At 32.7% G+C, this 72089-nt stretch overlaps 4 protein-coding genes across 4 annotated transcripts; 2 read left to right on the top strand and 2 right to left on the bottom strand.

Annotated features, from left to right (window-relative positions):
* Positions 1–2407: 2407 nt before the first annotated feature.
* Piezo (piezo type mechanosensitive ion channel component) lies at positions 2408–28156 on the top strand. The gene is made up of 39 exons (XM_018551586.1): positions 2408–2471; positions 6777–6992; positions 7234–7472; positions 7741–8172; positions 9252–9383; positions 10553–10600; positions 10999–11119; positions 11199–11308; positions 11397–11663; positions 11814–12140; positions 12222–12367; positions 12526–12672; positions 12744–12874; positions 12965–13107; positions 13203–13379; positions 13469–13988; positions 14070–14165; positions 14229–14671; positions 14922–15324; positions 16817–16879; positions 17274–17419; positions 17975–18151; positions 19533–19823; positions 19905–19975; positions 20711–20788; positions 22190–22270; positions 22971–23247; positions 23331–23494; positions 23569–23706; positions 23804–23956; positions 24039–24186; positions 24307–24521; positions 24593–24751; positions 24821–24947; positions 25151–25563; positions 26546–26862; positions 26951–27185; positions 27318–27545; positions 27976–28156. Exons 1-39 carry the CDS (start codon positions 2408–2410, stop codon positions 28088–28090), a joined length of 7758 nt encoding a protein of 2585 aa, XP_018407088.1. The 3' UTR covers positions 28091–28156.
* Positions 28157–32384: 4228 nt separating this feature from the next.
* Positions 32385–33449, bottom strand: LOC108783066 (uncharacterized). The gene has a single exon (XM_018551515.1). It carries the CDS (start codon positions 33421–33423, stop codon positions 32413–32415), a length of 1011 nt encoding a protein of 336 aa, XP_018407017.1. The 5' UTR covers positions 33424–33449; the 3' UTR covers positions 32385–32412.
* A 1593-nt stretch (positions 33450–35042) lies between these two features.
* Positions 35043–37287, top strand: LOC108783065 (venom serine carboxypeptidase). Its single transcript, XM_018551514.1, has 2 exons — positions 35043–35494; positions 36046–37287. The coding sequence occupies exons 1-2, from the start codon at positions 35198–35200 to the stop codon at positions 37162–37164; spliced, it is 1416 nt and encodes a 471-aa protein (XP_018407016.1). The 5' UTR covers positions 35043–35197; the 3' UTR covers positions 37165–37287.
* A 1857-nt stretch (positions 37288–39144) lies between these two features.
* Positions 39145–40527, bottom strand: Ppt2 (palmitoyl-protein thioesterase 2). Its single transcript, XM_018551551.1, has 4 exons — positions 40428–40527; positions 39770–40019; positions 39579–39697; positions 39145–39498 (listed from the first exon to the last, which is right to left on the bottom strand). The coding sequence occupies exons 1-4, from the start codon at positions 40455–40457 to the stop codon at positions 39145–39147; spliced, it is 753 nt and encodes a 250-aa protein (XP_018407053.1). The 5' UTR covers positions 40458–40527.
* Positions 40528–72089: the final 31562 nt, after the last annotated feature.

Consider the following 72089-nt stretch of genomic DNA (forward strand, 5'->3'; position numbering starts at 1 on the left):
TTGTTTTACGTGTAATAATTCATTGTTGTATCCATGTAATTATATTTAAATAATCTTTTATTACTGTACAAATGATAATGTATCATACCTATCAAATACTATAATAAATATGTTAATTAGAATTATATTATTATACAATAATATGCAATATATGGCATGGGTTATATAATGTTTTAGATATTTTAAGTACAGAAATAGCATGCTATTCAATAAAATTTTAATAAATCTGTACTATACGTATACGTTTGCCTATATAATTAGCATACTTCGAATATTTACGATTCAAGCAAACAGTCAAGTTAGATGGCTAATTAAAGTGCGACACACGTAACACATGTGCGAACTACGTATAAACATTCAATGAATATTACATTTCCATGCGATATCAAACATTCTTAAAATAAAAGTTTTCTTAAAACCTATAAATTACACAGAAATGTATAGAGACATTATCAATATTGACTTCAATGTAAGGCTTAAATATAATATTTTGATAAGAACATTGTTATATTTGTTTACATGAATCATGCACAGTATATATGCTGTTGTCAATCATGATATTGTTTATCAGGGGAAACATGACTCCGTCCAATTTTTCTTTTCACCCTTGTGCAATAAGTAAAGCCATTAGACGCACCTTATGTGTTATCTCTATTATTGACAATAACCGACATGATATACTTGATCTTTTATATACTTGTCGAAAAAAATTAGAAAAATGTCTTAAATTTATTTTTTTATAAATTAATTATATCTTGCATTGTTGTTATTTTAATTAATATTTTTATTTTGTAAAACGTTACATTATAAAAATTAAATCAAATAAATAATACAATGTTATATTTTTTCAGAAGAAATAGTTTAATGTAAATGTAATTCTCTTTCTAGATAATTATTATTAATATAGTTATTCAAGGGAGTGACACATACCACATTACTGGAGAATCTTTCTCCTTTTAATTTATGAAAAATTAATCAGAAATCTAAAAATAAATTAATGACTATATACACAGTTGGAAAAAATGTGTCAAATTTACATAAACCGCATGTCGCAAACGGTCCATTCAAATTTTTGAATTAATTTAACATAAGATGAACATGTTAAAAGGTTACATAAATATTATGTAAAAGAATAAATACAAAAAAGAGGTAATATCAATAGAGTTAGTAAACAAACCGTGGGAAGCATTTCTTTTTCTAAAAATAAACATTTATGATATGTTAAATTAACACATGTTTTATTCATTTATCTTAGAATTAACGTTTTAAAACACATTATTTTTATGTTACTTGTCCATTTATTCATAAATTGTGTCATTTTGACACTAAGAAACGTTGAATATCAATTTCACACAAAATCTTTATATAACATAATCACATTATGTTAAATTAATACTCGAATATATTAAAAAATTCAACACAAACTGTTAGCACAGACATGAGTGGACCGTTTCCAACACAAATACACAATTTTTTTAACTGTGTAGTATTTATTAATTTTATTTTTAAAATATTGTTTAAATTGCACAAAAAAATTAAATTACATGTATGGTCCAATCAATAGCAATTAACGCTTTTAATTACTACATTCATTCGTGTTTTCTTTTCTTTTTTACGTGTTACGCCACAAAGACTGCTGTCGGATTGTATAGAATAAAACGAAGTTGATTGATATCGCCCATAGTGAAATAATATAGTCACGCAACGTCATGGTTTTCCCTCTTTCTGCGCCGCGTACACCATTCGCGTTCACATCTTCATGCGATAAAAGCGTAACCGGCGCACCTCTCAGCGATGTCGTCCCTATGTAATTGGTCCGTAATTAAGGTGGGCGCGCCTCTTTTTGCTGAATCCTCTCACGACCAAAAACATACTCGCTCTTGTTCCCAGAATTGCTTAATGGCAAGTCATTTCGGGAACTTTCAACTACCATTCCGTGCTAACTACTTAATCACGTCCCGTTACGCACACGTGAAATAACTAATAAATTGTTTTATTAACAATTAGATAACTGTAAAGTACGATGAATATCAGTGTTACTTAACGATATATAGCTGTCATATATAGGAAGGATCTATGCTAATAACTTTGAGTAACTTCAAATGCAGTTAATACCGCGACTGTTTGTGGAACATGTCATGTGGAACACGGTGATGAAAACCGGTTTCTGGAAAAATATTTCCTGATCTGGTAGGGTCAACGCAATCGTAAAATGAAGGGAATATAGCGCGGAACTTCAATATTACGTCTTTCGGCGAAATAAAGTTAGAGGTGTTTAGGACTTGATTAATACTTTCTTGTCAAAGAGCAATCATAGAGAAATTTAAAGAGCACTTTTAGCTGCGCAGCTGATCATGTCCCTGTTTTCTTTGTTTCAGGGTGAAAAGACATCCAAGCAGCTTCAGACATGACGAAGTACTGGCTGAACGTGGCTCTTCTCAGGGTCGTTCTACCAGTCATCTTAGCCGGATGTGAGTACCATTTACATAACTCCTCTGTTCTACTTATTTTACTTATATCTTATAATTAATAAATGATCTATGAGTGTTTATGACTTTAAAGTAATAGAGAGAAGCAAGTAAAGATAAATTATTATAATAAAATGTATTTTCTTAGGAGATTTGTTCTATCTTGTAACTCTCGTATGTTTTACTTACATATGGCAATTGATCACTTATTTTTACCAAAAAATGTAATTATGAATGCGTCAAATATTTCCAACGAAAATGGAAAATATTGTAGAAAAAAAGTTATAGATTTTTTCCACAAATATTCATTTCTCTGTATTTCTTACAAATCTTTATTTTATTTATTATTATTTTCATCCATAAAAGAGAAGTTGTAGAAAATTTTATTTTAAATAAAAATTTGTTTATATAACATTCATTTTTATATATTATATAAAAGATCACAGTTGTTTATAGTACAAAACAAGTCTGTTAGAATCTTTGTCATAATAAGATAATAAATGATGACGTCATATCCTGTAATAATTATAATTTAATCGACTAACCTTACCTTGTTGATCGTCAGTTTTAAAGCAATAAATCGAAAAACATGAAATGCCGATTTATCATCATTTTGTAATAAAATGACTAGAAATAAGTGAGGGTCGTGTATCGAAGAATCTTGAATTGACTGCCTACACTTTACATAATCATCTTCAGTATTATGCTAATAGATAGCAGAGGAAATACATATCAATGTCTTCTCTATAATACGTAACTTCCTCTGATGATTGTCTGTTTATTATTTATGTTTCACATATCATTTCATTTTTTTTACTTTTTTATATTCTTGATATTACCGAATTTCTTAACATGTAACTTCCTTTGACGATTACATGATTACTATTTATACTTTGCATATTATTTTATTTTGTTCTTTGTTATATTTTATATTTATTAATTTTTTTAACAAACATTTAGACATTAATTAAAATATCCATCCTTATTTAAAAAAATTTTATAATAATTAATTTCTTTATTAATTTCTTATTTTATTCTATTGACAAATAGAAAAGATAATTTTTATTTTATTTCTTTAATAAATAGGAAAGAACAGAGATCCATCAGAAATATACATATTAAACTTATAATAAGCTCAATCTTAAGTATCTTAGCGTAAAATATTTTAACATTTGTATTACCTTAATAGTTATATAATGTTAGTATATACATAATCTTTTAAGACTCACACTATGCATAATTAAGTATGTTAATTATGTGTACGTTTCATATTAATCAGTCTATTATCGACAAAAAGTAATGACGTCATTGTTTATCAATGTGTTATCAAATCACCACATGTTAGACCACTAACATAAATACCAATACATCACCGTTATTATCTTTCTTTATACTTTCTATCGTTGAATAATAAATTTTGCAAAGAAAGGTCCAATTAATTATAAATCTTATTAATTATTAACAATGCAGTTCTACTGTTTACAAAACATTTATACAATGCATTTTATTTATTAAAAAAAAAGAAAACAACATACCTGATTGTTTAAAAAATGTATTTAATAACTATATATACTGAATAATGTACTTATAATAAATTAATTTAAATAGATAAGTTTTTCAAAATATTTAAAATAATTTAATTACTATGTTATACTTGTATATATTTGTAATTCTGAAATTGTTGTAATTATGAAATAGTTTAAATAAATAATCATGTCTTTGCAATGTAAAATATGTAAAAACGCAAAAAATGAATAGAACAGAAATGTATTTCCGTAAAGTCCACATAAACATAGATCCGTAACTAAGTTGCTCGAAGAATATTCTAAAATTAGGAGGCAGGTGCTTGAACCCGTATATCCGTATCAGACGAAGGCAAGATTTCTTAACTTTATCCAAATAAACATTCGGCTCCAACATATTAAACAATACAAATAAAATGAGATTTAAGTGTTCTATAACTACAAAAAAGATAGATATTTATATCTCACTTAAGCTTGTTGAAACAAATTTTTTGATAAATGTAAACACAATGTATTGCTATATTTTGTAAACTTTTTATAATTCTTTGAGTAAGAATATAAACAATAAATAATAATGTTCAAACTTGCAACAATATAATAATTTAGGCTGAGATATATATAAAAAAGAGTATATTATAATTTTTATGTTTTATCTTTCTAAACATTGATAATTATAGTTAAATTTTATTTTATATAAACATTTAATGTATTTTTAATATGTAATAAAATTAATATATTTATTTATTTATTTAAAATACGTTAGTCAAAGTGTTTAATAACATACAAATCAAATTAGATATATAAAAAAGTTACAATACTGGACTTTTGTAAATATTATAATTAATTCTTCTGCATGATTTTATATTCATAAAAGATGCATACAAAAAATATTTAAACAGCATTAATGAAAATTTTATGCATGCGATTTTTCTATTTTAAACCCACATAGTTTCGTGATGAGAAACTTTCTAGGCTAGACTTGAATTATTGACTTTGTCCAGAAAAAAATTCTAAAAATATAACACACTCACACACATAAATACACTTCTCAACAAAATTAAAGGATCACTTGTTCCACCCTACAAAAATAGATAAAATAAAATAACTTCGTTAAAAATCATTATATCATTTAATGTTTTTTTAAAAAGCATATTAAAGCTTGAAATCTCTACTTTCCAGACCTGTACTATAAAAAAACCGTATTACTGATATTTCATAAAGTTACACAAACATAAATAAGATGCATCAGATCTCAAAATTTTTAACAAAATTTGCGAAGTTCCACGGAATCAAGAAAAAATTGTGCACAAATTCGGTTTACAACTTTCGAAAGAGTGAATTTTTACCTTTAATTTGCTTTTTTATTAACCTCTGTACGATTTTTTTTCATCGAGTTATTTAACGTTGAAGCAAAAAGGTCATTTTTACTTACCTTTAATTTTGTTGAGAAGTTTATAATGTTTTGTGATACGATGATCATCGCGCATGTAGATTGTCAAATTTTTAAACGCAAGTAATTAATACTTTTTTGCTTCAACAATTTATTTTGAGAACAAAAACTTATTAATATTGTTGTTACAAAATAGAAGATAGTCAATCAATAAGTAGTCCAAAGTTCTTATATTGGCTGTCGACTATATTAATTTTTATTATAAATTAAATGTTATTATACAGAAAAAGAAAAACTGAAGAGTATATTTTATATATTACATTATTATATGTATAAAAATATTTATTTAAATAGAAATAATTGTTAAAATAATTAGGAGAATCGTGCATGGTTGTGATGTACTTCATTTGGCAACGACACAATGTAGTTATTTATGTGTGTCGTGCAAATATAACACGTGCCGTGAATAGGATGACTAAGCTGCTAAAAGCGACAATTGGAAATGATACTGCATTCTTGTGAACATTTAAAAAATTCAAATAACGTAATTTTAGCATATTATAACGTGTTAAAATCAGTAGGTAAATAAATATATGTTAGTTTATAAAATCACAACATCATTCCGTGTAACGTTCCGTGACGTGAAAGTAATTATCGTGGACAGACTAATCTCCTGATTCACATTAATTATTAGCACATATGCGTATGTTTCAGTTATACACCGGGTGTTTATTTAATAACATAATCTTCGTTATATGTATATTTCAAGAACTTTCCTGATATTTTTTGATCATACATTAATATAAAAATTAAACATATTTACAAGAAACGAAATATTAGAATATCTAATATTACATGACAGTTTTTTAATTGAAAAAAAATTTTAGGATGTTATGATTAGAATAATGGATCAATAATAAAAAGCAAAGGTCTTGATGAAACAGAGGGGTTAAAATGTCATTTTCTAGGAACATCCCGTTATAAATGACCTTTTCACAAATGTAGAAATAACTATTACCGCAGGTTCATATACTTTATGTGCTGTTATACATCTCATCAAGGGAAGGTCTCCTAAATAAAACTCTTAAAACAAAAGTGGTGTAAACCACTTTATAAGCAAAATAAGTAATTAGGTCAGCATGACTTCTAACAAAAGCTTTATCTTTAATATTTTTGTTAAATAAAAATATTATCATTATTCTTATAATAAAAGCATACTTTTCACTCTGTATGAGTATCTATCGGATCACTATACTTTTCAAACGTAATATCTAATCCTCTTTTTTAAAAAGTCTTAAAATTTCTATAATTCTTTATAGAGGAGTTAAAACTGTACTGAAATATTGAAATAAAAACAAACTATGAATGTTATATAGATGAGTTTTAATTTTACAGGTACAATATGGCGACCAACAGGATTGTCGATCGTTTACCTGGGACTAATGCTTTACTCTCCGATGGTTCCAATACCGACGCACAAAACCATGATAGGTCACACGGGAATATACTTAAAGATTTGCATTTGCCTAGCATTTCTTGTAGTCATATCTCAGATCACCTTTCACATTGTTCTTTTGTCACTACCGCCGTATGGACACTTTCTAAAAAACTGTAAGCAATACTATTTTGATCTAAATATTACCTTTAAGCTTTATAAATGTTTGCGCGATTATATTCTTATAAATTCCATGCCTTTTTACATACCTACATTATATTTTTGAATAACATGGTAATATTCGAGTAAGCCTTAATATGAGACATGAAACAAAATTTAAAAGAATATTTAAAATTAAGAATTTTTAATTATATAAACAATTTTAACTCTTAATATAAACAAATAATATATTTTTAGGTGAGTTTATGGAGAAACTTTTCAGACATATAGGCTTTGTCAGATTAAATAGCGCATCTGTATGGGAAGTATTTTACTGGTTGGCACCGGAATTTATAGTTTTACCTACTGTACTTGTCATATATTTTATATGTCGTTTCCTTACTCAAAGACGTGCTAGCGATGAAGAAGATGAAATTGCAGCTCTTCATCAGGAAACTAATTTACAACGAAAAAAAACGGAAGATAGTTCCACAAAAGTAATTATATTTTTGTATTATTACGTGTTCGACCTAAAACAAAAATATCTGTAATATTTTTGTTTTATGCCGATATTTTTTATTTATTTATTAATATAAATTTACTTAAGATTTATTAATATAAATATGCATAAAATGCCATTTATATCGAAATCATTCAATCCACGGTTTAAATTGACTCTAATTTAAATTACGTATCCGAGTATTTTACGTAAAAATCGATATCTTATCCAAAGATAATTCTCACCTATGTATTTTCTCAATTTAGATAATTAATTTCCTGGGAAGTATCGGTATCTATGTTGTATTGGCATCATTATGCTGTGTCGCGGCTTTGAAGCCATCGATAGAGGCAGCCTTCTACTTCCTGGTATTCCTCGGCGCTGCTACATGTTGGGCATGCAACAAAGAACTGCGAAAGGGATTTGCCGTGATCTGCAGGATCATCATGGTCATCGTGATTGTTCACATCGTTATACTGCTCGCCTATCAGAACGAATGGCCGCAAGAAATTATTCCTGTATCTAGCGCTTGGTCGCGTTACTTGGCTTTGGCTGCAGTTTATCACACCAATTGTAGCGATCCGAGAAATGTGGAGTATACAGATGATGCCGATTGGTTGATTTATGGATACGCTTTGAGATTATTCTGGCTCTACTACATCCTTGCATTGCAGTCACAATTTCTCAGTAGAAAGCCGGTAAGTTTCAATTTTTTATTTAATGTAAATAATAATATATAAAAATTTATTAAAAGATTATCAATTTATATAATTAATTATTTAAGAAATTAGAATAGCATATATAACGATATTGCTAGATAATATTAGAGATTAATATTCATAGATAACTTATATTTTATTACCTAGAATTTTTAGTGCTAAATTTCTAATTACATTAGAATTATTTTAATTTTTATTACTAATTCAATCGTATTATTTTTATATTGAAGGAAATTTGGAAATAAATAAATTCTGTTGAACAAACATTCTGTCGCATATTATCTAAACTAAAAATTTACTTAATAATGATTAACAAGATTAAAGTACTATAAAATAGTTATGGAATTTTATATGTCTAAGTTTATATGATATATATTAAATATTATTTATAGAAATAGAATATTGATATATTCTTCTACTAAAGCTTCTTTTGAAACTTGGAGGCTTTTCTCCCAAGCTATACATTCTATTGCATAGAGCGTAATTAACTCACTTGTGGATAAGGAGTAATTAACATCATTACTACAAATAACAGCTGATAGTCTAACAAGACTTTTGAACTAACTTAAATCGTTGGGGTATAAGATTAAGGCCAGGTTGTACTACCTTTAATATAAATAAATTTCAACTCACTCTCTTTTATTCTCATACTCTTTTACTCTTTTGTTTATCCATTAGATAAATTATTACATAATTTATCTGAAGATGGGACAATCAGCCTTATACTTATTAAAATGGAATATAAAAAATGGAATCGCCAACTTTATTGCGAATTAGTTGTACCTAACTTTTTTCGTAAAAGCTACAAAAACAAAAATTATATCCTTACGCTATCCTTATATTTATAATAGTATCTTATTTTATCAGTATGTGACAAATTATTATAAATTGTTATTATATACATTTAAACATTATTTAGTTTTGAAAAAAACTCTATGATTTCTTTGACACCTTGAAAATGTTCTTAATTTTTAATTTAAAAATATCAATTTTGGCGATTCTGTCGATTTTTTATTTGTGGAAAATTTTGTTGAAAATATCTTGCTTGTACTAACAAGGCGTTACAGGCGAAAGAAGCAAAACGATTAAGTGGCAGGCTGGAAAATCTGGACACTCCATTGTCCAGACACGTGTCCATCAGGCGCAGAACACCTTCCCAAAGATGGCAATCAGCTCGTCGTAAGGCTCGTGTAAGGACTTGTTCCATATGAGAGCCGATTCGATATATAATTAATATTTCCACATATTTTTATAATTATGTAACTTTGCCTTTGTCCTCAGTTGCTTTTTATTTCAGATTCTTGTTTTGCTGATATGTATCGCATTGGATGCCAAAAGTCTACGTATATTTTTTTATATAAACCTTATTTTCTAACTATTTAATGGCTATATACATTTATAGTTGTGCATTTTAATAACATTTTTCAAAACTTTTTAAATCAGTTAAATTTCTAATATGTTTTATATATACATATAATCATTTTCTCTCAAAATTTATACCTATTGCATTTTTTATTGTATTTATTTTGTATAGTATATTTCTATTTTTGTTATATTAACATTTTTAGTTAAAAGTTAAAGTTAAAATTTTCAAAATTTTGACTGAACTTTCTAGTTTCTTAATTTCTCACAACAAATCATAACATTTACGGTTGTTTCATATTTTAATATATTTTTGTTATTATTTATTTATTTTCTATTATAATTCTCTTTTTTCAATTCTTTCGGTATTATTCTTGTTTTAATTATTTTTTTATTGGTAAACTTTATTTATATATTTTTTGTAAGGAGGTATTTTCGTTTAAAGTGCTATTTTTGCGATAGTTGCTCGGAACTGAAAGCATAAAAAACTGAAGTCCGAAGCGAGACGAAACGTTCGAATATATGTAAGCTTACGAAGATTAAAATTTATTCACAAGAATACACAAGAAAATCTGTAAAATTACTATTATTTATTCGTTCATTTTAAACATTTCATATTGTTGTTAATTATTTTGATAAAAAAAACTGATAAACTTCTGATAAAAACTAAGATTTTTTGATCAGTCAAACTAAGATACCTCCTTAAACTGTATAAAATATAATTAACAATTATTATAACTAGTCAGTTTCAATATTGATTATAGGAGCTATTAGCATTAATTATGCAGCTTTATGTATTAGTATATATGTATATAATCTCTGTTTAATATGTTCTCTCCATGAATTAATCTTTTGTAAAAAATTGTTTCGCCTGTTTTTAAATACTTTCCATGTTTTCTTATTTGCTGTCGCCTTCCAGATGTGCAGTTATTGTTTAACGCTGAACAAAACCGTTTTCCGTTTGGATGCTGCTATGTTTAGTTTGCCATTGTTTTAGAAGCTGGTCGTAGATTCGCCGTTGGCAACAATCGACGAGCGAACGCCTGTACGTATATCAATTAAATATGCACGATTAATTAATTATTTATCAACAATGTATTCCACAATTTGCGCATGTGACGAATCTCTAAGCAATTCAAGATTTTCTATTCAAGCAAATGATCTGGCGTGCAGTTGCAATTAACTTCGCATAATTTTCATACACGCAAATATTAACCAAATTTTAGCTAACATTAATAATGGTGAAGGTAAATGCATGTTTCACACATTTTGCATGAAGTTGCTATTGTCATAGGAAACTAGGAGAATATATATTGAGTTAGCATAATCTGAGAAATATGGTAATAAAAGGTTCAGTAGAATAAAATTGTTTATGAATAAACAAAATATAAACTTACTATTAAAAGTATTTGAAAAATAAAGTATTTTATTTATTATATATAGTTGATGCGATTTGGATCTGGGGGAAGGACAGGGCTTCTTCAAGACTCCACTACTGGAAGTATTATTGTGAATCAGGATGGTCAACAAGATGACAACATACAAATGCAAAGTCTTAGTGAAGGTAAATGTTAAATATATGATTTTATACAAAATAACTAAAATAAATAAAATGGATAATTAAGTGGCTTTTTTAAAATTAGGAACGCCTGATGAAACACCGGGCATCATTGAGCAAATAATCATGGCAGTGTATTCTATCTTCCAATTAATAGTAAATTCATCATATCTTGCTACAAATATAATAATGATGGTGAGTATAATATCATAAAATAAAAATGGCGAGTAACAAAAAATATTATAAACAATTAAATCGATTACTTTTTGAAATTATTTTTTAGACATGGAGCATAATGTATCACAGCTGGACAACGTTTGTTCTGCTTTTATGGGCGCTAATTCTATGGATGGTTCCCAATAAACGAGCTTCAATGATGAAGTGCTCTCCTTTCATCGTGTTCTATGCAACTCTTTTACTTCTCGGACAATACGTATACAGTATGGATTTAACAGATGAAGAATTGCCGAGAGTAGTAAGCGGTATAAAAATTTCTGAAATTGGCTTCAGCAAAGCCGATGAACTTGGCCGTTGGCACCTTATAGTTAAAGTACGCATTAACATCTTCCTCAAATAAAAAAATGGAATCTAAATTTGTTTAAAGTATAAATTAATTTTTCAAATTGTACTATATATGTATATTAAAATAGAAATATATACTATATACATATAAAATTTAATATAATTGATTTATTTACAGTGCTTATTTATATCAATGTTTTGGATCACTATGAGGCAGTATGTAGCAGAACGAAAGCAACAACGGCGATCTTCTGCTCTGAGAGACATGGTAGCGCCATTACACGTATCTGTTTCGACAGCTACAACCGCTATGAGTCAGGAGGCACCAGAAATCAAAAGCAAATTTATGAAAGATGTTGGAAAATTATTGCAAGATCTATTGACAAGATTTTGGATTGCTGTGGTAGCAATCATGCTGTTCATCTGTGGTATTACGGGCGAGCGCATGACCATGTTCAGAATCGTTTATATGTCGCTGTTTCTTATTTTTGTCATCACATTCCAGGTGTTATATTTTGAATCCTGAACATATCTTTTTAAAATTTATCAATAGCAATGTAATAAATATTAAATCGCGGAATTTTAGATATCGTGGACAGCATGGAGAAAAATGATGTATATATTTTGGGTGACTGTCATTGGATATTCGATCGCCATGCTGATTCTCGTTTACACCTACCAATTTCAAAACTTTCCGAAATATTGGGAGTATCTTGGTATAGATCAAGATTTGTAAGTAGTGATTGTTTAATTATTATTTTATTTATTAAACATTTATTAGATTTTCCATGAAATAAATGGAAAATCATTTTTTGTTTACCTTAAACAAAAGATGCCATGATGCCATTATGAGCTGATAAATACGTTTACTTTTTTTCCCTTTTATTTAGACAAATGGACATTGGATTGGAGATCTACGAGATCAAAGACTTGTTCGTGAGATTATTAACACCAACATTTTTTGTCATCATTACAGTACTTCAGATTCATTATTTCCACAAGGATTTTCTTGAAGTCACAAATATTGATAGATTAGGGTTTGTAAAAAAATTATATTAATTATATAATAACTAATGTTTATATAAAAATTCTTTTTTATTAATTTTAGACCTGAAAGCTCATTTAGACGAGCTAGTCTAGGATACTCCCCCAGCTTAAATATTCCAGAATCTTCACCAGCTGAGATTACACTTACCGAGGATGAGAAACATACAACGTACACACTGAAACAACTAAAACGTATACTCTTCATTAATTTTGTTTAATATTTTAGTAAATATTATTTCAACAAAATATTATTAATAAATGTTTTTGGTAATATAATTATAGATATGTCAAAATTAGAAAGAAAAGCGCTGTTACAGAAAGTGACAAAGTATCTTGTAAATTTTTATAATTACATCTGGCTGTTCCTCGAAATACACATGCAAAAAATAGTTTTTATTTCATTTATTCTTCTGTGCATCAATGACGTAAGTGAAATTATTATAATCGACCTAACGCATACTTTTTGAAACTGAAGAATAAAAAATTAACTAAATAAATAACGTGTTTATTTGTGTTTTAGGTATGCGCAATAAATTTCTTTTTTGTCGTCGCCGTAGTTATAATGATCAATTTTAGAAGAAATATACAGATAAATTCAATTAATGCAATGGCCGCGATAATATCGCTTCTAATGGTCACCAAGATGTTATACCAAATTAAATACATTAATCATAATAACTGGAATGTCAACTGCACTGTAAATTAAAATTTATTACGTTAAAATGTGCTTTCTATTAAGTTCGATTAAATATATTATAATTAATTTCATACTTTAATTAATTTCAGAGATCCGTCGATAGGGTTGATGATCAGCAATATACAAGTAACAATACTGTTTACAATATAGCCGAATGGTTTGGAATGAAAAAAGCAGATCCGGGTATGCTTCCAGACCTGTTGAAAGGTTATATTGGCATAGTTACTGTGACGACTTTCAGAAAAATTATCAGAATCCGTCAATGGTTTTATCGACATAATAAAGGAGAATCATTGGACACTCCTCAAGTAATGTTTCCAACCATTACCAGGATGGATGCTGACAAAGGATTACCAGAGTGTTTAAAATTTCTCTTCAACTACGGCTTTTACAAATTCGGTCTCGAAATGTGCCTCATTGGGATTGTTACGCTAATCGGCACAAGACTAGACTTTTACTCTGTTTTGTACAGCGTATGGTTGCTATTATTTTTTTCATTGAAAAGGAAAACTGTCGCACGAATTTGGCCCTGTTTTAGAACTTTTGCCATAATTCTTCTACCTATCCAATACGCCATTGTTGTGGCTCCACCTTCGTGGCTTTGTATAGGTAATCCTACATTAGGCAAATAAATTCTTCGATTATATAAATAAAGCAAATAATAAATGATTCTTTTCGGATTTGTTACAGATTATCCTTGGAATCATTCCGAACTAATGAGAAGATTGCAAGAATGGATGTATCTTCCTGATCCGGATTTCCCTCCAAATTCTAGAAAACTGATTTGTAAGTTTAACAAAATTCAAAAAAAATTAACAAAAAGATTTTATATAACATTTTATTTTGTAGGTGATTTTATCTTACTAATGATGATCGTTCGACAAAGTCTTGTCTTTCACATTGAACAACAATATTTGCAACCTGGCAAGGATTTTGTGGCTGGGCATAATTATTCCGTTTTCCAAGATATGGAAAAACCAAATTTTGTAAATCCTGTAAAAGATTACGTGTCGCACATTCATTCATGGCTAGATGTAATTAAACGTGGTAGCATGATGAGTCTTATGTGGGTGACCTTATCGATTATGTTTTTGGCTGGAACGAAAAGGGCGAATCTTTTTTCGCTTGGCTATCTCTTAGGAGCATTTATATTTCTTTGGCAAGGAAGCAATTTTTACTTAAGACCGATGAGGACTATTTTAAAATGGTGGAATATACTGATAGGATATAATGTCGTTGTGATTTTCTCAAAAGCTCTTCTTCAAGGTGTTGGTTGTGTCCTCATTAAAGACGTAAGCTCTTTTTCAATTTAATATTCATAAAGTCATTGCAACTATAATATTATTTATTAAAATTTTATTTTTACATAATTGTTATTTCTTTAAATAAAGAATTTGATTCACAAACAATATACATTTTTAGATTTTATTTTGAATAATTGTATGAAAACATAATTCTAAAATTTTAAAATAAATAAATATACAATACTTAATAATTATAGAAAGATGAAAAATGTAAAAATTATTATTGTTTTAATACTAGCTCGAATATTCAGTCTGTTGGCTGGTGCGATTATTGGGTATCGCATGCTTAAAAAAGTTCAAGAGTTCCAGCGAGTTAAAGTTGGATCAGACCGAATGTACTGTCACTAGTGAAGATATCGGCATGGTTTGGGACGGATTATGTTTTGCCTTTCTTTTGATACAAAAACGATTGTTCAAGAGCTACTACTTCTTCCATATAGTAGATGAAACAAAAGCTATGAGCATTTTAGCGTCTCGCGGCGCAGAACTGCTTGAAGAACTGCATCAGAAACGTATAGAAATTCAAGAAAATGTAGAGAAAACTGTTTTGGAAAAATTAAAGTTCAAGATGGACAAGATTAAAGCCAACCAGCAGAGAATACAGGGACCTTCTTATAAAGAACCTCAGGCTCACAAAGTCGGTAAGTTATAATTTTTAAAATGCTCGCTGTATAATTTTATACAACATTTAATGGAATATGTTTTATCGAAGCAATCCTGAAAAAAATTTAAATTTTGTCATTTAATAAGCAATCGTAAAGTTTTATCTAACAATAGGTCCATGTATTTTTATTTGTATACTGTATAGGTACCGACTAAATACTACTTTTCTTTTTGATTTCTCATTTGCATTTTTGTAATTACAAAATATTTTTACAAATTATTCTTGATAATTTGTCTTCTCGATGTCTCCGAACTTTTCATTGTTCCACGATCACTTACTACATGTGTGCTATAACGGCCAATATATCTTTAATGCGTGAAAAAAGAGAGACAAGCACCGCTGGCAAGATCTTCTAGCGTGAGCTCTTGCGTGTCCTCGGGTCACACGCCTCCACAAGGATATCAAACACCTCTGGATGAGGACGACGACGAACCACCTCCTTTGACTCCACGGGCAGCATCCTTATTGCAGGCACCCACACCGAATTCTGCTATCATGACGGTCAGTCTCGAGGGCTACCTTGAACCAACACGTATCTCGTTTGGTTCGCCACCCAGTAGCGAACTAAATCCTCGAGAACCGTCACCAGACGAAACATTCCCGGTGTTCTCACCCCCGCCTTACGATCGAGGCTTAGCCGATCGATCACTAACATCTTCTATGAGACATCGGCGTCAATCCAGCTTACCAGTTGGACCAATATGGATAAACAGTGGTCCGCGCCAGTCGATCATCTCGACGGCCTCTCGTTCCCCGCATTCACATCATACGTGTAAATCACTCATCGGCAATATCTGCGTCGCCAATGTGCTGCAGTGACCTGTATATATGCTTTTTGTTGACGTCTGCACATCTAGATCTTCTGCGAAACACCTGAAACAGTATCTATGATGTTCATCTCGTCTTACTAGAAGCGACTTGTAAATCTGTTTTTTAATAGTAAAATGTATAATAAAATATTTGAGCTATAAGAATAGCTCAAGATATATTTTTTGTATATAAATGCTTATATTTGCAGGTTTGCTTATCTATATATATTTCTGTGAAGATCGAACTAAGTCATACTTCATACATGTATTTTTCTATTTCCTTAGTTAATTTACTTTATATTATAATATTTCTTTTATCTTTTCGCAATCATTTCATTATTTTTCTAATACTTCGTTTATCTTTATTTATCAGCATATATGTTATTATTTTACAATTTTCTTTTTAATCTTATAAAATCTTATTATATGCATACAAATTCAGAAATCCTGAAATTTCATGAACAATAGGAAATTACTTTTATATTTACTAATGGGTTGTAACTTCTCTGCAATCCGACGGAATCAAAAGATCTAATTCCGATGTAACATATATATGTGGCATAATATAATTTATAATATTATATATTAGATGTTGTATCAATATAGCTATACAGATTTAGTTTCTATATCTTTATTTTATTTCTTGTGTCTCTCTGTTAGATGAACTCTACCCAAGAACACGGCCATTGTACAAAATTCGTTCGCCGCAGACCAACAGAGAGGGTAATTGTACATTTTTTTACAGCTAAACATTATCCTAACAACTGATGTCACAGTTCCAGATCAATTCCATAATTTAATTGTATATTAAATGTACAGTTTAATCTAAAGGGGGGACAATCTAATGTACAGTTTAAAGTAGCTGATGTGTTATAAAATTATATATATGTATATATAGATAATTTATTCGCATTTTTATGTATCTATATTTGTTTATTTTTATTTAATAGAGAGAGATATAATTATTTCAAAATTAGAATATATTCACAAATTATGCTGAAATGTCTTTGCACTTTTTTCTATAATAATTTTATCATGGTCACTTATATGCATAGCTTTTGCTTACGTAATGAAAGCGCAATGACTTATTATAATTGATCATTCTTTTTACAATTAGCAATCAGGTCAGGCGACTACTACATGTTTGACGATCTGGATGACGACGACGTTACTGATCTTGTTCTTGAAAGCGATATTGAAAAGAAGGAAAAAGAACGCCGCCGTGAGCAAGAACGAAAAGGAAGGAGAATGACTGTTTCAGAGGTAAGTAAAATTGGAAGAAATATGTATCACTTCAAAACCATTTTGTTTTTTCAAGGATGAACTTGAGTGACTGATGAAATGCCGATTCATAAACAAGGATTTTTGTTAAGATTCACTAATCCCTCAATTAAGATAGTATTATGGTCCATCGAATTGCTTGGAAACATTTCAAAATGTCAAAAATATTTAATTTCAACATTATATACAAATTTAAATAAAATATTGATTGTATTTGTACAAACACAGTTGTGTGTATATATTTATACCATAATGTTATTAATAATATAATAAATAATCTGCTGAAAAAAGATATTTTGAAATTTTCCGTTAAAAGTATTTCGAATGGACCACTGTAAAATCGAATGGTGCATCTCTTCGTGTGATAATTGCAACCAAAATTTCTTCGTTTGTGTTATCAATTCCCCTATTTATGCATTGTTAGCTCCCTTGTTTCTTTTTCTCTCTCCTCCTCGAGGAGGGATCCCGCAATACATCCGGGCCAACAACGATGGCACGAAATCGATCGATGGAACTGACGCGTAAGTCTCCTTACAGTTGATGAACACGCTGATTAAGACAGACATTGACATCGCGACGCATGTCGCCATGTACGGAGGAACAGAAAAGGACGCCCTGAGACTCCGACGTAGAAGTGTACCTTTGACACGGAAGAAATCGTCTATGTCCTATTTAAGCGCTCGCTCCGAGACCGACACTGCTATGGCCACCGATGTGAGACATCCCGATTGCCAGTAAAAGGCTGCATGACCGCTGCAGGCATTTGTTTGCCTATAACTGTCACTTCTTATTCTTAATATACATATAATTGAAGGCAGATCTCACCGTTGGTGCAATATGCAGTTGATTCTTTTTCATAGGAGACGTAAATCCACATCTTATACAAAAACGCATAACAATAAAGTCATATTAATACATTTTTCAGTCATAATTTTAAAAAATTTATATTGATTTTGCATTTATTTCGATAAACACTGAATTATTTCTTTTTGTTTCTATTAAATCTCTGGAAAAATTTAACAATAGATTGTCTCCTAAATAAGATTCGACTATTGGCTATTAGCTTTCTATGGATCGTTTTGTACTACTCTTTTGTGCTAGTATATTCTTCTTGTATTATTGCTTTGTCGTTCGTCTGCGCGATAAAGCAATTTGTTCTACTTTATGTGTATCTCAATTTTATTATATAATTAATTTTACTTTTCACAAATTATATATTAACTTGCTGTAATTTTTATTTTTATTAACAATAACATTTCTATTCCTTTCTTTTTAATATTAAAATATCTCATTCGAGATCTGTTTAAAGCAGTTTGTGAGATATTCTTAATTCAGTTTATAATTTATATTTTAACAAAAACTTTCCGCTATATTTTTATTTATTTATTGTGTTTTTTATTAAATATATAATTTAACACAATAACACGTAATACAAAGTAGCCACAGCAACGAATTCTATATGGCAAATGGATTATTCTTTTACATTTGCATAAAGCTTTTAGTGCTCGATAATATATCTTCTTCTCTCATAAACTCTCAGCTTCGTAGGAACAGTATTGGATACAAAATCTTATTATTGTCTTTATCGTCCTCACATCGTTTAACATTATACTTATTTTTCGTTTAATTTATGTGTTATAATCACAGAATTATATGGCAAGGTATTTCCGTCACTTGTATATATACACATGTGCACTTTATATGAAGAGACAAATTTCATACCTTCTACGTGTAATCTTTGTAATCATTTGTAATGCTTATTGTACGCTTATTGTACAGTAAGAGTAAGTATACAATAATTCAAAAATATAAATCTATAATAAAATCCTATTATGAATAATTATTTTATTCAAAGATTTTTGTAACTATTATTAAATAAAATATTTAAAACTTAACAGTACTTAAAAACTGTTTTATTCCGTTCAAAAATTTTATAGAGACACAATAATTATTCAATGCATTGTATGATACACTTTATATACATATATGCACATATGCATTTTTTCAATAGACTTGATTACTTTCAAGCACATGGTCACGGTTTAAGCACCAAACAATATTTTCCAATATACAAAACTTATGTAAAATTAATTAGGGTCCCGATCGAACGAGTCTCACTTCAGTGGATATGGAAACAGAAGAGAAAGAAGCTACAGATTTGGCTAAAACACCAGAACCATCGGATATAGAAGAAGAAAAAATAGAAGATAAGGAGAGCGATAAGAAAGAAGAAGAACAGAAAAAAGTCTCATTCTTTACGTACTTCAAATTTCTCTTGGTGATGATTAACAGCACTCTAACTTCGATGACGAAATATCTAAATCGATTCTCCTACGACTACAGATATATTCGCAAAGTTTTAGCGAAAGAAAAAAAGGTCTTGAAGGTACAAATTGTTTTTTAATTGAAATTAATTTACAAATGAAAGCATAGTATAATATTTTTTAATGATAATTATTATATTTAGGCGAAACCAGATTTTAGAACGGGAATGCGATTAGGAATTAATCAAATGTGGCAGCCTCTGATACAGGAACGGTAAGAGTCTGCTCTCTATAAAAACTTTTATATGATTATAACACTAAACACATTATGTTTGTTCAACAAAATTCAGATTATATTTATTACTATTAGAAAAATTTTGGAGTTATCTTTCCTTCTTTTAAAGAAAAATTTATATTGTTCATTATTTAGTCATAAAATTATCTTATAAAATTATATATAATTTAATTTTTTGTGCTAATTTTGGCTTTTTAAATATTAGCTTGTAAATATAATATTATATAGTTGCTTAAATTATTTATATTTTGTATTGCTGCTACTTTTGTGTATATGTTTCTGTTCAAACATTTTTTACAAGATGCTGATCTCTTGTGTAAATACATTTTGCAACATAATATTTTTACTTTAATTTAATTTTTTAATTTTTATAATGCTTTACCGCATATATATATATATAACGTATTTATGTAATTATTGGATATTTTAATATTTGTTTTTATAGCTCTCTGTAACATTATTTAAGAATGCGGTAAAGAATTACATTTTTGTTATTTAATATTGCAAAACATACTTTAAAATTAGTTGGCATCGACAGCATAATCACAACTTATGCTTTTTCGATATATATATCCCAATAATATAAATCTTTAAGAAATCTAAAATATAACTTTTAAAGAATTAAAACTGTGTGTAAGTACAAAAAATGGTTTTAACAATTTCCAAACCAAAATAAAAATACGTAGATGCTAGTAGTAAATGTGCTCGCTACAGATCAGCTACAAATGGCAATATGGAGGAGCAGTATGATCCTGGAGAAGGTCCGAGTCAATCGCAACCGCAAGATGATAGGTAAGGGCTTTTATTTTGTGCAAATTGCTTTATAGATATTTCATAAATGTATCATGTGTTTAATTTACAAATGCCTTTAACAAGAATAATTCTTGTACGGTTACTACATCAACCTAATATCGAATTTTATCTCTATATATTGTGTAATGGAAATTATAATTAACTTTTTATTAATTTCACATGCGACAATAAATTACGATAAACCATTGCTTTTGTTTTTCAATTTTTTTATTATTTATAATATTAGTTAAATAATATAGAGATATATATACAAATTTATTTTTATTTTAGTCTAATTAGAAAACAAGAAATATTAAAGCTATATATTATAATTCGCTAAAATAAAATTCAGTTTTATATTTCGTTATTATGAATCTTTTTGGTCTAATAAAAATAAAAATTTTTAATTTGTTTAATAAATCAAAATTAAGTAGAATTTTTAAAGAATATTAAAAAAATTTTGTATTATACAGGGTGTTCATTTGAAAACTTTTCAGCTGATTATCTCGAAAACTAAATCCAGTAGACAAAAATGTTTCAAATAAAAATGGAACGGTGTCGAGGGGGACACATTTTAGTCACGTTGTTTTTTTTCTAAGTGGAGGCGCTAAAATTAAGATATGAAGGTCACCTCCACTTTTTTAAATGGAATTGTGTAATTTTTTTTAGATAACGTGATTCCTCTAATTATTTTGCATATAAAAGTATTAAGTATCTTTTTAGCGCCTCCACTTAGAAAAAAAACAACGCAACTAAAACGTGTTCCCCTCGACACAGTTCCATTTTTATTTGAAACATTTTTGTCTACTGGATTTAGTTTTCGAGATAATCAGCTGGAAAGTTTTCAAATGAACACCCTGTATATAACATAATTTTACATAAACTTGATCAATATAAGTGCTATTGATCAAGTTTATGTAAAATACAATAGTATTAATCTATGATAAAAAGATTGAGGTCTGTCGATAATAAAACAAATTATGTGTAACTGAAAAATAATGTTCTTCGAAATAACATGCGTGGCATAAAGATCGTTTCATGATTGAGGAATCAGATCAATTACCGTAAGTTCTACGCCCCCGCATAATATACATATATATTGTAACGAAGAGATAACAAATTTTTAAATTACTTAATGTAAGATTACTTAATGTAATATTCTGACATATATCTTTTTTAATATATTTGTTTTTTAATAATTTATTATAATAGTTTTTCTTAAATTTGTTAAAAGTTTTTCTTTTAAATTAGTTTACTATTACTATTATTATCTTCTTTTTCTCCATGCAATAGCAAAATTAATAATATTGTTTCAAAATCATATCAAAATTCTTTACTCTCGTAACATATATACTTGTACGAAATAAACGTAGAAAGAGTGTAGTGTGTTGTTTGTGTCAGGAAGAGAAGCTCGCTGGCAGTGCCGCACATCCGAATTCTGGCGCCGAGTTTGGAGCGAGGATTGGACATGTCCTCCTCCAGGTATCGAAAGTGTGTCGTGAAACCCAAGCATCTCAATGTGCTCGATCTTTTTACTATTCTATAAATGCACTATTCGCACGCCTCTCATCGCATGCGGCACGTCAGATAAGATCCTTTTATGTCTAATTGCAGACTGCCACCTCAACTTTTGTTTTATGGCAAAAAGGATCACTTCCTGACACGAAGAGAGCAAACAGATTATTAATTTGCGCGATGTGCAATTTGCGTTTCATTGATTATTGTATACAGTGGACGACGAAAACGAATAACGTTCACTGAGGCAAATACATTAATTAATATTATCGAATGTCTTTAGTTTCATTTTCAGGTGTTCAGATTTCACGGTTCCTGAAGGCTTTAAATGTGCTTTTGATATCAATTTCTTTGAAAAGAGAAAGATGTATCTCTGTTCGTTATATACTAATCAATTCTGATATCTGAAATTATTCCTATGTGTATAATGCAGAAATTACTCCTTTAATTTTTTATTTAAGTAACGATTCTGTATACTTACATATATATATTTTCATTTTATATATTATATATTGCAAATATTTATATCTGAAATAATTTTTATTTGTTACGTATATACTTACGTATAACAGTTAGCTGATCATCTCTCTCTCTTTCTTCTATATAAATTTATGTTGAATAATTGATTTAAACTACAAAATATAATTAAAGATTTATATGTATGCAGCACACTTTTCTCGCAAGCATTGGCAGTCGAAGAAGAAGAAGAAATTGGGGAACTCTCAGAAGTAGATCAACCTCCCATCGTACAATTGGCAGCGTCTATCTGGTTTGGAATTTTGGCGCATTCTAGTCTACTTTGTTATTTTATGGTGTTTATACATCAAATTAAGAACGCGTCAGTACTCTCAACACCATTGCCGCTTATGGTATTCTTATGGGGTTCTTTAACGATTCCACGACCCTCGAAAACATTCTGGATAACAATGATCGCATATGTTGAAGTAAGAAACATATCTCATAAACTTATGACTTAATATACATATACATACATACAGAATCTTGATATAAGGATTCCAATTTTTAGGCCATTGTCATAATAAAATGTATTTTCCAATTGGAATTGATTCCTTGGAATAGAAAAGCCCCATCAAATCACCCACTGTACGAGCCGAGGATTATTGGTATTTTAAAAAGCCCCAATTATGCTCTATGGGATTTATTATTGCTCCTTATGCTATTCTTCCATAGGTAAAAACAAAAATAATAATAATAACGTATACAAAAATATTTTATATAAAATAATGCTTATAATAAATCTGTAGACTTATGCTAAAATCCTTGGGTCAATGGACAGCTGCATCTCCACGGAAAATAATTCCTTCTCAATTAACTGCAGTGCCGTCAAAACCATTATTTTTAGATGAAGAACAAGAAGAACTTGATATACAAAAAGAAAGCGAGTATGTTAGAATCTTTGTTCAAAGAAAAATGCTTAAAAATTTTTACATTAAAAATTTTGATGTTGATAAATGACACTTCTTTTTCAATGTGTTGTAGTTCTCACGTAGAGGTAAAAGAATCTCAAAAACAATCTTCAAACGTCCATGTATCAGATGATAATCCATCCGTAACAGATGAGAACAAGAAGTTTGTAGCTATGCAAGGAGAAGATCCTCACAGTAAATTGCTTTCTGAAACAATAAATACAAGGTAAGTAATTGCTTACATTTAAACATGCTTTATGTAAATCTTATTAACATGCACTGTTAAATTATATTTTTTAATTTTGTAGAGTTCTTAAATACGTTGAACCAATAAGAAGCTTCTTTAAAAGAATTATTGATCCAACTGGTAAAGAAAAAACAAATGTTTACGCCTACATGTTCCTTTGTGATTTCTTTAATTTTCTTCTGCTTATTTTCGGATTTTCTGCATTTGGAGTAAGTATATGAGGAAGAAGAGGCGGATTTATAAAATTATTATTAATATTTATTTAAATAATGTGGTTATTTACATAAAAGAAGATATACATTAACATAATATATATTCTATAATTTTAGACTCAGCAAGGCGATGGCGGTGTAGCGGCTTATTTCCAGGAAAATCGAGTTCCTATGCCCTTCCTATTAATGTTATTGTTACAATTTGCTCTAATTGTAATCGATAGAGCCCTTTTCCTCAAAAAATCTATATTAGGGAAATTAATTTTCCAGTACTGCTTAGTACTGGGTGTCCATCTATGGATGTTCTTTATTTTACCGAGCGTGACAGATAGGTAACATATCGTATATTATTTTTCATTTTTAACATTTATATGTCATGTATAATATATATTTATAATTACAGACAATTTAACGATAAACTTCCGCCACAAATCTGGTACATGGTAAAATGCTTCTATCTTTTACTAGCAGCTTATCAATTGCGACAAGGATATCCAACTCGGATATTAGGTAATTTTCTGTGCAAGAAGTACAGCATTGTGAATTATGTCCTATTTAAAGGGTTAGTGAAATATTTCATTAAATATTTCTATTATTTTGATTATATTGACCTAAGTAAGTTATTTTGTAGATTTATGTTAGTTCCATTCCTTTTTGAACTTCGGGCAGTAATGGATTGGATTTGGACTGACACGTCCATGACTATAATGGATTGGTTTAAGATGGAAGATGTCTTTGCCAGTATTTATCAAATCAAAGTAAGTTTTATAGAAAATATATAACACTTTGGAATAATTTTTTATAATTCTCTTCAAAAAATATTTATTTAAAATTTTTATATGAATTTGATTTAAGAAGTGTTTTTTATTTATTTTAGCATAGAAATATTAAATTACATAACGTGCACCCAATATGTAATACATAAAAATTGTAATAAGTATATTATTTTATAAAATTTTAGTGTATGCGAGGAGTCGAATCAGACTACCCTCAACCACGAGGAGTAAAGAAAAAACAAATGAGCAAGTATTTGGTAGGCGGGAGTGTTCTTTTGCTCATAATTGGCTTAATCTGGTTCCCTTTGCTTCTCTTTGCCCTTGGTAGCACCGTTGGCGTATCCAATTTACCTTATGATGTATCCATGAAAGTACGGATCGGTCCATACGAACCGATATATTCCATGTCGGCACAAGGCAGTTCTATCATCGAATATACGAAAACGGAATACAAAACTCTTACAAATTTACAAAAATATTCGGAAGAGAAGTCAGTTGTTACTTTCTTCGAAAATTACGTCCATTCTGATGTGGCTGCAATAAGATTTAGTACTTTCTCAGGAACTCTTTGGGGTATTTCTCCACCTGATAAAGAAAGGTGATTTATATAAGAAAGATTATTGCAATTAAAAGCTAAAAATACACATATATAAATATAATTGTTTTATATGTGTATTACACACACACACACACACACACACACACACACACATATATATATATGTATAACTAATAAAAATATATACACTACTTAACAAAAAATAGGAAACACTTTCGGATCAACGCGCGCTCAAAATTGCGCAATATTTAGAACACCATAACTTAATAAAAAATCATCGCAGACAAAAAATCAGAAAAGTATTTTAAAGGTTGAAATCTCTACTTTGAAATCGGTAATAAAAATTTCAATATAAGTGATTCTTTACGGAGTTATACGAACACAAATGGATACCCCTAAAATCTGAAAATTTTGTACAATCTTTACAAAAGTCTATGGCGTGAATTAAAGATCACACAGAAATGCCGTTTACAGCAATCAAAAGAGTGAATCTACCTTCAATTTGTTTTATTATTGATCGTTGTATAATTTTTTTTTACCGAGTTATTCACATTAAAGCAAAAATAATACTAGGTGAAAAAAAAATCGTACGATCAATAAAAAAGTAAATTGAAGATAAAGATTTACTCTTTCGATTATTGTAAACGGCATTTTTGTGTCATTTTTAACTCATGCCATAGACTTTTGTAAAGATTGTGCAAAATTTTCAGATATGAGGGATATCCATTTATGTCCATATAACTCCATAAAGGATCATATTGAAATTTCAATCTTTAAAATGCTTTTTTAATTTTTTGTCTGCGATGATTTTTCACTGAGTTATTGTGTTCTGAATACGCGCAATTTTGAGCGTGTTCGAAAATGTTCCCTATTTTTTGTTGAGTAGTGTACATATAATAACTAATAAAGCCTGTTTGTTTAATATAAAGTTAATATATAAAAACATCAGATGATATATATAAAAGTTTTATGTTACAAAAACACATTTGAAAACAAATATTTATTATATCATCTTTTTCAGATTGGTAGCAGAACTGGCTTCTAATACTACAACAATTGTACACGTGGAATGGGCAGTTTCAAGGAAAACGAATATGAAGGATGCTAATGGAATCACTATAACAGATCATAACGTAACATTGCCAGCGTACGTAAACGGAGAATTCAATCCTGTAAGACAAACTTTAGTGGATATGTTAAGTAAGGATCCTGGTGCAACAAATGCGACAGTAACATTGCAAAGTGCCTTTCCAAAATTTCTTAAAGTTACTGCTAAAACTACCAGTTTTGTTAGACAATTAATGGAACCGTTACAATTAGAGGAGCCGCTAGATTTACGTAAGTATTATTAAACGCTATTAAACAACATAAAAATAATAAGAGAATATTATTTATAATATTAATTATATATAATATAAATTTCTAGCGGAAGATCAATCTAACATAGATGACAGTTACTTCTATAGAAACATGACCATTCAATTATCAACAGACATGGCATGTTGTGATCATAAACAATGGTGGATAGTTCGTGAAGTATGCACAGACCCGGTATCCGACTTTTTAAGCAAGATACCACTAAATGATTGTAACTATATTATGATGTTCCTATTCAACGACAAGGCATTCCCCGAGAGCTTAAGCTTCATCAGCGGATTTGGGTAAATTAATAACAAAATAGTTGATTTTTATAGACATTCATAATAACAAAATTGAATTCTTCGTAAAACTGCAATAATTTTATGAAATCATTAGTATAATTCATTGATTGAAAATTACATAATTACAAACAGGATCATAGGATTGTATACTACAGCGGTGATAGTTATAAGTCAAATGATGCGGAAGATCGTCAGTGATATGGCGCCCAAAATTATGTTCGATGATTTACCCTATGTCGACAGAATCCTTCGCCTTTGCTTAGATATTTATTTGGTCCGCGAGAGCGGCGATTTATGTCTCGAAGAAGACTTGTTTGCCAAATTAATCTTCCTCTACAGATCACCGGAAACACTAATCAGGTTAGAGTTTTGCACCAATAGTTTTGTACCATTTTTGGAGTATAGACATTATTAAAATTTTGCAATTTTAATTATATTTATATGAAATCATGATTAGACTAGATTTCACGGTAAAACTTTGATACGAAAAACAATAGCAAACAATACAAAGGATACAAAAATGCTGTAACAAAAACAGTATAAAGTAGCAATTAATGAGATCAATGATAAACAAGATATAAATTTTATATTTTCAGTTATATATTTGCGTATGGAATTTGTTTAATTATATTCTTATACTGATTAAAACATATACACAGAGATATAAGCATAAACATAAAGTAACAAACAAGAATCAATTCACCAATATGAATTAAGCCGTAAAACAATAGACATAAAAAAAAATTAATTTTTTAATAAATATAATGATTGAAAAAAATCGTTTCATTAGATGGACGAGACCGCCCGAAGAAGGAGAACGAACTGATAACGAAGATCAGTATGAAGAGGGAGAAGAAATATCAGAAGAAAGAAGACAAGCAGAACCATCGATTCGTCGTGACTGAATGTAGAAAATATCAGTTCTTAAGTAATCAATGGTTTCTATGCATATTGTGCAATAAACAGATACTCCGGAAATCGAATGAAATTAAATGAATTTTTTCAAGATAATTTTTCTTTCATAGGATGAATAAGATAATATTTACACAGTAGAAATTGTGTGTTTATAAAATCACTTCTAAAATTATTAAGAAATAAACATCCAATTTTAGATTAAATACGATAAAAAAATTGTCAATATAAAATATATTCAAACACAAATGAATAAACAGTTACTTCTATAGAAACATGACCATTCAATTATCAACAGACATGGCATGTTGTGATCATAAACAATGGTGGATAGTTCGTGAAGTATGCACAGACCCGGTATCCGACTTTTTAAGCAAGATACCACTAAATGATTGTAACTATATTATGATGTTCCTATTCAACGACAAGGCATTCCCCGAGAGCTTAAGCTTCATCAGCGGATTTGGGTAAATTAATAACAAAATAGTTGATTTTTATAGACATTCATAATAACAAAATTGAATTCTTCGTAAAACTGCAATAATTTTATGAAATCATTAGTATAATTCATTGATTGAAAATTACATAATTACAAACAGGATCATAGGATTGTATACTACAGCGGTGATAGTTATAAGTCAAATGATGCGGAAGATCGTCAGTGATATGGCGCCCAAAATTATGTTCGATGATTTACCCTATGTCGACAGAATCCTTCGCCTTTGCTTAGATATTTATTTGGTCCGCGAGAGCGGCGATTTATGTCTCGAAGAAGACTTGTTTGCCAAATTAATCTTCCTCTACAGATCACCGGAAACACTAATCAGGTTAGAGTTTTGCACCAATAGTTTTGTACCATTTTTGGAGTATAGACATTATTAAAATTTTGCAATTTTAATTATATTTATATGAAATCATGATTAGACTAGATTTCACGGTAAAACTTTGATACGAAAAACAATAGCAAACAATACAAAGGATACAAAAATGCTGTAACAAAAACAGTATAAAGTAGCAATTAATGAGATCAATGATAAACAAGATATAAATTTTATATTTTCAGTTATATATTTGCGTATGGAATTTGTTTAATTATATTCTTATACTGATTAAAACATATACACAGAGATATAAGCATAAACATAAAGTAACAAACAAGAATCAATTCACCAATATGAATTAAGCCGTAAAACAATAGACATAAAAAAAAATTAATTTTTTAATAAATATAATGATTGAAAAAAATCGTTTCATTAGATGGACGAGACCGCCCGAAGAAGGAGAACGAACTGATAACGAAGATCAGTATGAAGAGGGAGAAGAAATATCAGAAGAAAGAAGACAAGCAGAACCATCGATTCGTCGTGACTGAATGTAGAAAATATCAGTTCTTAAGTAATCAATGGTTTCTATGCATATTGTGCAATAAACAGATACTCCGGAAATCGAATGAAATTAAATGAATTTTTTCAAGATAATTTTTCTTTCATAGGATGAATAAGATAATATTTACACAGTAGAAATTGTGTGTTTATAAAATCACTTCTAAAATTATTAAGAAATAAACATCCAATTTTAGATTAAATACGATAAAAAAATTGTCAATATAAAATATATTCAAACACAAATGAATATGTAAATTATATATAAATTATACATAAAAAATGTCCATATAAATGTCTTCCAGAGTTGAGCATGTATTTGAAAAATTTTTATTTAAAACACAGTTTTTACAACAAAAAAATGTATTTTATATTTTGTATTTCAGCGGAGCACATGAAAATATTACATATTTTGTATTTAAAATTGAAATGTGGAAAGATTCATGTATTTCGTAATTTAAATAATAAGATTAATTGTCAATCCTAGTATTTGAAATACAAAATATTTTTAATCTTTCGTTATTAATATTAAAATACAAAGTACAAATATTTTTATATATCATTATGAAATATAAAATACGAAACATTTTCATATGGTCTGCTGAGTACAAGATACAATTGTCTCACAAATATCATTTTTCAAACAAAAAAGTATTTCAAATACATGCCTAGCCTTGACATCTTCATTCTTTCATACAATTTTTATCCGTGTAAATTATAGAAGGTTCAGACAATAACTTTTATATTGTTTTTTTTTATATAAAGTAAAGTTTGAAGAGATATGAGAAAAAATTAGCCGTACATATCGTATATAATTATAATAAAATTATATTTATATATAATATACAAAAATTAGATTTTTAATTATTTTTATTTTTTATTAATACTTTTCTAGACTTATTTATATTTTAATATGACAATTTTTTTTTAACGAGAATATCCAAAGAATTAGACGAAAAATTAAATATTTCAAGCATGAAGAACAATTTCAAATTTTTGCACGATGATGAATTTACGTTTATATCGTATATATTGTGTATGTGTGTGTGTGTGTGTGTGTGTGTACATATATACTTATATGTATATGTATATTACATACATATATATATATATAAATACATATTCACATGTATATGTGTATACATGTGTGTGTTCGTATATTTCTCTTTTGTGAATATTGATTCATATTTTTTATTTCATTAATATTTATTATAAAAAAGAATTGTGAACTTCAGAAAAATTAAAAAGAGCTCAATTAACAAATACTGAAATATCAAATGCTGACCAAGGTTACGCAATGCAAATATTTTTACCAAAATATTATAAACATGATAAGATATAAATATATTAAGAATATATAAGAGATATTATCATTATAATATATAATTATATAATTTGTATCAATAATGAAAAATGTGGGGTAAAAGAAGTTTGCAAATACTATAACATCATCTGCTTATATTTAAAAAAAAGTTTTTGTCTCTCTCTCTCTCTCTCTCTCTCTCTCTCATCGTCTACTCAAAAATTTAATACCACCGTATTTGATATAAAATAATTTTAATAAAATGGCTATTCTTATATTTATAATCATGTACACAATTATTTTACGTACATATTTCAATATTATATAAATTTAACATATTTAAATGATAATGAAATGACAGATTCGGTTTATGCAGTTAATCTACTATAATATTTTACTAATAGGTACTGTTATACTTATGTTTATATTTTGCCAATATAACAAATATTTTGGAAAATCTACATATATTTCAGACATTTTACAGTATATTTATATTTATAAACTAGAAATTTTGTTCAAATTAATTAAAGTGCTTTGATTGTGTATTAAAGCTTTCGCGCAAAATATTTGCAAACCGCTGGCATTATAAATTAAAAAAAAAAAATGAATTTATTTGTCAAAAGACAGTGCAATTATTTAAAAATGCCGTTATCGTGAAAATTTGTGTGCTTACAAAGTGAGATATATGTATATGTTTTTAGATTGTGCATTTAAAATTTTTAAATTTAGTTATTTGTAAGACATTGATCGTGAAGTTGACGTGATTTCTCAGTCGTTTTTATACGTATTTTTAGTTGCAAATGCGTAACGGCTTTGCAATTTGGCTAATCAGCCAAAGATATCCATACTTTATAGTATTTTATGAGAAATGTGTGTATCATCGCAAGAAAAAGTGTTTATAATGTATTTGAATAATGTGTATATGAAAATATAGCAGCTCACTGATACGAATTATTAAAAGATATTGTTTCCAAATATATATACATATATACTTATATATATATATATATATTCTTTTCTAAAAATACCTTTTATAATATCCTGAGAACTTTATTAATATTTTATGAGAAAAACACGTAATTTTATTTATTTCAATAAATCATTAAATTTAAAATTTAATTTACTGCGTTAAATATTGCAACAGTATAAGAATAAAATTGTCTTAGTAATTTTGATGCACATAAGAAACTATGTAATACGAAACATAAAAACAAATTTTGTAAGTAAATAAAAACTCATTTATTATATAAATGTTAAAAATTTTTATTATAGGATAAACTCTTAAAATAGTGCGCATGTATCTAAGAATTAGTATCTAACATTTTTGTAAAAAAATAAATTATTTTAACGATATATAATGTCGTCGATATTTCAGTAAGTCAACATATTTATTTCACTATATGTATTAATATTTAATTGTTTTGTATCATTATTATATTACCATAGTATTAGATAAAAATATCAATAGTTTAGTAAGTATATGGCAGTTTTCGTGTGAAAATCTTTTTTTTCAATTTTATATATCTTTTAAAATGTCAAGCAATTAAAATGCATTGTGAATGTCTTCATTAGCACTTTGTGCAAAAAACAAAATATTTCGTGGTCCAATATTTAATGCAATTGTATGATATTATGTCTGAGTTAGCTCGTTATATTTTAATTTCAAAGTCGCGTTTTCTTGTCTCAAAAATTCAAGTTCTTCTAATTTATTCAGTAAACTTTCATTTCGCATTCGCAAAGCCATCAACTCCTGATGTAATTGCTCATTCTCATCAATCAATGCTTTCATTCTAACTGACTCTTTGCTGGGATGCATTTCTTTGATCAGATCATCTGTTTGGTTCAAAAGATTTTTTATCAAGGTAGCTTGAGAGTTTATATGTAGCTCCTGCATAGCGCGTAGAATTTTTGTGCTTTCTTGCTTGGTATATGTGCTTATCAATTCTTTGATAGCAGTAAGTAAAACAACTGGATCTTGATCTTGTACTTTTATACCTGATTTCCTCGATTTATCAGTTAATTTTTCTTTCTCTTTAATTGGGTTATAAGGACCAGCCTCCTTGGAAGAATCAGAGGGACGACTATTTTCTTTACTTGAAGTATCTGAAGAATTATTGTAAGAAGAATCAAGAGAGCGTTTATTCTGCTTCAAAAAAATATTTGTGGAAGTTTCTTTATATGATCCTGAACGTCGTTTATGATCTTTGTTTTCAGATGCTTTAGAATATTTTGCTTCATGAAGTTTTATTTTCTGTTCTCCGCTAATACTCTGCTGATTACTATTGTTTGTTTTTATTTTTGTATCGGAAGATTTTCCTTTGCTGTCTGGAATCTTTTCCAATTTCTCTGATGCTTTTACAGAATGTTTTTTTACATTTTGATCAGATTGTTTCTTGGAATTTTTCAAAGAAGATTCTTTATTATCTATGATTTTTATATCAGGTGTACTTGGAATTGTTATCATAATATGTTCCTTCTGTCGCATAATGTCATCTCTTTCATCTTGTTCTGAAAGATGAAATAATGGAGATGAAGTAGCATGCCTAGTAGCCCTGGTAGTTACATGACGATCCAGTTGCTGAGATGTCTTTGTTGATTCTTTTGGTATTAGTTCTAACTCTTCCAGAAAAGAATCATTCATTTTGAGTATGTAGACGTACGTGAATATCTGACTTGATGTCTACAATAGACATATCATAGCAACTGTAGAAAAAGATACACAAAATTAATAACTTTTTTTTACAACATTTAATAGAGAATTCGATTTTTTGTACTAATTAATACATTAATAAAGAAATTCTGTATTGCTACTATTATTAATATTATGATAAAATAACAATAAAAATTAATATATTACGGTTCTGATAAATAAGTACCTACATCAATACGACGCACAATAGTAACTATTCAAGTAGAACTAAATTATATATATATATATATGTATATATACATATATATAATGTGTGTGTGTATATATACACTTATATATAGTAAACGGCACACTAACCTTGTCGTGTGATCACCAACGCGACTTCTACAAGTTCTACAACTCAAATAGATTTAAAACTCAAATACGAAGGAAACGTATTGCCTTCAACTACCTTGGTTGCAGTTAGGTTGATCAGCTGATCGTATAGTAAGCGGCAAATGTGTGCTTACAACTTTGCACACTGGTGATGGTGACGCGATAGTCTGTTATGCGATAGTAACTACAGAAAAACCTAAGAGAGGGCTTTTTTCTTGTAACCGCAAAATTTATCGACGGCGAATTACCAATTTTTCAATTATCGACCGCACTCTGATTTATATCTATTTTCTACCGTATCTACACTATCTACATTTATTTTCGATTTATATAGGAACTATATATGTATAACTACGTACAGACAATAAAATAGATAATGTAATTTACATTAAATTAAATGAGCCTTAAGGTGATGCTGGACCAGAAAAAAATTAAAAACTTACAGTTTCGTTATCGGCTTCTGTGATTTTCGATAACGAAACTGTAAATTTTTTTTCTGTTTTTCGTATTGAAATGTAGCTAGCGCAATTCATTGTTGTCGATACTTTAATTATACGAAGGATTTTTCCATCCGTAAATGCAATTAAGAGAAACGAGTCTTTAACTAAGTAATGATAAAACAGGACACTCCAGCATCCCTTAAGGTCCCCTTAAAAAGCAATTTAAATAGCAACTTCATAAAAAAATTAACTATAGTTAAGTTTTTAATAAATGTGTATCTAAGCTTTTTTAAATTTTCATTGCATACTATTGGATGCATTTATATATATATGTATTTAGCATATCTTTTCTTTAACTTTTACGAAGTCCTTTTTAAGATTAATCATTTATTCCATTTTTAAATAAAAATTAGAGAACAATTGTTTCTTTTCTTATATGTTTCATTAAAATTTATTTATATATAATTATACTTACATTGCGTTAAAAAATGTATCCATATGTATCATTTTTTACAAGTACATTTTATTTTATTTGTTCTGCAATATGAATGCATCTTCAGTTTCTGAAACAAACAACTGTATTTTTCTTTATTTAAAATGGGTGTATATTATATATGTGTGGATTATGTTGATACTTATTAACTTTTAAGAGTTTTCAAATAAAATAGTGCAATGTTTGAAGCGAAACAGATATATGGCGGTGTTTCATTTTCATTTCGACTTTTGTATGTGCGCACCAGTTCAGACAGTGCAGAGAAAAAGAACAGGTCACGTGTTAACCTATTTTCGCATATTTGTCGTATCGTTGATAAAAACAAAGCAATTATATCGATATGACAATAATTAACATGACGAGCCACAATTAGATACATGTATTGAGTTCAGTTAGTTCAGTACTCAATACGGAAGATAATATCAAGCAGTATCGGTCGTAACTTTGATCTTATAATATGTACAGCGTTCTTATGCTAACTTTGAGCACATTGTTGCTCGTATTACCGCACGAAAGTATAAGTGGATTTTTGAATGTGTATCCACAATTGAAGCAGTTTCAACTCACCGATAAGGAGGATGTTGGTGCACCACTTTTCTTGACGCCTTTAATAGAAAATGGAAAAATTGACGAGGCGCGAACAAAGGCTCTCGTCCAACACAAAGAGATGAGCGATATTAATAGTTATTCAGGTTATCTCACAGTTAATAAAACCTACAATTCTAATCTGTTCTTCTGGTTTTTTCCAGCCACGGTAAGTAACGATTAATATAATCTTCTCATAAAAAAAGATCTAAACCTATAATACCAAATTTGTCAAAAACAGATTTTGTAAAGTGCTTACAGTTTCTGTAAAATTTGAAGAACTGAATTTATACTTCAGAAGGGCTATAGATTTCTTACAATTTCTGCATTCGGTAGATTCTGCTACCACTCTACTGATCATGTTAAATTATATAAAGTTCTATTGACAAAACGCAATAGCTTAATACAAATCTAACTGATAACAATCTGTTAGCATATTGCTAATAGTTTTTTTACTAGGATAATTATTATAAGAAATTTTCTAAACGTGTATACTTTTTAGTATTTTATAGAACATGTTTCTATATTTATTTTAAATTTTATTTGCATGTAATTTTATATATAAAACATTGTTTGCAAGTACTTGTGATCTCTGTAATTCTTAAGCGTTAAAAATTATATAGATTTATCATATATTAAATGGTTTATAATTCATTACAAATTAAGTTGGTTTACGATCAAGATTAAAATTATTAAACAATTATTATTTGTGTGCCATAGCACAATCCAAAGACTGCCCCAGTAGTATTATGGCTGCAAGGTGGCCCAGGAGCAACTTCCATGTTTGGTCTTTTTATGGAAAATGGTCCATTTATAGTTACTGCTAACAAAACCTTGACAATGCGAAAATATTCATGGAATATAGCACACAATTTAATATATATCGATAACCCAGTTGGTACTGGCTATAGTTTCACTGATGATAAAAGAGGATATGTAAAGAATGAAACACAAGTAGGAAAAGATATTCTAACTGCCCTGGTACAATTTTTTTTATTATTCCCAGAGCTACAAAATAATGATTTCTTTGTCACTGGTGAATCATATGCTGGGAAATATGTACCAGCAGTGTCTTATACCATTAAAGATTACAATATCAAAGCACAAACAAAAATTAACTTAAAGGGCCTTTCCATTGGTAACGGACTATGTGATCCAGAGAATCAATTACTATATAGCGATTATTTGTATCAACTTGGACTGATAGATGAAAATGGAAAAAATCAATTCAAAGTATATGAAAATAAGGGTCGCGAATTTATCAAACAGAAGAAATATCTCGAAGCGTTTGAATTATTTGATACACTTCTTAATGGAGATCTCAGTGGCATGCCATCTCTATTTCACAATCTAACTGGTTTTGATTATTATTTCAACTATTTGTTTACGAAAGATGGCAATGATTCTGATTGGATGTCTGAATGGATTCAGAGAGCTGACGTTAGACGGTCTATACACGTGGGCAATAGCACTTTTCATGTTGAAACTAAAACTGTCGAAGAACATTTGAAAGAAGATGTCATGCAATCCATAGTACCTTTATTAACGGATCTTCTACAATATTATAGAGTGCTTATTTACAATGGACAATTGGATATTATTGTGGCATATCCTCTTACGGAAAATTACTTAAAAAGTTTACAATGGTCCGGAGCTGACAAATATACCAAAGCATCAAGAAAAATATGGATGGTTGGAAACAAAGTAGCAGGCTATACAAAAACCGTTGACAATTTAACAGAAGTCCTTGTACGAAATGCAGGTCATATGGTTCCTTCAGATCAACCAAAATGGGCATTAGATCTCATCACACGTTTTACCCATAATAAAAAGTTCTAAATGATTATGTGAATTATTATATTGAATGTATGTGATAACACAGTTTTGAATGTTTTATCTTAAAAATCTCTAATACGTATATATATCTACAAGGGAGTTATAAAATACACAGATCAATTATCACAGGAAGGTTTAAAAAAAGTTATAAAAGTATTTATCATTTGTTCTAAGCAATAATTTTACAGACATTTATATTAAAACTCAATTATAGATTACAATTAAATGGCTATTTGTTACTTTTAATTTTTGCCTCAAACTGTATTTAACTTTTATCGTTTTTCAAAATTACTGTTTAATTGTACGAACGACGTTTAACTGTAATCTATAATTATCTTTTTAACTATAATGTTTAATAAATTATTGTTCGGAACAACAGATAGCAAATATCTTTATAATATTTTTTCGAGAACATTCTTGTTACGATTCGCGAATGTTGGAACACCTTGTATATGTAGACAGTTAATAATACAAGGCAATTTTTAAGACGCTAGCAATACTTAAGATACTCTTAAAATACTCCGGAAAATAATAAAAAGATTAATAATGTAATAAAATGATAATTTTATAATAGAAACAAATTTAATAAAGTTATTAATAAGTATAAAAACTGTTTAGAAATTTTTCTATTAATTTACGTTATATACATATAAATCTAAATAATTTACATTAAATACATTTTTTTATTAATTTACATTATATAATTTGAAATATATATAGATTTAGACTTCAGATCTACTATCGTATCACTTAAGCCTTTTGAGTCATCACAGCTATATTGAATCATCAAAAGGGAGAAATGGCACGTTAATTTTTATGTAAGTGAAAATAGGCTACGCACGGAAACATTTCACGCCTTTTATCGCTAGAATTATTTACTAACTGTTAGGAGGATAAGAATAGCTTTTGTCTATTTTTACAATTGTTTTAAAGCAATTTTATTATTTTGCTTTATCCAAATTATTTTTATTTACAAGTAGTACGTAATAAAAGTTAATGTTATTTCTCACTTCTGACGTCACGATTTAATATGACTGTAGTTCACTACTCAGGAACCTTAAATTATATTCAAAACCATAAACTCCAATAATTAAGGGCGAATAAGAGTGCAGCGTTATTATTGGTACGTACAGTAATAAGAAGTGAATTTATTCAAATTACTTCTTTATTCCATTTTATTCCATTGAAATAACAATTTTAGAACGTTTTGACTTACTTTGGAGTTATTTTCAGCTAATACAAATTTAATATATCTCCTTTGTACTTGTATGAGTTACATCAAATTTATAGATTTAATGTTGAAATCATTAATAATAATAACATTTTAGAATTTGACTGGTACCATATAAGTCTACATTCTCAAGGATATACCTAAACTTTTTATCCTCACATCCTCTGTCTCAAAAAAGAGCCATACTTATAGGAATGATTGATAGAACATTTTTGTTATTACATCCTAAATACCCTTAAAAAAACATCAGATACATAATCAAGACTTTACTAAATAATAATTATCCTGCTGATTTAATTTTTGAAACTATTAATCCACGTTTAAAATGATTAATACAAAACAGAACAAAGATAAGAATGCATACAATGCTGCACTCTCATTCACCTTTAATTACTGAAGTTCATAGTCTTAAATTATATGTTTATATATGATATGTATAGAATATTTATGTATAATATACAATATATAAAATCTCTTAATGGTGCTACATACATTTTAACAAACATGTGTAGCACACAATTAGCATGCATGCACATAAAAGCATGTACATTCATGCATATATACAATACGTCAAAAATTTATATTAATATATTTTAATATAAAATACGAGAAACAAAATATAATAAAAGTAATTTTCTAATGTTTACATTTGTTAGACATGGCAATGTATAACAAATGGCAATTTGTTATACAATATATTTGTTACACATTTGGCAAGTTTTCAATCTCATTTCACTTATGTATTATTTTATTTAATCTAAGTATGGTAACAAAAATTGATCTACTACAGAAATATTTGTATGCCATTCAGTATGAGAAACTCCAGGTACTGTAATGATTTTCAACTTGCCTTGTTTATCTAACGTTTTTAAACCGATCAGGTCATCTTTATAAATAGATCTATCACGCATGTCTATCACAGTGCTGTTATTATCGTAATATCCAAAATGGCTGCTTTTCCATGGAGTGATAACGCCATCATTTGGTCCTCCAATAAGTATCATACGTTTCAGCTTGGTTAAACCTGTTTTATAGTCAGAATTATTGAAAACGTCGATTTCATTGTTCACGTAAGGTAGAAACTTGCTATATTTGTAATATAACTCCTAAAAAAAATGTACATTAGAATGTACAATAATATACTTAATACATAAGAATTATAGAAAAATAAATTAAAGTTAGTAACTTGATGATGAGGATCATTCCAATAATTTCCAATACTGGTATATTGTCCAAGTCGTGAATAAAAGAGTTCATAAGCAGTCTCACAAACTAAATCTGGGAAAATCAAACGCAGAAAACGTGCTGAAATCAGGATTTTATAATTAGAACAAAATCTTTGCTCTATTTTCTATTCGAATATTATAATATACATACTTCCGTATTGCCCCGCTTGCGGTGAACTCAGAGAAATAAAATTTCTAACATTATGCATAGGAAATCTTTGCATTATGGCTCTAGCTAATAAACCACCTTGGCTATAACCTATTAAATTAATCCCTTCAGGAAATGCAGCACCTATAGAAAGCACATCCATGCCTAGTTCCTCTACCTGTTTCCACATTGGTTCAAGACTACTCCACCCTGCAAATCTGATAGTGTTGTAGACTGGAGTTCCAGGATGCATCTGTGAAGATATATATTATATATATATATCAAATACAAAAAAATTTTATCTTAGAAAATACAAATACAAAAGGATTTAATCTTTTTACGAAGACTTACATATCACAAATAATAATTTTTTTTAGAAAAACTTAATTTTTAACATAAAAATAATTATTAATTTATTAACAGTGTGATGCATGAATAAAACATTATTTGAAAAATAAAAATGATCATAAAATCTCTTTATTTATAAATAATTTTACAACAGACTATATTATATTCATCAATAAAAATGGGCGAAATAATTTACGCGAAAAAATGTAACAAAATCAGTTCACCATATGTGAACATATATGAACAATGAAACAATGTTGATAAATAACGATGTTGATAATTAATGATTTTGTTCTTCGCTAATCTCACCTACCTCCTCAATTCTGTTGCTAATGAGTTCCATGCTATCACTTCCAGTGAGAACTCCATGAATAACGACGACAGCATGATACGATTTTGCTTCGTTATAAAATAATAAATTAATTAAAAATAAATAGATTTGTATAACAGAATTTTTGCTCATTATAATTTTCGTATGCTGTACAAAGCTGACCTCTAACTTTGGCAGTTTGACTGATCCTTTTGCAGCGCTGCGGTGAAATGGAGAAATTGAATGTTCTCAAATGGAACTGATAAGAAAGTAGTCAATGTTACCGATAAATGATACTCTTGTTTGCTGAAATGATTAATTGTTATATTTTCTTTCTGAAGACGTTATCTGACAGAAATCTACACATTTCTTTCAAATATCCATAAACATTTCAAAAAACCTTTTTTTTTTTCAAGTATTTTATAAATATATTATTTTACATACAAATTGTTTTATATAAATTATTTATTTTATTTTATTAATTATTATAATTTTATCATTAATTAGATTGTTAAATATATTCTGTTTTAAATTAAAATTGGTTTCCAATTTTTAACCATTAAATTACTATTAATTATTTATGTTTATGGTGTTAGTTTGTGTTAATGTCTATTTGACGTTAAAATGTGTGTGTCTATTAATCATAAATACATTGCATCGAGAATATCAAATTATATCCTTCCAGAAGTACTCAATAGAAAAAATTTCATAATAAGATCGCAATGATCCCGCAGTTAAAGTCGATGACGATAGATCCAAGGGTGAATGAAAGAGAGGGTGCTGATGGCCGAAGGAATCCAATTGCATTACGAAACTGTGCGTTGGAGAATATAGTAGGTCGCCACCCTAATCCTTACAGGCTGCTATATACTAGGTGGCGGGGCACGTGGTATTTCCCGAGCTCGCTTCAGTCATACATCACCGTACTCTGACATCGCCCCGCTTTTCTCCCAATCCGTAGACGAAACTCACGCCTTGCCAGGGATGCCGGGCGCATTGTTTCGACCAGCGTCATCCATGATTATCACGGCTTTAACCCCTAAAGAAGCAACCCTTTTTTTTTTTTACCGTTTGTACCATTATCCGTGCATTTTGATATACTCCTGGAATCGGGGACTATTATCAACACTTGTATTTCTGGTTATATTAGAATGGCACTTAATAAAACCCGTTTTGTAAGTCCTGATCTTTAATTTTTATATGGGGTACGCTTAAAATATGCTTTAAATTTAATTTGATATATATATTATATACGCATAAATATATATGTATCGAATAAATTTAAAAATAAAACCTTATTTACGATCTTCAATTTTTTTATTTACAAAGTGTAATTATTTTCTGAGCCACACATACATATATTTTTAAATATCGATGATTATTACGTAATCATCACGATCATGAAAATCTATATTTTCTTATAAGAAAATATCGGTAAGAGACTCTCACACACACATCGAATGATCCTCTCGAAATTCAAACGGTGTTTTCGATGATTAACGCGATATCGAAATGAAACAATTTACAGGAGTGGCAGTGAAGATATTTGCTACTTAAGGACGAAATTAGAACTGTCATCTCCTGCTACATCACGTCTAGACTATCATGATGACAGTGAAAGGGGTGTCGCGTCTCTAATCGATTTTATTAGATTCTACGAATCAAATGATTCCTTGGCCTCACAGCACGAGGTCTTTATCTAGCTGATCAGGATTAATCGGATTCCGATTCATTATATCGACATAACACTCATCATCCGTATCCCATTCAATAAATGCTATTGTGGTTATAAGACGTAGACATAAACATTATTCTATTTCTATGTTTTATTAATTATCTTTATTATCAAATAATATTTTAATAATAATATATAATTCTAAGATCTCGCGTAATAATATATCTTTCATAATTTTAAATCAAGTGTATGAAAGCTCAGAGAGAATTAAAATTTAAATAAGAAACAATACAAGACAATGATGACAATATTGCACAATATTTTTACAATCAATACATATATTGACAAATTTAAATATAAAATCAAATTTCCATTTGCAAAAATTTCGAATTTAGAATGAAGTTGCACGTCACGCTTTGATAATTTTTTTTTAAAAACTTGTCCTCCAGTAAAAAAAAGTTTTACAATTTAAGTTCATAATTTTACTGTATCTATCGCTTTTGTTTTCTTGTAACTGATCATATATCTATACTAGTTTCGTTTATCATCGCAAGAAAATGAAGAATGTAACAGTAAGACACTGTGTAAGCAAAAACAACGATACAGATGAGCTGTAATTTACAATGAGGACCGCTACGGACGATTGCACGGCAGGAGCGTCTCTGACAGGTCAAAGGACGAAGATTCCTTCATCCACTTTCTGTGGTATGATACTCGGTGGTGGTTGCGCGCCTCGGTTAACACTCGGCGAACTGAAATAGCGAGCCAGCCGACCGCGAATATCCTTGATTAAACGCAAAAAAGCCTGGAGACCTACCTCGCTCGCCTTGCGCCCCGGTCGTGGCTGCGTTTTTTCGCCACCCTCCGCCATCACGACAGTCGGGCTTGAGCACGGAATTGGATTGGCCGCCTTTTCTTTCGCTCATATCCCACCCCTGACTACCGTCTCTTTCTCGCTCTCGCATCATTCGACGGAAGAACACCGGCGGTTTCAGGACATTGGGGGGACTCGATTAGAGCAGCTTGCGTCTGCCAGAAGTACCTGGGCACGTCCGTTCTCCAACCCTCGTTCCCTCCACCTAAATTGTTGTACACTGTCCAGAGTAATCTCTCGTGATAAGAGGTACACTAGCTCGTTCGAGGATCTTGAATGTGTATATCTTTAATCAAGTGCTTCCGCGCTTTAACCGAGTTTTGCTCATTATGCGTGATGCATGGCTTTGAGAAAGTACTTAGATCCGCAGATTAAAACATGTTTCACGACAGACGTATCGTCCGATAAATTTGTCTTTTGTTGCTTGGGATATTTATTTATATAAAATTGTTGATTGCATGATATGTAACGTTTATACTTGTATTTCTATGCTAATTTTTTTTGCGCTTTTTTGTCTTTGAGACCTTTCTTTATAATGTTCTTCTTCTCTAACTATTGCAAATGGTTGTACGATATATATTTTGTAAAAATAATATTGACGTCTTATTTCTTTTTACCGTCACAATTTACAGCTTAAAGTTTACATGTATACTAAAGAATTTCACCCAAAATTCGAAGAGCTTCGCGAAAGAAATTTATGCGTGTTCCCGTATGCAGTTAATAATATACAGTACACAGTTTTGTAAATTTAAATGCGTACCACCCATGACGAATGAACGGCGGAGTGATAATATTCACAAAAATATTCAGGAACCGCGACGAGACGCCGCTCCTATACGGCATTTTTTTTTTGTCGTACTGGAAGGAGGAACGCAAACAATGAAGTAGTTTCCTTGACTTTTCCAGAGGTTTCGTACAAAACGAGCTCTACATGTAGCATATACATTTTCTAGCGGTTTGTTGGTAACTGCAATAGTACATTATTTCATTCCAAAGCGTCATTGAATTTTCAATGAGACGCAGTGCACGATAAAATGTAAATAAAGGAAAACGCACCTAAATTGCGCCGAAGCATATATTTTAGCGGAAAAAAACATCGAGCCACTTCCGTCTGAAGAGAATCGACTGGTGAGACCATTCCGCTTAAAGCCACCCTTCGTCCCGTAAGTACAGAGAGACAAGAGGGAAGACGAAGTGGGTGGTACGGTGTCGCAGAAACGGCCTGGAGATTAGCGTTAATTACAGAGTTGAGCCGTGCCGGGGTTGGGACGGGGCTCTAGGTATTTGTCACTCGGCACTGCTCCCGACTCCCGCTTCTCGTTCTGAATATTAATAACCCCGCCGTTCTTCGCCATCCCCGCGTCCTTTACTCCCGCGACATCCGATGAATTGCGCGGCAGACAACGCTACTCATTATGCTGACTGCTTGATTTCATCATCCTCGACGGCACGAAAAATTAATCGCCCCGCTATCGAGATCAGGAATAAAGAATCCCGTCGGGTCGTATTAACGGCGCCTAATGATCGACGCGAATCATAAAGAATATACTTCGTTAATGTGTCAACGAACTTGATACTTTTGTCCACGAAATCTTCAGAGATTAGATCGTATCGGTAAAATGCACAAGTTCTATATATAATCAGTATGATTGAACATTTTTGAATTAATAGATAACATGAAGATATACCTATTCAAAAATAGATTAAATATGTAATATATTTTAATTTTCCTATTTTCATCGATTAAAGAAATGTTGATGTGATATAGATTATGTAAAATAATTTAAAAGGTAAACAATTTAACGTGTCTCAATGATAGGGACAATATAAAAATAATGAACGTACAGCCACAAACGCAGGATGTTGTGTTTGCAAAGTCATATATTTTTAAATTAATTAATATGAACATTTCGATCTCTCTCACTATATGTGACCATCTTCAGTACAATTTTAAAATTTCTATATAATATGTCAATGGTAATAAAACTAACTTTTCGATGTTTCTTCGTTCTTGTTTGCATCTACGATTTTAGCCATTGTCACATTAAAACTTATAGCTATGTTTTAACATGTAAAATAATATTGAAATAATATCGGCCAGAAGAATCTCACGTGTTGCATAATGCATTAACGCACAACCAGCGCGAGTTCTTGAAGTTATCAATCTCTTCCAATTGTGTCGGAAAAAATTCCAAACATTATTATAGATTGAAGCAAACGGTATTTTCTTCCCTTTTTCGTCCTCTTAAAAATAACCATTTTCCAAAAATTGAAGGATCACACTTTCAAATACGACGTTCCCTTTTCTCACGAGCAATGTCGATCAATCGATATCACCCATTCCCGTCCTTTCTGTGGTCGGTCCCTCGATGGTGGTCCCATTCCCGCGCAAAACGCTCAGATATTCAAAGTCGGGGAATAGTTTATTCATGGCCGGCTCTGAGAACTTAGAAAGATATTGGAAGCGCCCCAGGAGAGAGAGTAAAAGATGGTAAGAGGGAGAGAGAGAGAGAGAGAGAGAGAGAGAGAGAGAGAGAGAGAGAGAGAGAGAGAAAGGAATAAAGAGGTAAGAGGGTGGAGGAGGTATAGGGAGCCGGGAGTGAGAAGGCCCGAGCGACGGAGGAAGAGGAGCGATATTGGTCGGACGGAAGTGTCCCCTCGGGAAAACGGGAGGAGCGTCGTCTCGTCCCCGATCCGATAAAACGAAAAAGGAACCCCCCTGCGGCATCGCCGCCGCCACTCTCCTACGTCCACGTGACAGCGAGTTCGCCAATAAAATTCAAATAAACTCCGACCGTGCATACTAAATTATCACATCTTCCATTACCCGGCCGCGTGTCCATCCTAGAACGACTTCTTCTGGGGTCCCCGGGACACATTCACACGATCGCTGCGCGAAATTCCGATATTCCTGACTTCCGAATGAGGACGCGGTGGGGTAGCAAGGAGAAACCGTAGATTCTACGGGTTTCCGTTTCGCTATACTCCCTTTTTTTCGTTCCTCTTGTCGGAATAGCGCAATGCGACACTGCGCTCGCAAATGTGGCTATTGGTTTAATTTCACTTCCGGTAGGTAGAAGGGTGCATCGAGCGGGATGATATTCAAGAGTAGTTCGGGGCTATATGTATAACGCCTGCAATTTCTCAGGATCGATGTCACGTCGTTGTAATCATGTAAGCCATCTTGACGCTGGTGGATTTCTTACTAAAGTATGATACGTGTCAAATTATGAAAGAAGAAGACTTTCTTATGAAAAATAGTACATCAGGTTAGTAGTGCGCTAATTTTTGCACAATTTATGATGGATTTTTCTCTTCAGCAATAACTTTTACGAGGATTTGATTATTGATAAACTCTTTACAATTTCCATGTGTAATACAATTTGCAAAGAAAGTATTAACTTTTTAAAAATAAAGAAATTTATATTTTTATATTTCTACATCTTAAATACAGGGTGTTGCGAAAATTGTGGTGCAACCACAAAAATAGAATAAAAATACAATAAAAATGAAAAATAGAATAAAATTTTATCGTATAAACATTTTCAACGGATTTTCAATATAATAAATACTTATTAATTAAAGAATTTCTTTTAGTTAATAAAATTTTCAATTAATAAAATTAATTATTTAATAAAATATTTATTGAAATTGATTGCATTATTTTAAACTATATCAAATCTAGACAGATACAGTGAAGTGAAATTAGATTACGTGAAGTAGATTGTGACTACCAGTCAATGCGTTTTTAACAACTTCTGTATACGACTTTTTCAAAGATAAAAGCTTTAAACGAAAAGAAATGTATTCTATTTTTTATTTACTATATAAGGAATTATTTCCTTTTCTATTGTATCATGATTTCCAGAACACTCTGTATATATGTAAAAAATAACTCTCTCTGTACTGTTTAATTTTTATTAAATGTTATGTATGTTTTATTTTTTTAACTCTATGTATTTAATGTAAAGTGTGTGTACAGATCGTTATAAGAGATTTTGGGATAACAATTTGTATTGACTTAATAGTCATCATAACAACGTTATTAGTGACACATTCGATGTGTATTATAATCGGGCGTGACTCGTCCACGAGAGTCCAACGCGGCGGTGATGGAAGAACGAAGAGGTCAGGTGGTCTTTCCCAGGAACGCCCCAGATTTCAACATTACTCAAGCTGGATCAACCTGCCAGAGAGGAGGCCATTGTTCGCTTTTACGCTCCGGGCTTTTCTTCCGCATCGCCGGTACACCATCATACCTGGTTCGGTTATTGAGCTACAAACGCTGTTTGTTGCTGTTCTGTCTAGACGTCAAATATCTAAAATATTTCTGTTGCATAAAAACATAGAAAATTCCGCGAGAACATTATGCAGATGATTTATCTTGACTATTTTAAAACAGCGATCCATGTTTATTAATTATCTCTATTGAAAGTTGTATTCGGATTTCAATAACTTTAAGTAATAAAAATAGTATAAGTATCGTAAGTCAAGAGAAAATAGAAATATAAGCATCGATAGAATGTTGCGGTCAAATAGTAAGCTTTATATATGTATGATAAGGAAGAGTGACAGTTGAAAACAGCATTGGAATAAATCATAAATAAAATAAAGATTGATCAGTAAAGTGAATTTAATAAACAACATTTGTCCATTAAAAAAAATTATTTAAATAATCCGTAATAGTATATATTATTATATAATAGTTATGCAAATTAAAATTATCTAGTAATGTATTATGTTTGTGGAATTTAATGTAATAATAATTACAATAGTTTTTATTATTACAAAAAAATTAAATTAAATGCATTGATCTTTTATAAAAAAAAGATTTATCAACAAAATATTACTTATAAAATCAAGAATATAAGAATTAATTAAACAAAATAACTGTTTATATAATCTACCGGTAAAGACTTTGTATTTCTTAAAAATGAAACATGTTAATTGCCCCGATATGTATTTCTTCTGTTTACGGATTATAGTCATGAATACAGAGGTGTATACTGGCGTATACATAGTTCGTATATTTCATAATTATCGAGCTTAACGTATTTTTCGTTAGAATATAGATGCGTTCGCAGACGAGAATCGTCTGAACAAAGTTTCCTTGGCAGAAAACAATTAGTAGCCTTAACTGTTCTCCGCACCCCGTAAGCTTATCTACGCCCCGACTATTAGTATAATCGCTGGAGGCGACCCTTAGCTACCCCCTCGAGCCGTTCGCTTTAATTCTTACCAAGTTAAGGCCATCCCCAACGATCTGCACCACTTTGCACTTTGTTCAACACCACGCCTACAATTGAGCATTGAACATTGACTATAGTTAAGGCGTGAAAAGTACCATTACATAGAACGATAGGATTCTAAAGTGATCTTCTAAGTGATTTATTATTTACTATTTGTAAAATTATTCCGTACGCGAAATAATAATCATTATGAGTATATTATATGAAAACGTATATTATGAATAAAAAACGTCTATCTAATATATCTATAAATAACCACGAGAGTTAATATTATTAGAGACCCGACAAATAAATATTACGATGTTTTTATGTGTCACTTTAAAATATGTCTATTAAAAATTATTAATACTTACTCCATATACATTTAATATAATTGCATATGTATTATTTTATAAACTCGTTACTTTTATTGTACATTATATCTTTAATTCCTCTATGTAATAAAATTCCAGTTTTTTCTAATTAATTTATTTAATTAGATCATCTCCATGTGGAATTATTCTCTCTTGTGAAATTAATTCTGATAAAAGTTAAATATCATTTTGTTTCGCGCGAATAAAAGCCGTTCTACCCTTCTACGAAGGTTGACAGGAACCGTTAGAGTCGATTAATCCGTAAACACTCCGAAAAATCGACCACGAGTGGATTTCGCGTTTCATCACGCCACCCACCCATCTACGCGAGCATTGCTGCGAAATCCGCGATATTTCCGCAGGGGTCGGCGACGGGGCGTTCTGTTTTTCGATACATCGGCAATAAACGTAACGTTCTGCCGCGTGTCTAATTGATTTGCAGCGTGCACTGGGGGATGCAAACGCGCGAGAGAGCGGGTGAAAGAGAGGGATGGTACAACACGGGAGCGTAAGCACCGGGGAACGGGCTTCGCGCCCACCCCTTTGCATTATGGATGCACCTGATTTCACACTTGTTCGTCCGCATCGCCGAATTCGCTATAACGTCTCCATCATATAAACGGCCCGCAATTTGCCGGCCCATTGTAAACCGCCCCCTCCGGCTCGATTCACGGGTAATAAATCGTGGCTACTGGATACGGGGAATTTATGTTTACGGTAGCCATGCGCGTATTTACCACGGCCGAGGAGGAAACCTCCCGCCTATCCCGAGCTGGCAACGTGAAATCCGTCGCAGCTGTCGATTATTTCCGATTGTAGTCGTTGACAATCCGTTCATGTCCCATTTCGCGAAAACAGAAATGTCATGTTTATTAAAGAGATTTTCCATCGAAGAAAATACACACACTTATAAGAAGAAATGCAAAATTATTTGAATAAAAAAAAACATTTAATCAATGTCAATGAGGTCATTAAATCTTATTAAACTTTTCACAGATTTTAGATACCTCCGAAATTTCTCTTTAACTTATAACTCAATTTATTTTTCGGTACACTTTTATTCAAAGTTACCATTTTAAAACTTTATGGCGAATAAAATACCTTTAATTCTTATTTTAAATCATATTTAATTTTGCACGGCATTTTTTGTATTAGAAATACGTTTAAATCGCCATCTAAAGGATTTAATTCGTCAATTAGGGGCCCCTTCCAGCATGTACATTGACCGGATGTCCGAAATTGGCCGTGTAATATGCACGTATATGTAATCCGTGCCACGTGTCGGTCGCGATACACCGCAGAATAGCAGTACGAGACGGCGGCGCGAGACACAACGCGACACCCGACGTTCCCCCATTTCTCCCGAGGCGTCCTTCGCCTACGGCCGCAAACCCACTTGAGCCTTCCGTCCGTTCGTTACTGATCATTCAGTGCCAATTTGTCCAGTTACCGAGATTAGAAAGCGACTTGAAAGCGATGCTAATTCGAGACCCGGTTCCCTCCCCCTCGCCTCCATCTCGCTCTGCTTTCTAATTTACGATTCACCCTCGCTGACCCCCGTACTTATTGCTTTATACTCCGCTTTATGCATTACCATAACGAACATCGAACATACCTGCCGGGTATGCCTGATTTCTTTAAAAAAAACATTGGTATTTTTTATTAATATACAAAATAATATACGTTTTATTTTTTATTATTATATGGAGAATATGTATATAAATAATACCTAATATTTATGCTTAAGAAATGTTAATAAAAGTAATACTGTAATACGAATACAATATTCCCTGAACACAGGAAAACTCTTATATTTAAGAAAGTATTGCAAGATTCTTAAAGCATCTACTAACTTTAAAAGAAATTATATGATAAATAATATTAAGTAAATATTGATTAAAAACATATAATTTATCGAGCATGAAGATTCAACGATACATCAAACAAAATCTCGCTGAAGCTTAGTGATATTTTCAGAGTAAATATTCTCGACCTACCGTTCTTTTTAGATTAGCTGAATCTTTCAATGTCGCGCATATTCCTCGCCGCGATCAGTTCGAGAGCGACTAACGTACGTGCGCGAATACGCTAAAAAGGACATCGATGGTTTGACATATGGCTAGCGAAATTGCCAGCGGGGTGGCAGTAACAATATTTACAGAAGGAACCTCCAACCCCCGGTGTTTTGTTAAGACTGAGCGCGGCGCGCCACCGCAGCCCTCAGGCCAAGGGTGTCACTTTACCCTGGTAATCCCCCGTAATACTCTTTAGCGATCCGCGCCGCCAAGCGATATTAAGTCCCTTACATCCAATTTCTATGGACTTACACCTCTTGTTCTTGAAACGATTAGCATTTTGATTGTAGCCCCGTGTGTAAGACCGACGCCTTTGCCAGCACTTTTCGATTCGCGATTACCTCGCGAAGCCGCATATCTCGAGGCGGAAATAATCGCGCGATTCTCGCGGAATTACAACCTGGTTGATTTCCATTACATCATACCAAGTAGTAGCGGGTAATTGGAATTTTCGACGAAGGAAATTTCACGCGTCGTACGAAAGGAAGAGAACTTAATGCAAGGATGTCCTTTATTTGAAGAATTGTTACCTTCGTTTCTCGTTAACGCTTTGGGCGTCAATTGGAGGGTGAAATCCTGGAATCGTTTTCTTCGCCGTTTGAAGTTAAACTACTCTAGGATCTCATTTATAGAATAATTTGAATTTGAATTTCTCGAAAGTCCGGAGTGCGATCTTTACCTGCAGTCTCCCGTTGAAGTTCCTACAATAAATACAACGTCAATTAACTTTTAGATTAAAGTGTAAGAATAAATGTAAGATGTAATGCACAAACTGCTTATGTACTTTAACAAATAGTTTACTTTTTAACATATGCTCATTTAATAAACAACCTTTGTTCTTAATTTATCTCAATTTGTTACTGTAAGCGAATCATAAAGATTACAGAGAAAAGAGTGCTAATATTTCTCTGGAGTATCCCATAAAGAAATGACATACATTGACTTGGAATCAGAAGTAGCACGCGGACGAAATAAACGAGAGTAAGCAGCGATTTTCATTGGGCGAACGTATGCCCAGTGGAATCGCGTGTAATCACCACACGCGCGACATGCACGCACGTATGCACGCACGTTCGCTCGCACGAAAATTAGGGTCGCGCGTCGCGAAACGCGATTCCGAAGGGTGCGCGATATGTATTTGCCTTTGAGCTCGGCAATCACGTCGGGGTGGTCCAAGCCCACCCGACCCGGGATTAGCGAGATCATAATCAACCAATCACTGGCAGGGTGGCAAATATGCTAGCGAGGTGTCAAATGTCATTTCCTGCGGGACCGAGGGATCTGAATTGATTTCTTCCACTGATATACGTGGTACGTCATCCATACGCCGTCCTGCAAAAGAATACGATTCTAATGAGATTTGAGTTTTCGAAAGCAGGCCGAATTAAATTATATCGAAGGGCTTGATCTTCCGGCTTCTGTTCCAGAATAATGATTTATAAGTATATTCTGTTTATACTGAGATATAGGTATATATATATATATATATATTACATTTAAAAAATATATAGATATTTAATAAGATATAATAAATTTGTAGCAAATGGTTATGTTATATATAGTCAGAATGTTTAATATTATAAGAATAAAATATATAAATTAAAAAAGCTGTTCTAAGGTTTCAAATTTTATAAGTATTTATTCATATTTTATAAATTATTGTAATGTAATAACATTCAATCAGTATAGATTAGTAATTAGTTATACATATTCTATTTTTTTTAATTGTACTTCAATAGTTCAGAAATATTTAATCGTCAACTGATACAAATCATCGATTTGTGAGTGATTTGTAAACTATTGATTTATAGATATATCACGTTTATAATTTATATTAATATATGTATAATATATACACGCATATACATGTATGTACTACAGTTAAAAAATATATGTATATATAGATACTTTAAGCAACGTAAATTCAATAGAATTCAAAGAATAAATTTGTATCAAATGTTAGTTAAAACGTTGAATATTATAAGAATGAAACGTATAAATTAAAGATACTGTTCTATTTTTATAAGCGTTCTATTTTATCTCTTAAATTATAATTTAGTAGTTTAGAAATATGTACTGGTTAATTAATATATAAACTAACGAATTAACTTATATATCAAAGCTTACGAGAAAGCAGGTCATGTTTTGCAAATGTAAATGTCTGCTTGAGCTTAGCGTGTCTTCTCAGTTTGTGGAGGGCTAAGTGCACGGAAACGGATGCGGAGACAAAGTAGCTTCGCGGGATGCTATTCTAACACTACAAAGCGCCGCCAACTTAAATGAAGGCTATGTGTGCACACGAAGGATTTACAACATATATGTGTTTCAGTGCTTCAAATTTCTTTTTTTATGTGCATAGCTTCGCGCGCGTAAAATTGTATATAATACTGAATATAATGTGTCTTAATAAAATTAAACAAAATAATTATATATGTATACCAGGCTAATATAATAAAATAAACAAAATATATGATATTTAAATTAACGTATATTTTATACTTATACATCTATATTATATTTTAAAATCTATATATGACAATGAGAAAAGAAGGAAATAATAAGAATAAACATATGATTTCATCTGAGATAAGATTTGTAATCTTATCTCAGAAACACCTTCACCTAGAATGCTCGAGACACTTTATACATTACTGCACCGGAAGAGATAATTTCGCTGATACTAATCACTCGCGCGAATCCAAGGAATCGCGGAATCACTCATTCTACGTCAATCTTTTCTCGTTCACGCACGTTCCTTGAAATTGGCTTTCCTGGTGAACGTCACGTGAGAAGAAAGCGGCCACGAACTTTCCACGAACGGCGTTCCCGCGCGCGGAGGAGCAGAAAAAGTGCGAGGTAAAAGCGCACATTACGCCTGTGATATCGCCGTAGTGCGGCGACGAGCGTGTAGTGCAAACGCCGTCGGCGCGGCGGTGGAGAAAGGAGAGACGAGGGAAAAAATTAGATCAGTCATTAAGCGGAGAACGATTTAATGAAGATGACCTCATACGCTCTCCGCGGCGGAGTTGTACAGCCGTCTAAGCGGATTCTCACGTCAATCGCTGGCCGCGAGTCAAGTGGCGAGAATTGTCGGCAATTGTTTCCGAAATCCCGCGCAGATGCGCTCGCGCTCTCGGTGCGCGAATATACTCCCGCAGTGTCGCTGCGAGAATGTACTCGTGTACGTGTTTGCGCGAAAGAGACGCGGGGGTGGAGTGACGGGAGCGCCGCGCCGCGCCGCGCGCCGATCCTGATGTGTGAATCACTCGGCACAATTACGGCAATTACCGGACCGGTCGCAAGTCAGCACACTATCCGCGTACGCGACCACTTCGCCGTTTCCCACGCCCTCTTCCATTCACGTTTCGCGCAAATCTTGCGAGGGCTTCCCTCCAACGCATCTGCGGACTAACCCAGCGTGCTGCGAAATCGCGTTGGAAATTCGACGATAATTTCCACGGGAATTAGGGATGCTGCTAATGTCTCGAAAAACTCGGCTGAGGTCCGTTTCGATTATTAGAAGCGTAAGTCTATGACCTATGGTAATGCGGTACTTCCTCTGCAAAGCTAATGCTTAATAGCTACAACGTTCGGTGATAACTTGGAATTAAATATTCATTACTTTTAGCAGAGAAAATTTTTAAAAAGTTCTTCAACATTGATTGGACTGAAGAATATCAATTGCCATTCTAAGTATGATAATATAATTTCGAGCGATAAATTCCAGCGATAGATTTCAAAAAAATTCGGTGAAGGTTCCAAAGAAGAATTTTTTATAATTTATATTGGACAGAATATTTTCTAGAGAGAAAAGGTCCGAATTACTGTAGATAAATTATACTGAAGAACACTACTGTAAAATTATTTTTGAGCAGGTCAAGCAGAGTTGCCGGCCAGGGCTTGTAAATTTCTACATTTGGTCATCAGTATATGGAAGCAGCTGTGTAAAAGCGTTGTCAGAGTAGTAAAGCATAGTTACTGGACTCCAGGACGAGGAAGCGCTATTGCGGCGAACCACCATGAAATATCCGCGCGGCGTGGTGCGCCTCGCAAGAGGGCTGATAAGGCTATCGCGCACACCGCCCCGCGCGTTTAGCATACATTTGAATAATAGGCAGGCCGGTAATCCTTTAAACCGGTGTGCTCTCGTCCCGTAACTAGGTATCCTTTCATCTCTCCGCACCGAGTTCGCCCGAGACCATCCCCGCTACATTTACTCCCTCCGGGCTGACTGGCGAGGTTCATCCTTCTCCTCCAGGCCATCCGTCCATCCCCCTTTCGCCCCTCGTGCCGACGTTTAAAGATATTTCGTTAAAATAACAGTCTCGGCTCGAGTTGGCGGCCCTATTTTCCCGTCCTACCCTGCTGCTCTTACCGAGCCGGATGGCCGCGGCAGATAGGGGGTGGCATTTGCAATGCAGAGGTTAAATGGCTGCGGGGCTCGGTCTCTCGAATGGTCCAGGAACCAGGGTTGGGACGCGGGGAACCGGGGATTCAGTGCCGCGCTGCACAGACTCGATTGGTTTTTTACTTGCCGCTCTTTCTCTCTCTCTCTTTCTCTCTGGCGGTGCGGGTCCTTTCACCCCCGCCTAACTGTCCTTTCACTCTCTTTATCCTCCTTTCGAAGCTTTCGCTTCCTCCTTGCAGTGCAATCCCGCGTTCTCCAGATCCGGTCTCTCTTTCTCTCTCTCTTTAGCTGCTCCCGTTCTACATATTTCTCCTCGCAATTCTCCGTCCTTTACCACTTCGTCGGGCAAGCTGCTCGCGGATAGAAACGGAGGAAAAAGAGGAAACTGCAGGAGGGTTTCGACGGGAGGGTGAAGGGACGCCACAGCGAGATTAAACATTTATTTAAATGGCAGCCGTTTCTGAACGAGACTAGCACGCACACCGCCGCGAAATACGTGTGCCGGCATTTAATACACGTGCGTTTACGTGTACGCTGGGCACACGCTCGTGTGTTACCGCGCGGAAAAGCGCGGGGGTTAATCGTGCAGGTGGACGATTCCGTGCACGCGTGCATGTGTGCGTGGTGCGCGTGTGTTCGCGCTCACGGGCATGGATGTTACGAGTACACGCGAGAGAGGTAGGAGATTAGTCTGGTGGTTTTCAATCCCATTTTCATCGCGCCCCACCGCAGGGGGGTGGCGATATTGTCGGTGCCTCGGCCGCTCCCGCGCGCGCTCCCGTCCACCAGCTCGAGCTCGCATATGATAAGAGGATAAATCAAAGGTGAAAGGTGGTGGCTATATTGCGGGGTGCGCCGGAATTCGCGGGTGTGCTCTACTCATTGTTGGAACTGCGATCCTATCGCGTTTCTTTTTTTATTTCCAATGTTTTTATCAGCATTTCTACGCGATTAATTCTATCATCCTCGAAAGAACGATGAATCATGTACATTATGAACATTATTATTTACAATCGCTCGAAATTAATCAAACTATATTTTGTTAATTAAACAAATTACACTTTTTACTGTGTTCGTAGTAAATATAATTTTTTTTTTAAATGTGTATAATATGAAATCATATAAGATATTTTTACATTTATTTTATGTTATTTACTTTCTTTGTTCTTAATTTATTAATTAAACACTGCTAAATTTTTCTACACACTCTTTAAATAAGTTAATCGATAAAGTAATGCGGAGAGAGAGAAATATTATGATTTTCATTTGGTAAAAACCGATAATAAACTCTGTAATAAATATGAATATAATACCGCTTATCATTGCAGTGTTTATATAAATATTTATATATAACGTTACATACGTTTAGATAGATTTTCTTTGCTTTAACAACCTTCGATAACGTTTGGGTCAACAATGTTATAAATGTATAATGTTCGAACACTTGGATAAATCTTTGTTCGATTTATCTCCGATTGACGATGGACTTTATCAATATTAAATATAGATGTGATAAAGATATCTTTAATTAAAGTAATACAAACGATATCTTTATTTATAATAATATATTTTTTCATAGTAATTATAGAATAACTAACTTTTACATAAATATTTTATGTAATTTAAATTGTTTGAAAATATTTGATTTTTTAATATAGAGATGTATCGTAGAAAAAGAACGTAATATATATTTCAAACTATTTTCTATGAGATGTCGCCAAAATGAATACACATTGCGTCTTCATATTAGATCATTCGTGGTATTGAAACCAATAATTAAATGAGCTGTGGAAATCGCGATCATGAGCCGTTAAATCCACGCATAAATCTTTACTACCACTATTCTAGCGCATATGCTCATCGCAGTGATCAATGAGTCGGTGTCATCAGATCCTGTTTATCATAGAATCAGTAGTTGGCATCATTCTCGGACTAATACAAATGGAAATTATTTCATCGGTTAATTAACGTCAGCAAACATGTACGAACAGATTTTACGGACAAGATTATTCTCTTTGTCTTCTCTCAGAACTCAGCCCGTAATACACGCGTAATATAAATATTCCCTCAAGACGTTTGACACTCTCTTAGATAAGAACTACATATTTCAAACGTATAAAAATTATCAGATAACAAAAGTGATAAAAAGAAAATTCGTTAAAATATGAATAACACATTACGTTTAAAGTTATTATTTTAATAATACACAATATTATATGTATAATAGACTGTATCGCAAGAGATAATTTTATATAATGATTCATGACTTATCGCTACAAATCGTTTTCGCACACAAACTTGCCTCCAACCGACCTTCGTCAACTACCAATTACGCGCGACAAATTACTTAACTCATCATCGCCAAGCAATCATTCCTTATCAACGCGGCGTATACCCCCAGCGACGCAAATAATTAACCTGAACCTGAACCTTGACGGGCGGGGAACCTCATTCCGCGACGGCAATTTCGCACCGCGCCTATCCGTAATTACCGCGTGCTCGCGCGAGCGTAATTAATACCTCCTCACGTGGGATCATTAAATCGCGCCCGATATCCAACGACCGCGGCCATCGCCTAATTAGCCGCCGTAGCGCGCTTACGTGCGATCAGATTTTAAACAATTAGCCGTGCGGGGGTGTGTGCGTATATACGCACACATACACACCCATCCTCTCGAGGGAACGGTCGCGCCCATCTCTTCGGCTCCTGTCAGCGATCCCAAGAGACGCGCGTGACTCTTTCCGCGTGGACTTAATACGCCCCGCATGCACCACGTGCCCTGACGGCGGTACCGACGACGGTGCTTTATGCGGCATCCCTTCCAGCCCCGTCGCGGTCCTTTGCTACCATTACAACCCCCGACAGCGGAGTCTCCGAAGGCTACGCTTACGTACGTATGCGGAACAAATATCCTTGGACGAACTGCCTGCGAACACGCCAGCGCCAAGCTGGTCCAATTCGATTCAATTCCACCGCTTGTCTTCTCCTTCTCCACTGCCTCCGCAACTCTCTCGCTCCCGTTTTTTTCCTCTCTTTTTTTTTTCCAGTCTCTTTATCTCCCGACCTGCAACGATCCAGTTAGTCCCCGGAGAACGATAGATCCTCGGTTGACTTCGTTCAGGGCGGTTTCTCTCAACTCTATCTATAGCTTCTTTTTTTTTTCTTTCTTTCTTCACTGTGTTTTCTACTTCTTGTTTTTCCTCCCCCCCTAAAAAAGATCGATTATTGTATTTATCGCTGACTTAAGCATATGATTATTCGAAACATCCTTGTTCGGCAAAAATTAATTAAGTTATCGCGAATTTTGACTTACTCTTATTTCAAATAGAGATATTTTTTTATATATGAATCTATATTGACTTTTGTACTTTAATTTGAAGAATAAAAATGTTACTCTGTTGTACAGAAATGCGCACACTGATTTTTCAAGAGATACTGTAATTTTTGAATAGTTTCGTGTATCTATAAATAAATCGTTACTCATTGCCACAACTTTTCACAAAAACCATATCTCAACCGCGGTGTTTGTTTCACGTGAACGTGTACTCCAATTAATAATCTCCCCGTCCATTTGGAAAGCGGAGGGCAGACGCGGTAACGGGCGCGGCAAGATTTCGCGGGGAAAATGTCGACCGATTACGAATTCACGAATTCGCGTCGGTCCGGTGTAACAAATTGCACGTAGACACGGGAGGCGCCGCGCATGCATCGCCGATAATTCAATTGCGCCAGGATGGAACGTACTGGGTGCAATTGTCTGCAGGCCCGCGTGCAGTTCGAAGCGTGTTTCGCCGGGTATAACCGGTGACCGGTCCCCATCAATCCTTTCGGCAACATAGCTCGCAGGAAGCTCGCGCACTCCCGCGTCTGCCCCGCGTGGTTTGTGTGTTCACCATTCAACTTGGTCCCCGGTGTCTCGTACATCCTGGTCAGTTAATAACCGTGGTCGGGATCCGCGGTCCACGGCGCCCGTTGGCTGACCGACCGTTGCTGACCACCGTGTCTGGTTGGGTTTTCGGCCAAATTATGGAAACACCACCGTTATGCGATGCGGTGGCCGATGATACCGCGGGGCCCCGGGCGTCTCGTTCCTTGTTTTAATTAAGCGCACAGTCCGAGCAAGATATCTCTAGCTCTCGTTACGGAGGAGTATCTCCTGGCTTTACTCGCGCAAAGCCGCCGCCGTCGTCCTGGATTCCAAACCTGAGAAACGCTCGAGGAGAAGTCCGACTCGAGCAGAGAATCTCGGAAACGAGTCGTCGATCTCGTGCTTTTTCCTAGGTTTTTTGTTTCGCCGATTTTCTCGGGTTTGCTATTTTAAGATGGATTTCGTGTTGGAATTTTACTTTCCGGTTTAGTAATTGCGATTAGTAATAAATATACGTTCTTAAATTATAGCTGATTCGCGGGAGATCTAATGTTTGTAAGTTATAGCTAATTAAGATAATTCACTTGATATTTAAACTTTGAAAATTAAATGATTGTATTCACAACTTGGAAGTTACTATTATTATTGATTTTGTATCGTGACTGATGTTTATCAAACACAGATAATATGAATAATTAAAAAGTGAAACAATAAGCTGCATCAAAAAGCGACATATTTTAGGACTGCGGCGAAATGTTTCCTTATCGAATAAGCAACGGCGTTCGTGAGTTTTAAACGAAGATTCCAAGTCGATCTGTTGTCCTATCTATTCTTTGCTGAGTGAACATGTGTCGGTGGATGTACGTCTACTTTCTTACATTCTCGCAACACGCTTTAATTTGTGGCTCTAGATATGTCTATTTTACGAGTGGACGTACATTCACAGCCCGTAAGTCAGAATAGAGTTGCATTGTTTGTGCATAGGTATATTATTTGTTGCGCAATGAGTATCAAATGTTTTCTGATATCGTGTTATAGTAATCTCATTTGCTTATCAATATCCAATAGTCATTTATGAACTTTTATCTTTATATACGTTAACTAATAAAATAATTAAATTATTAGATTTGCCAATAGTTTTCTTTTGTTTTTTTTTTTTTAGAAGTCGCGGTTAACACCGAATAATATCGTTCGTAAATGTTACATTGGATACATTTTAAACATTGAACTAACAACATCTTTAACGCTTTCCACATAATTTTTACTTCAGAATGAATGGCATTTGTCTTGTTTACAGTAAACATTTTCTCAAAATTAACGTTTTGTAAAAATTACGTTTCAACGCGTATTTAAAAGTTTGCTAAGATTGATTAAGTATTTGGTGTTTTGGTGAACATGATGAACAAGAATAAATATTTTTGGTACCATTATGTTGTTCTTATTACTATCTTTTTATTGTTTTTTTTTCTTTTTAGACTGCTCTATAGATGCCGGGTTTTTTCTTTTGTGGAAATAAAACAGTATAATGTATGTTGAAAATATTTATTCTTGTTTTTCATATTTAAAATAATGTCAAATGCTTAAAACTCAACCATTTTTTTAATGTTTGTTGAAACGTTATTTTCCACGAAATGTTTTCTATAAATATGAATAAACAGTTATTTAGTGAGATTATTTAGCATTGATCGCGCCATTTCCCTAAGAGACAGGGGAAAACAAATTTTTAGGTAACTCACAATACGACATTAATATTTTATCTTGAGAAGAATATTTTACAAAATAAAACTTCCAAATAAATAGAATAATTTATATAATATTTATTCTAAAACAACAATGTCAAAATAACAAATATTGAAACTGAGCTCTTTTCGTTCTGAAAAATCGAATTATTTTATCTAGCAATTTTAATCTACAATTGAAAACTCATACGAGCATGTCAATCGTCAATTATCATCGCGAAGCTATTAAAAAATTTGCGTTTGTAAAACAATCGTCAGACCATTTTTAGTTTTAATTGACGATATAAACGAACAAACTCATGTCACAACGCGATGCCACTTTTGACATTTATTTCCTACCGTACAATCGCCTGGCAATTTTTAATTTTAATCAAGCACGAGCTCGCAAGCAAAGTGGATTTTCGTGCAGCTACGCGCGGGTGGGTGCCAACGACTAATTTACGAATCTGGATGATTACTCGCGGGAACGGATGAAAGGGAGGTACGTGTGAACCGCTCGGCGTCGTCATAAAAACGGTCGCGTTCAGCTAATTTAAACGGAATTGCCAGAATAAACGGAACTGCATGCATCCCGTCCGTCCGTCCGTCCGTTCGTCCGTTTGTCGCTCCAGATGTTTCGTAAATGAATCCCGTCGTGGCGTAGTCCGCCATATCCGAGGCTTCGCTGCTAATTACTTCGAGCCTCGTACTCGAGAGTCGGCGAATGGGAATTTATAATGGACGAGCATGGACCCTTATGAAAATGTTATGGCCGGCCGCGCCACTCTTCCTCCGTGAACTTCTGCGGAATGTCGTAGAAGTCATTTCGCTAAATGTGTGAGAATTAGTCGTTTCTATGCGCGAAAGGCACCTATGAACGAATTTCAAAATGAAACAAAAGTCATTCGTCTCTGATCTCTATAAATAGTATAAATAGAGAACGGTTTACTCGAAATCGGTCAATTATATTTACACCATCGGTGATAATCAAGTTTAACAATATAGTCTTATTTGAAAATAAATTTTTATATCTCGATCTCTTATATTTCTTTGCATTTTACCCAAAGCATCGACAATGTATTTTTTGAATATGCCAAAGTTGTATAATAACGTAAGCAAAAAACATTTTTAAATTGTTTAGCATAATCCGTAGATAAATAAAACTGCAATAAACTTGGCATATTCTATATATAAAGTAGTATCCGTGCAATAGCTGTTATGTACGCATAATTGGCTAGTTCAGACTGTTAATTCTGATGTGACTACAAAAGCATGCGCTCATAAAGAACGTAAATGCGTTTTTAATACTTACCTAAAAAAAATTTGCATGCTCCTCAACTTTATAAGAGTCGTTATTTACTTATTCTTCATGTACATTTACTTTATAATTCTTTGATATCACGTTCCACGAGAATTTTCGTATTCCGTTTTGCTAGTTTAAAGCATTCACATTGTCTCGCCGCGAGCGAAGGCGGGATGGTTCTTTGAGCGCGGCGGTTTAGTGCGATAAATAATACCAGTGCTTCATAACTGCTACTTTTCGTTGAAAAACTGAATGCGGCGCAAATTATTATCCAGAGGGAGGGCTTCACTTTCCTCGTTCTTCCTCCTTTTTATCTCTCGTTTGAGGGGGTGGACCACGAAGATCAGGGGTAAGAAAGAAAAAGTGGCGTGTTAGAACCACGGACGATAATAATAAGGCTGGTAATTCGCAGTTTGACGAGCCCTCGCGAACCGCCCGACCTCACTTTTCGAGTTTTCTTTATCGTCTCCCGGATGTCTCCCTTGCGTATCCGAGATATCCAATTAAAAAGCGAGCACCTGGACAACGAGGGTGGAAAGACATCGAGTCGGGTTAAGGGGCTGTGAGACAAGAAGGAAATCGTGCAACGATTATCGGAGAAACCATCTTACAAAAACTCTCTCCGTGAATGGAAAAGATTATTTTTTTAATAAAAACAACTTTCTATAAAAAATAATAATATTCATATTTTCCGAATATATTAAAAGGATAAAAATTAACATTTGTTTAAATTTAATAATTTTAATAAACCTATTTGTTAAATAAAGAGAAAAAACTATTATTTGAAAACGAGGCAAATTATTATATTTTATTTGGTCTCTGCTAGATCTTAATACTTAATAATATTTTGGTATGAATCTATATATATATGTGTATATATGTATATCCGGTTCTGTAAACTGCTCTATTTAAAAAACTGGATATGTACATAAATTTATACCGAAATATTATTAAATATTAAGATTTAATTGAGCCCAAATAAGGCATTTTTCTATTGTATTTAGTTGTATATTTACATTGGTCTAATATTTCGTTTTTCTATTTCCTTAAAAACTTTTCTATCTAGATTTTCTTCATATCCTTTGTTCTTCAATACACAATTATTTAAATTAAAAATAAAATTTTATTTTTAATTTAAATAATTATGAAATTTTCTCATCTTATCTAAAATTGTACATCTATACGTCATGTAAAAATGAATTCCAAATCGACCTTGCTGAAGATATCGATATTGGAATCTAAGGAATACTATTGTAAAAAAAAACCCGATATAATTTACTGACGCTGATGAAAAATGCAAAAGATCTCTAGCTATCGATTGGCTGATAAGAGGATCGTTGTTTATCTGTGTTGCTGCCCGTTCGGAATCCGGCTAGTACAATCTCTGCTGGCTTTGTGGCAGAACACCTCCACTAAAATAATGTTATATTATCGGGCGACAGTGCCACCTGAGCCGCTAAAAGCTTTGGTCCCGACGCGGCCATAACGCAACCTGGAGATTTGAGATTTACTTCACGGTGGGCGCAAAATCGTTGATTCTTGGCATTGCTGATTCACTTGGATTTCGCGACTCCAACTTTTAAGAAGAGTTCCAAAGGTTTTCATTTTGAATTATTTTACAAGATGATATAGTACATACATGTATAAATAACGCTACATACAGGAAAAATTATATTAAAACGTATAATAAATTCTCTCTCTCTCTCTCTCTCTCTCTCTCTCTCTCTGTCTCTTTGTCTCTCTGCAATATTATATAAACTATAAAAGTAAATGCAATATTATATTAAGTATCTGTTAAAATAAAATTTAACTTAACATTTGATAAATATAATTACAAATTATTGGAGCTTAAACATTTATATTTACATCATACAATCTAAGTGTTATATAAACAGTTAATTTAAATAGATTACATATTGGAGGATGCAGTTTAGAGATTGCATTCTACAGATTAAATATTATTCCGATAAGTACCTTTGAGTGTCTTGGAAATCTTCATTTTCGTCGCGTTTCGCGTCGCGTCAATGAATCCGATTGATCGCAGATCAATGGGTCGTTGCCGCTGCACGATCGACTAATCTCGAGGGTCAAACGATGTCGGTCAAGTCGGACTTCCTTCGTCAGTTGACCCCGGCGCTATTCTCAATCTCGACTCTGACTCATCCTCGTCATTAGCGTCATCGTCATCGCTGTTGTCTTCGTCCATATCTCCTTCTCCATCGGCCACACTTGTTGAAACTCGCTTAGGAAAAGATCATGTTTAGCATGGCGTCATGTTCACTTAACTTCTCGTGCTTGATGATAACGATAACATTTAAAACGTATATAAATTACGATAATTTCATTATCGCAATTAAACCATGCAATTAATTTCCTATATGTTAAAGTTGTAATTATTAAAATTTAAATCTTCTCTGTATAAAGAGAAAAAAAACTTAACAATAACACCGCAGAGGGTGTAGATAATTGATACGTGACAATATCTCATTAGCGTTTCTCCGAAATAATTTCACCCCCAAATCCACTAAAGTCCAAACACTTCTCAGGATAGAACATGGAACGTCGCAGAGGAAGTCGTCGCGACGAAGGGGTGGGTCAGTGGCACGGGGACGGATGGTTGATTTGAGGCTCGCCCATGTTTACCAAGCAATCAAGCTCAATCATTAACCCCCGGACGAGCGACGGATCGAACGTAGGCGCGCGTTATATGAATAAACTCCGCTGTGTACGCGACGGTCAGCCGTCGACGGTGTACATAATCGCGCGCGTACTGCTCGTCGCGACGACTCGTGGACAGGAAGTCCACCTAATCAGGGGTAGTGAGTGGCAAACAGGGGTGCGGTTATGCCCAACGGGGGTACGTACTGCATTACACCAGGGATTCGAGTCGGATCGCCGAGCAGCGAAGACGAGGCGGGGGTACGTTTATCCACGAAGTCTGCCCCATCCAACGCCATGATCGCTAATTTAATTAGTTCTCGGTCTCTGATTAGTCTAGAAGAAGGTGGGGTGTTCTTCCGTCCTCTGTAGAGGAAGTGCCTATACTTCCACCATGCTATGGCAGCGGTTCACCTTGTTCACGTGCTCCTTCCTCTGTCATCCGCTCGAATTCATTTAACTCCCTGTGGTACTTCTCTTGTTTTTCCATGGTTTTAATTAAATTTCTTATCCGGGCGCGGAGAGGGTAGACAGCGCGGCAGGGCAATGGGGGAACTGCACTGAGTGTTTTGCTGGACTCTGAGAATCTCTGTGCGCCGGAAATAATTGGAAAAGTTTTAAATTCGTAGGAGAAAGTCTCGCCGATTATGCGCTTTTCTGCGGTTGAAGGTTTTCTATCGAAAATACATGTGTATCCTATGAGAAAATTATGAGAAGTGAATATAGTAATGTCATTAAAGATTCTAGAAAGCAAATTAATAATTAATGTTTTCGCTATTTAAAATATCTACTTTTTGTAGGATTATTAATAAATATTTAATAACTAGTCTTCACTCTTTTTTTCATATATGATAAAAGCTCTTTCAGTCCGTTGAGTCCAAACATTCTCACAATTTCGTATTTTAAAGATACTTTGTGAAATTCTTCAGAAAAACAAGCTCTTCAAAATATACTTGTTATGCGGTTTCCTTCAATTTCTTTCCGGTTCCTTCTACAAAAAATTCGTTTCTTTGATGGAGGTATAGTGGTCGACGTCAAAATTCGGATGCTCGCTTGGAGGCAGGTTTTCCTGTAGCGGGATGTCCTCGTTCCCACGGGTCCGCATATTCTCGGAGAAGCACATTTGAATCTGCCTATCTCTTATCTTTCTCTTATCTCTCTCTCTCTCTCTCTGTCTTTAAACGCACTACTTACATCGCGCAACCTTTGCGTAACCTTTGCAAGGAAGAGGGGTGGTCTGTGTGCCGACGGGTGAATCGCGCTCGGTCTTTGATATGCTGACGTCGCTATTATCAATTCAGATGAGGCAGGTCGGTTCGGTCGTTTGGCAAAACTGCGTTTGATCTGGCTCACCCCGTAGATACGTAGGTATGGTACGTAGATAGAGATAGGTGATGCACGCACATGGTCGTGTGAGTGGCAGCCTTGGGCATTTTGCGTTAACTCTCTGAGAGAGAGAGAGAGAGAGAGAGAGAGAGAGAGAGAGAGAGAGAGCAAATTTGACTATCACGAGAATGTAAAATTATCATGCCGCGCTATTATTCGAGCTTTTACTGCTGTGCTTTCCCTCGATTCCAAAATCCAGCTTTCCGTTATGAAGATGCACGTGTTGGAAGTTAAGGCAGACAAAATCAAATCTAGGAGACTTATAAGAAATAAAGACGAATTAGATAATTCGATGCCTTAACTTAAAGGGTTGGATTGGTTACGCTTGATTGACTTGATCTGCTTAGAAAATAAAATTATCTCTCACATATCCTCACAGTCTGAATTATCATGATTTTAGATGCGTAAATAATTGTCCGGTAAAGAAAAAGAATGCAAGGATCTCCATCTAGGCCTCGCTAGCTTAATTGCTCTCATTTGCTCGCCTCTAATTATCCTCATTTATTTCCCTTAAGTTAAGAATAAGCTTTTCCAGGGCGCCAAGTTTCCGTAAAGCGCCCTACGGCGCCGCGCCGTTCGTACATTTATAAAAATTAATTGTTTTGCCCGGTTTCCTAATTTCTGCGGCAACGGGGGGCCCGTCTTAAATTAATTTGTATGGGCATGTGTCTCACTGACGGGCCCTATTGAATAATAAACCGACATATGCGGGCTTCGATCATGAGTTCTTCGTCAACGAAGCTTATCAAGTACTCACGCTGTGCATTATATTACCTTTATACGGAATGTATTGTTACGTCCAGAATTCCGTTTTTTTTTTTACAATTTAAGTTAATCATAAAGAAAACAAAGTCTAAGAAAAAGTATCAAATTTTGACTTTATTCACTCATTTTCGTAAACCGATTGCAAATATTTAAACACTTATAAATGATGAAAAAATTTTCCTGAAGGTCATCTTTTCTATTTATAGTAGATTTTACTTAGAAATGATTTAAAAATAAAGATTTTACTAAGAAAAAATGAACACAGGAGTAAGAAGAAGAAAGTCAAAATATGTTTTTTTCTTTCAGTACGCCCTACGTCCTTCGCCGTTCTCCTCTCCATTTTAGCCGACGAGTATAACGCAATAATCATTTAATTCCGGCAGTCGTACGCGCAGCGCTTGGCGCCAAGTCAATCTAAGCCAACCGGATATGCCTCTCTCGTCTGCCTTGTTCAGCCACTGACGTAATCCCGAAGTTTAGATTAGACTAAGGAGGGAAGATACGCGTCGCTCATTAAGATCATGTTTGATGTAAAAATTCGCCGGTTTGCCTTGCGTGTACGAGCCCACTTTTGATACGTCGCAGCTGATTACGCAAAACCCGCGAATTTATTTTGTTTCATCGTTATGATTTCGCGAATTTCAACATTATTAAAATTTATCGGATTAGCAGTTTATATATCGGATCAACAGTCTGTATCTATATTCTCTCGATCTATTATCAGATAGGAAGACTTAAATGTAAAGCTCACCAAAACATACTGTACTACATTGAATTGAAATAAATTACGCAATTGATTTCATTGACCGACGTTAACCGAACATTAATTTATTAAAATAAATGAGAATTCGATTGCAGTCCAATACAATAATAAGTTTCATTGCGTATGTTTTAAGGAATTGCTTTTGTCAATTACAGTATTAATAACATATATAACATATTTTATAATTACATTTTTCAAGAATATTGTCGTTACTCTTTAATTCAAATTACCAATAAATTTTGTTATCTCCAGGGCGTATGAGGCAATTTATTTATTACCCATTTAAATCGCCGTTAGAACTCCAGTTGTCTGAGCAATAAACTGAACTCTTATCTCGGTGTCACCCGCATTCACGAGTCGCGCCGCGTACTTAATATCTCAATCTGGACCGTTCTCTGCCTGCGTATCAAAACGCAACCATAGATCATCGGCGAGGGGAATGACGTTATGGGATATCGAAGTATCCTTTGAAACGGTTATCATCTACAACGTTAGACAGGTCACCGTACCCCGCCTGTACTTTCGTTCTATTTCTCTCTCTCTCTCTCTCTCTCTCTCTCTCTCTCTCTCTCTCTCTCATCCCTTTTCTCGCGCTTTTCACCCCGCGCAAAACTGCTAATGAATATCGGCCCTAAATATCAGTCCACGGGGATCCGGCGAGGGTTCGTCGATGTTCGTCGGTGCATATGTCCGTATATTACGGGGGTTTACACACCCCGGTTCCCCTCGTGGTAACTGCGCACGAGGGCTCACCCCTCTCGCCCGTACACGTATATGGTCACGCTCGTTTGTCCCGTGTTAATTCGTCGTCTTTCTCGGGCTACCTTGCAGCTCTCGTGTAGCTCGTTCAGTTCGTATCTCCCCTTCTCTTCCCGTATCCGTGCCCTCTCGATGAAAACTCACCGCGCGACACCATATGTCCGCTCCCATCATCCCGGAGTCAAGACTCGCCTCCACGGGCGTACGACATCCCCTCGCATGAAAATCTAATCGCGAATCCGGCGGAAACTCCCGGCTCCTGCTGCAAATCCTTCCGGGAGTTGACGTCGACGGTTCACGAAAATTACACGCGCGAAGCTACTTGCGAGCAAGAAAGAAACAACCGCGGACGTTCGGTATGTCAAGCAAGAATTTTTTATTTTGTGTAAGATGTATGCAACAACTTAAATATAAAATAAATTTTTACTGCATTATATTATCTTTATTATGTATGTATAGATGAATTCTTTATTATAATACTCTAAATTTCACTTAAAAAGAATGGAAATTGTCACTGTTCTTAAGGAAGTAAAATATTTTTATTCTTCTTCAAAAACAGCAGTATTTTCATTCCTTTAGAGCGAGATTTTACTGCAAGAAATTTAGAGAGTGGATAATATTTTGAGTTTCAGACATTTTTGGTAGATGACGTGGTTTGAAAATAATTTTGTATATTCTGCTAAACTTTTTTAGAATATCAAAGAGTAAAGCAAAACAAAATATCTGATCAAAAACTGTAATCTGGATTAATGATAACATTTCAATTGTTTATGCGATACAGTGACCTAATGAGCCGATAATCACAACGGAGGTGGCAGAGGGAATGATATTCGGATACATGACTCGACGAAAGCTTTGTTTCTGTCCCGAACACGCAAAAGCAACTACAACTGTTTTTATACGGTGAATTCAACCGTAGTCTTGCTATGATCAATGACACGCGGAGGCTTAATCGATCTGCCATGCCATTGTTGGCCAGAATTTCTCACACGAGGATCCATCGATCTTCGCGGATTTAAATCGCGTACACAGATGAGTACCGCGTGGTCGATTAGATAAATGACGGCAATTCAGAGAAGGCTTTTATATATGTCAGCACGTTAGCATTATTGTTGTTTACTGTCATTTCGAAATCCATCTCGTCACAAATGGTGTAAAACTATTATATAATATATATAATATATAATATACTGTATTATGTATTATATAGAGTATATAATATGCTATCTGGATATTTTAATATATATTATATACTATATAATATAATAAATACAAAGAAAGAAATGTTACTTTTAATACCATGCTGTTGTATAATACATTTATTTGTTATTTAATATGTTCATAATCGGGTGCAATAGGGATATAAAATTATTAAAAAACACTTTGTCGTCTGGAATAACATTCTTGATCGAATCACCGATCTGCCGATACTCGCGCCGGGATTCTTCCTCTGGATCCGGATTAATCGGTTTAAATTGGAACAATTTCTGCCAATTACGTTGCCAGTTTCCAGATAGCGCATGCTTACGGTAGAACGATCGTTCGTCTACCCGCAGGGGTCCATCTGTGTCCCGGCGCCGTGTAAGAGCGCGATCATGCCCACATGCATGCACACTCGCGCACACTCACGATAATTGTACGCGTCGCTTCACGATACGTATTTTACACGTATCGTTCTCCACCAACGATAACCATCACCCACATATCCCCAATTGGTAAAGACAATCGCTAATATGTTTCTCTCCTTGATTGAGAGTGAGTCATGCTGTGTATGCCGCGCGACGTCTCGTCCACTCCGACGTGATAAAGACAGACAGAAGAAAAGAAAGCGAGGAAGAGAGAAAGGAACGAAGAGAGAGAAAGAGAGAAAGAGACAGAGGGACACCCGCGGTCTCTTCTCTCGCATTTACCACCGGCGAAACAATTGTTCGACGGGACAATCAAGTACTAAATTCGTGGCGCCAGCCGGCTGCCCGCCGTATATCCGGCGTTGTTGAACTAGTTTGTTAAGGTATAGTAACCAACTTGTGTACACGTAGGTTCGTATACACGTATCGTTGCGATAACACATGAAATCGATTATGTATGATTAAATACAGATCAACAGACGATGTCATATTTCGCTATCAGAATACTGGTGATTTTTATGTACGACAAACAAAGCTAATCCTAATTAAGAATGATCGAGCCAGAAAATATCATGACATTTTTCTCTCGTTGTGAAAGTGAGACATTACCCGACAAATTATCTTATTAGCAGATCTACACAATGTAATCTTAAAGAGATTAGGTGGAACTCTCATTATTTGGTTATGCCAGTAGACGCGGTGTTTAAATGCTGTTCTAATCACTAATCACTCTCAAACATATGATATTGTTATATACACATATTCTGAAAGATAATTTCAATGCACAACAGTGGTAGCAGTTAATTTTAACAATCATTTGAAAATAGAACAGAATAACATATTTTTCGGTGTGCATACGTAATGCTTTTTATTTCTGCAAAGGCAAAAATTTAATGCAAATTAAAAAAATGATATGTCATGTATAGAGAAGATGTCTAACCACTCCTGTTTGCTAAATTTCGTTTAAAAAAATAACTCTTAAATGATGCACGTTCAGCCAATCACTACTGATATCGGTCCTATGAAAAAGATAGTAGAAAGTTATCGAACAAAATAATGTATATTTATTTTGCATTTAATTTTACTGAAAAATTTAAACAAGCTTATAACTCCATCCAACACAATAAATTATGATAATTGTAAGTATATACCTTTGTTGCAAACTTTTAAGTGTCTACTTACTATAAATGAGAGACCCTATAGATCTATTTTTTAATCCTGCATACTGTATAAACTGAACTAGAACTCTCTTTTGTTAAATATATATAAATGTATACCTGTCTCACTTCAAATTTTAAAAATGTATACTAATTCATCTACAAAAATAGATCTTACAGTACAACAGAAATGCACCAAGAATCACGTGATCGTGATAATTACTGATTGTAATAAAATTGTAATAATAAAGTAAAAATCGTATTCCATTTTTATTTTATGTTTGTAATAAATAATAAGGATAGAATGACACATAATAGCGTTGACTGTTAGCTTATTTCTCGTATTCTGTCTAAATTAAACACATCCTCTAGACATCTTTAAAACGTTATCTAAATGTCTTTTAGAAGTTACATCGCTAGAATTTCTACTTTATCTAGGAACATCCTTGGATTATCTAAACGTCTTTTAGTAGTTTGTATATCATTAGAATCTCTACATTATCAAGCTGTAGTTGTGTCTCCGGCCATGTTCAAAAACTAAAAAACACTACAAGTCTCTTATCCCGAGCCACCAAAGTCCATTTTTAGGGGATGCATAACTACTAACTAAAATATAAAAAATTTTGAATCGAACGTTATATGTCCTGAAAGGCGGCATCGCCACGATATATTACGTAGACAGATAGAGTTGTCTTTCCGGCTTGTAAATCACATCCACTACTCACATTCATATATTTACTTCTGCAAACAAACGTGAACAGACTCGGATCGTTGCCATATCGATAGTAAAGCTATGAAAGAAATGCCAAAATTGATAAAAATTTTTATTTTGAGAACGTTGTTTAGAAAATCTTTTCACAAAATATTTCTGTATCTAATGTTGACTAAATACACAATTTTATGAACTTGTTTTTATTATCTTTTCCTTTTTTTCGTTTTTGTTCTCTTATTACGATATACTATTAAATTATATATATATTATTATTATATTTAAAAAATTAATTAGTAAGAAAATTTGTAAAAAG

Source organism: Cyphomyrmex costatus, unplaced genomic scaffold, assembly GCF_001594065.2.
Source record: "Cyphomyrmex costatus isolate MS0001 unplaced genomic scaffold, Ccosl1.0 scaffold141, whole genome shotgun sequence".
NCBI classification, from domain to species: Eukaryota; Metazoa; Arthropoda; class Insecta; order Hymenoptera; family Formicidae; genus Cyphomyrmex; species Cyphomyrmex costatus.

What these genes read in the sequence shown, in the direction of transcription:
- Piezo (XM_018551586.1), top strand. Translation starts at nt 2,408, where the DNA reads ATGACGAAGTACTGGCTGAACGTGGCTCTTCTCAGGGTCGTTCTACCA. An exon ending in ACACTGCTATGGCCACCGAT is followed by an intron (nt 18,152 to 19,532) that starts GTGAGACATCCC and finishes AAAATTAATTAG; the next exon opens with GGTCCCGATCGAACGAGTCT. An exon ending in AAGAAAAAAAGGTCTTGAAG is followed by an intron (nt 19,824 to 19,904) that starts GTACAAATTGTT and finishes TATTATATTTAG; the next exon opens with GCGAAACCAGATTTTAGAAC.
- LOC108783066 (XM_018551515.1), bottom strand. Translation starts at nt 33,423, where the DNA reads ATGAATGATTCTTTTCTGGAAGAGTTAGAACTAATACCAAAAGAATCA.
- LOC108783065 (XM_018551514.1), top strand. Translation starts at nt 35,198, where the DNA reads ATGTACAGCGTTCTTATGCTAACTTTGAGCACATTGTTGCTCGTATTA. An exon ending in TCTGGTTTTTTCCAGCCACG is followed by an intron (nt 35,495 to 36,045) that starts GTAAGTAACGAT and finishes TGTGTGCCATAG; the next exon opens with CACAATCCAAAGACTGCCCC.
- Ppt2 (XM_018551551.1), bottom strand. Translation starts at nt 40,457, where the DNA reads ATGGAACTCATTAGCAACAGAATTGAGGAG. An exon ending in GCAAGCGGGGCAATACGGAA is followed by an intron (nt 39,698 to 39,769) that starts GTATGTATATTA and finishes TCCTGATTTCAG; the next exon opens with CACGTTTTCTGCGTTTGATT. An exon ending in GGAATGATCCTCATCATCAA is followed by an intron (nt 39,499 to 39,578) that starts GTTACTAACTTT and finishes CATTTTTTTTAG; the next exon opens with GAGTTATATTACAAATATAG.